At 47.4% G+C, this 72,089-nt stretch overlaps 2 protein-coding genes, 1 long non-coding RNA gene and 1 pseudogene across 3 annotated transcripts; 1 reads left to right on the top strand and 3 right to left on the bottom strand.

The window, feature by feature from the left end:
• Window positions 1-15,419: 15,419 nt before the first annotated feature.
• LOC136458788 (uncharacterized) lies at window positions 15,420-15,963 on the bottom strand. The gene is made up of 2 exons (XR_010760055.1): window positions 15,918-15,963; window positions 15,420-15,723 (listed from the first exon to the last, which is right to left on the bottom strand). It is a non-coding gene; the product is annotated as an uncharacterized lncRNA (long non-coding RNA).
• Window positions 15,964-21,731: 5,768 nt separating this feature from the next.
• LOC136458789 (transcription factor LATE FLOWERING-like) lies at window positions 21,732-24,450 on the top strand (annotated as a pseudogene).
• Window positions 24,451-43,663: 19,213 nt separating this feature from the next.
• LOC136458791 (vesicle transport v-SNARE 13-like) lies at window positions 43,664-48,398 on the bottom strand. The gene is made up of 5 exons (XM_066458717.1): window positions 48,033-48,398; window positions 47,871-47,929; window positions 47,433-47,621; window positions 45,877-46,047; window positions 43,664-44,030 (listed from the first exon to the last, which is right to left on the bottom strand). The coding sequence occupies exons 1-5, from the start codon at window positions 48,124-48,126 to the stop codon at window positions 43,878-43,880; spliced, it is 666 nt and encodes a 221-aa protein (XP_066314814.1). The 5' UTR covers window positions 48,127-48,398; the 3' UTR covers window positions 43,664-43,877.
• Window positions 48,399-62,389: 13,991 nt separating this feature from the next.
• On the bottom strand, window positions 62,390-62,887 carry LOC136460910 (uncharacterized). Its single transcript, XM_066460436.1, has one exon. The coding sequence runs from the start codon at window positions 62,885-62,887 to the stop codon at window positions 62,390-62,392; it is 498 nt and encodes a 165-aa protein (XP_066316533.1).
• Window positions 62,888-72,089: the final 9,202 nt, after the last annotated feature.

Genomic DNA, 72,089 nt, shown 5'->3' on the forward strand with positions numbered 1-72,089 from the left:
CTCGTCTTCTATTAGACACTAAGCACCCAAGGGAGAACACTAAATTACACGGTTCTGTCGGGCACACCCCAGGGGAGAACCCAAAAATCTATATTTTTGTCATCAGGATCACAAATGAGAGAATAAAGCTTACATCGTTCTTAACCATTTCTTACATCACTTTTAATACAACATCAGAGTATAATATTTATTATTATAACAACGGAATTTAATCATATTATCAGAGTTATAAACTATTTAATTGAACAACGGAATATAAACATGTGATCAGCATTACAGCAGAAATAAATATCTAATCATGACATGATGAAGTATTGATATATAAACTAGGACAACAGATTATGAAACCTTCATTTATAAAAGCATTTGGTGAGAGTTATAAATAGCAACTATGATCGTAGTGTAAATAAATCCTCGCTGAGCCCACCAGAAGGTATCCACACACGAAGGGCTAGCTCTAGCATCCACCTATCACCTGAAACAGAGGGAATAAAACCCTAAGTACTCAATTGTACTCAGCAAGACTTACCCGACAGGATGAAAGAAAAGGCTCCAAGGATATGCAAGGCTATCTGACTTGTGGATTTATTACATTTGTAGGAAGCATTACTAAACGTGTGTCTTTATATTTGATTTTTATTAATAGCAGCATTGGTTCATTAACTAACCATTCTATGTAAGCACCTATGCTACTTTTAAGCAGGTGGTAAGCAATTAAATTTCCTTTTTCCATCTTTCATCTTTCAGTTCTTACTATGGTGCTAGGCATAAGACAAGCCGTATCGACTTGGTGGCGATTCACGAACCAATGTCCCCAGCTGGGTACCCCAAAAATACATGCTCCGCTTATACCCAAGGTACAAGTAGGACCAACCCATCACCCTCCTGTCCTAAGGTCCTAGGTCTCCATCCAAACTAGGACTCCAAGCCCCCGCCTCTGAGTCCCGGACTCAGTGCGGTGCAAGGACCTTCTCCACCAAAACAAAACCCTGATAGTCGGTCCGAAAAGAGCCAGAACCCATGACAAGAGAGCAATAAGTCTTCCAAGAGTCCATACATAAGTATGTACTCGGGATAATAAATATGTGACTTGGCTTGATGGCTTATGCAATGACCGGTCCTTAACCGACACACACAGAGAAAGTAGTGTAACCAAGCCATGCCCCACGTCCACGGCGACACAACCTCTTACACCCACCAATACCCAAACCATTTCCCTGCCCGGTCACTATTTTTTCTTTCCACCATTTATATTTTTCAAATGATAATGATATAGTAACATATTTCCTATATCTCGTGAGTGACAGGTAATCACTCGACTTCTACCGGTTCCTGTAGCATAGCAATCTACTCGATCCTGTCATACTAGTAAGACTCATAGGATAAAGATATATATATGCAAGTGGGTTTTAATCAACTCCTTAAAACTTAATGCACAAATATAATTTAAACTGCAGAAAAATAGGAGTTATGCACCGGGGCTTGCCTGGGTAAGATATATACTAAAAAGTTAGTATTTACATCTTTAGATCATCCATCATCAACTGAATAGGAAGCCCATTGCATCATCTCCTGGAGAGAATACCATTACACCATCTTTAGATTCCCTATCATCCTTCAATTGATCCGTTGATCCATCATCGTGCCTATATGATATGCAATGTGATGCAGTGCGAAGACATAATTAATCGATTGCAACCGTGACTCAAAAAATACGATTTACGCCTCTCATGTTAACGAGCTAGTCCTAACGACGACCGTACTTAGGCTATATATCCATGTTGTCAAATAAGACGTTATTTTCTAACAATTATTTTAGTTATATAAACCCAAGTTGTTTCTTTATTCTATTATATCAATTTAATCTTTATTCGCAATAGGACATCATTATCTATTTAGCAAACTAATAATATTAGTAGTTTACTGTCAAAATTTTAGAGTCAATAATATCACCGATTTATCCCAGAAATTCCTACAAGTTCTCATTTTAACAATATTAAGCATATTAAAACAATTAGAGAAATCCTAAAAACACACTGAATCTATGCGAACAAAATATACTATTAGATAGATCATGATTTTAGAAACTAAACAAAACTGGGTTGACATTTTTATGATTTCTCTGTGATTTTCTACAAATTTTACAAAGTTACTTCAGCTTTAAATTAGAAAACACCTTAAACATGAAAAAGGGGCCAGCGGCCACTAACTGGCCTAGCAACCCGCTTGGCTAGGATCAGCGGCAAGCAGGCCCAGGCGGGGACACATGGGCAGCGGCCCAGGCAGGGCACAGGGTGCGCGCGGCCAGAGGCCCAGCGAGGCGCGCGGCTAGTAGCCCACAGGCGCTCATGGCAACAGGCTAGCCCAAGCGGCACAGGCGTCGGACCAACGCAGGTAGAGGCACGGACGGCCCAGCGAGCAGGCAGCGGCCCGGCGCGGCGACGAGCAGGCCAGCCCACATGTGGACAAGCACGGCTAGAGACCCAGGCAGTGGCCAACTTGCAAGAAAACCTCTGAACTCCCTCTAAATCAACTAAGCCTTTACTCGTAAACAGATGAGTCTAGCGCTTTTGTGAAATGAACCCAGTAAATAACCCTATTTGCATTTCCTCACCTTATCAAAACAGAGCATGGAGCATAGCAGAGCATCGGCCGATGGTGGAAACAGCGTGACGGGGCCGGGGAAGGCACGGAGGCGGCGGACCACCCACCGGCGAGCCACATGGGGATCCGCGTAGCCTTGGGCTAACCATGGCAAGAGCCGAGCCAGGCCCCAGAAGCCTACCCACGTGAGCCATGGAGGCGGCACGCTGACCGCTGCAGGGGAGGCGGCAACGGTGGCGCTGGAGGCGGTGAGGAAGAAGAGGGGGACACCGGTGGAACACGTGGGGGCTCACGATGGAGAGCCTAGCGGCGAACTGTGAAGTGGCCACTACGGTGGAGCGGCGCGCCTAGGAGGGCAGCGCTGCGGCGGTGGAAGGAGTAGCCATGGCGGGCGCATGCGCAAGACAGCAGCACGAGCTAGGGGTTCGGTTGCGCCCACGAGCGCGGCGGTCGAGCAGCGGGGAAGGAATGGATGGTGGCGTGTGCACTAGCGTGGGGGAAGGACCGGCTCCGGTGCGGATGGGATGCGGGGAGCAGGCCAAGGTGACTCGACCGCTGCGGGTGCGGCCAAAACGGGTTGCTCAGCCGAGCGGCTCAGGAGCGCCGACGAGCAGCATGAGAGAGGCAGCGCAGCGTTCAAGGGCAAGGTGGCTGCGGCATGCCGGCAAGGGCACGGACAACGACAACCACGAGTGGTAGCAGCCGAGCAGAGGGGATGGCGCTGCAATTCATCATGTGGAGATGGAGGCGAAGGAGCGGCGCTGGAGGGGAAACACCGTGGAGCATAGGCCAGCGTGGGCCAGGGGTACGGGTGCACCTACGCGCGCGATGGCCAGGCAGCAGCGTCGGTGGGCGCGTAGGGCAAGGGCATGGGCAGACAGCGCAACTGCGGGGAGAGCGGGGAGCAGCACGAGGCAGCAGGAAGCTTTTCAGGGCTTTGCGTGAGTCACGGTGATGACGACTGCAGTAGAGATGGAGCGGCGCGTGACGTAGGGAAGAAGAGGAGGAGGGACGTCGGTGCTACGTAGAGGAACATGGAAGAGCGACGCTGCGTGACCGTGGAATGCTCTCACGCGGGATGGGGAAGGAACTAATAGAGAGAGAGTGACTGAGAGAGTGAGCGGGGAGGGCGAGTTGAGCTAGACTCCTCGGCTGTAGAAAAAGAAATGAAGAGTACCGACAGCAGCAACTGCTCGACCTCGGCACAGAGGCATACAACAGCGGTAGGGAGACGTCCAGTCGATCAGTTCGCTTGCTAGTCCATAACTCAACCATGACAGCCAGCAGGCAAGACAAGACACAGAGGCATGGAAGGCAGGCAAAGGCAGCAGAGGCAGACAAGCTCAAGGGGAACAAGCAAGGAGACGCATGCAGGCTCGGTTACTTCTTAAACACGACGGCAGGACGGCCTGGCCCAACTTGGCTGGCAAGGCGTGCCAGTTGGCACGGACAAGACCGTGACATTCATTGCAGCAGCAATGACGTGAATGAAATGGGCAGTCAAACGGTGGCACTCACACATAAAAAAAATATCGGACGCGACGCAAGCGAGAGAGGGAGCAGCGGCACGACAATGGGACTCGACGACGTGGTGCGACGCGAATGTGAACAGCGATACGTCGTCGGCACTTCAAAAGATTTAAATCCTATCGACCACCATCCCTAAACATTTCACGCGACAGCTCCTACTCCATACCCAGCCATAGAACAAAATATTAGGTGTTATGTAATTATTTTGCGCAAAACAATTCGCCATAAACAACGCTTTAAAATATAATTTCCGATTTTTACCGTTGACGTAAAAAGCTGGTTTTAAATTTTTAAAATCCGAGAAAATCGTTTCGAAATTTTTACTTAGGCCTAAATCGCGGTGCTAAATGAGCTCGTAACACCAGGGGTGTTATACAAAAGACTTTGCAGTCCTCTATCTCTTACTTTTTCTCGTGACTATAGTGTTATCCTCCTTTGGATTTTGCATATAGGGTTCCTCAGTTTATTCTATCGGAGTAAAATTTTCATGCTAATGGGGAAATTATAAATTCATGACCAGTCGTGCTAGGTGCATTTTTTATGAAAAACTCATTCTCAAAAAATGTAGCATCTCTAGATTTCATTATTGTATCAACCGCCATCTCAGGAATACTAGAATTTATAATTAAAAATCTATAACCTACGCTGTGAATAGCATAACTAAGAAAGACACAATCAACAGTCTTTGGTTCATGCTTTCGTTTTTTGTTTATTGGCACATTCACCTTTGCTAAACAATCTCAAGTTCGCAGGTAAGAGAGATTTAATCTCTTCTTCTCCTATTCCTTGAATGGTGTAATTTCTTTGTTCTTTGTGGGCACTCTATTCAGGACATGACATGCTATCAATATAGCCTCACCCCATCATTCCTTAGATAGCCCCGTAGTCTCTAGCATGGCATTAACCAAATCAGTTAGAGTACGGTTCTTTCTCTTTGTAATTCCATTGGATTGTGGTGAGTATGGTGGTGTCCTCTCATGAATAATACCATGCACCGCATAAAACTCAGAAAATTCATTTGAGAAATATTCCCCCCCACCCCGCAATCAGACCGCAAACGCTTGATTTTCTTCTCAAGTTAATTTTCTACCTCAGCTTTATAGACTTTAAAATAATGCAACGCTTTATCTTTAGTTTTCAATAAATACACATAGCAAAATCTAGTATAATCATCTATAAATGTCATAAAGTATCGTCTACCGCCTTTAGTTAATTTGCTATTCATTTCACATAAATCAGAATGAACGAGTTCTAATGGTGACAAGTTCCTCGCCTCAGCAGCCTTATGAGGCTTGCGCGGTTGCTTCGATTCCACACACACCTGGCACTTAGAATCTTTGACTAAGTTAAATTTCGGGATTAAATTCAGATTTGCAAGCCGCGTGAGATAGCCAAAATTAATGTGACAAAGTCATGAATGCCATATATTCGACTCATTCGAAACATTAACATTGTTCACCACTTTATTACACACATCATCAACTAAAGATAAGCGAAACAAGCCTCCGCAATCATAATCTTCTCCAATAAATGTTTCATGTCTCGACACAACACATTTATTGGACTCAAGTATAATTTTAAAGCTATCACGACATATTTGAGAAGCGCTAACAAGATTTTTTTTGATAGAGAGGACATGTTGCACGTTCTTTAATACCACCATCTTTCCCAAAGTAAACTTTAGACCAACCGTAACAGCACTAAGAACACGCGCATGCGAACCGTTTCCCATCAGCAAGGCTCCAGTCCTGCCGGCCTGATAAGAAGTAAACAAAAAAACATCAGCACATATGAATATTAGCATCGCTGTCCATCCACCACTCAGGTGAAAGACAAACTGAGAGAACAAAGGGTAAAGAATTATGATACCCAGATGTTCCTCCTCGAGTCTCGCTAATCACCCCGTTTGTTGATTTCTTTTCTTGCTTATATTTATGGTTTGGGCACGCACTTGCCCAATGCTCATCACTCCCGTAAACAAAACAACCTCTATCTTTCTTGTTGTTTTTCTTCTTAAACTGTGCAGTTTGCTTAGGCTTTGCATTGTTGTTCTCTGGCATGTTCTTCTTCTTTTTATTACGGGATGCAAATAAGTTTTTTTTCTACACCATATTGGCAGCAAAAGACTCAACTCCTTTTCTATGGTTGTCTTTTGCTCTCGCCATCTCCTCAACATCAAGAGATCCAATAAGCTCAGCCACGTTAAACTCTTGTCTCTTGTGTTTTAGCGAAGTAGCAAAATCCCTCCAAGAAGGTAGTAGCTTAGCGATTATACCGTCGGCCACAAGCTTGTCGGGCAACAAATATGAGAAATGTTCTAGTTCCTTTGCTAGCGCCTGTATCTTATGATCTCGTTTGACCACAGAACGGTTTTCAACCATTTTGTAGTCATACAGCTGCTCCATAAGGAACAGCTCACTGCCAGCATCAGAAACTCCAAACTTTGCCTCAAGAGCATCCCATAACTCTTTGCCTGATGTGTAAGATATGTAGTTTTTCTCATACTTAGGATGAAGTATACTAATCACGACGCCTCGAAATAGGTTATCGTCAGCCAAGAACTTTTGCTCCTCCTCAGGAGTAAACTGTTCAGGCTTCCGCTGCGCGGCGTGATAGCAGTTCATCGCAGTCAACCATAATACCATCTTGGCACGCCATATCATGAAATTCTTGCCATCAAAATTATTTGGCTTCAAAGCAACAGCAAAACCACTAACAGAAAATTGCGTAACATTAGGTTTTTGGATTGTTAGATAATTAGGCATTTTCATTATCAATTTAATCCAGAAATATAACATCAGTAGGTTCGTGACGGCATATATGTGCATGTGTATATCTCTAACGAATGCTACAGCATACAGAGATGACATACACATGAATATAGTAAAAGCACAAAGTACAGTAATCACAGAGATTAGAGTGTACCCAGCGGAGGGTCCCATGCCGAGGGCATCGGAGGCTCCATTCGCACTAGTCAACATAGTGCGTTGCTCGAAGTCACGGACCACAGTCGGTGTAGGACGATGTTCGCAGTGCAGTCCCACGAACAGATCACCAGGAAGAAGACGCCTTACTGTTCCGCAGGCAATCACCGGAAAGAAGATGGGTTCTGAGAGCGGTCGTCACCAGGAAGAAGGCGTACGTGGACGAGCACTCATAGATTGCTCCCCAAAAACCTAATCGCCGCACACCCCGTGCAAGGTTCTCAGACGAGCGAGGGTTCCGAAGGCACCTGCTCTCCCGCTACTCCGTGCGCGTGCGCGCAAAGGTACGAGACGGGGAAGCCAGATGGCTACTGAGATGTGGTTTCTCTCGGGAGCGGTTGCGGAATCCGAAGATCTGGACTGACGGAGGACTACGGATATATAGCTGCGACGGGAAGGGAGAAATGTAACGGAGAATCCTAGGAGACGAAGAAGCGGAAACGGAAAGGACGATAACTGACGTAATCAGTTCGCCTCTACCATCAAAGGGAGTAACTTCCGTGATTTATGTGGATTAAGTGGCAAAAGACTAGCCACGCCCGCCGCCTCACCATGGCACGGCGGCGGCGCACGCGCACGTGTGGTACGCCTATGTCATTTTCTCAGCTTCTCAATTAAGATGAATAATTTCTAACCATATAAGCTGAGTCAACGTTCAGTCAAAATTTCGTATGATATTAAACCATACAACGCTAAATGTTACTTAGCATATAGTTTTAGCGACTAATACGCGCGGTTCTTGGACAGGTCGCCGTCGTCGTCGTCTGAGCTGCCGTGCCACTTGCCACTTGCCACAGCCTCCGGTTTCGCCAAAACCGCCAGTCGCCGGTCGATCGAGGAACGACACGATCAAACACCGCCGCGTGCTAGCTTGCCGTCCCTGTCGACCCGCCGCCGTCGGTTGCTTGCACCGGCGGGTCGGTCGAGCTCATCGGCAGGATCGATCATCGACCCGTCCATCCATATCCGCGCGCGTGCCGTGCAGATTTCACACTGTTGGGCAGTGAAACTTTGTGATCGGCCGTGCAGTGCCTCGATTAATTACAACCAGCGATCGATCATGTGGGTTATTTATGTGCTCCCGCGCGTGATGAGCAGCACATTAGGCCGCCCTTTCTTTGTCTGCATCTGCGATATCCACCGGCGGCGGTGGTGATCAATTAAAAACGAGGATATGCCGGATCTCCAACCGTGCTGCCCGCTGCGGCCGCTGCGCCTGTGAGGCTGCGTGACTGTGGAGGATCTGACCTCCGGATGCCAACATATTTTGCTTGTCGTATACGGAGTTCTAATCAACTGTCACCATGCAAAATTAAAGCGTGGCTTCAGCTAGCCCTAGATTTTGTTTAGTGCTATATATACTTTTCTAGAGTATAAATAAACGGGCAAAAGTAGCCCTAAATAAAAAAATAATTAATAAACGAGCAAATATTTTTTTATCCATGCATGATAAACAATTGTAACCGCACAAGTTAAGTTGGAAGAAACCTGCTAAAAGAGGACCACTAATCAAATGTGGATCATCAGAGCAGTAACATTTATGCAACAGTGTAACATCAATGTAACAGGGAAACAGAATCATATATATAGCGCAATGACCAAGATAACGCATAATTGAATTGCCACCCATCGATCGCAATCAGTGTCTTAATTTCCAGACGCAACCTTTATCTGCCAGTTTACATAAAATAGGCGGGTCAACATCTTGCACAACATTGTATATAGCACATCCTATCAAATAAATTCACAGAACAAGCATACAATAAAAGATATACACATATATAGTCTCAAATAATCATCGAAAGGAAAAGGAATCTATACGAGAGTCTCAGTAGCACCTAAGGTTCTACGCTCGACTCCCCGTTGGAGTGGATATTTCAGGATTTAACGGCTTTATGCTTTCAACGGTAGGTGACATTCCCGTCGATTACGAGACGCCTGATGCCTGTGGCGACTTCGTCATCTCATCTCGAGGATTTACCAGCACAGTTTTCGAAGATGCTCATAAGAATAGGGTTTGCATGCATCCATTGAATGTGAGTAAATACAAGAGCCATCAGCCATATAAATTCCAATACAATCACTTACAAGATGAAATACTCTCTATAAACATAAACAAGAACTAACCTTATTATCATAATGCTCTTGGAAAATCGGCACCAGTGAGTTTGTAAATAAAATTCATAATCTGGGTTTAGCAAATATTTTTTGGGTTAACTAGACAAGATTTCAGGTGCTAGGACTCCACATGAATCTAATTCAACCAAATCTCTAGTCCGGATATGGCTCGAGATCCAACTGTATATATATAATAGTTTCAGTTTGTACTCAAACGGAGTATATAGACCTCAGACTAGTTTCGCTACACTCGTATTCACGTCAATATCTAAATGCATTGGAGTGGATTGGGGTAAAAAATAACTATTTTCTCCTCCTAGTAATTTGCTTCAACATATATGAATTGAGGTGAATACGAGTACATTTAAACAAGGCCTCCGTCTTTCGTACTCCGATACATGTCTTGATCCAAGTCCAAGTCCAACCACACCATACACTACTACAGGATTGAATTTGCGCAGCGTTGCACTTTTGGCCTCCGTGGCGGGCACTGAGTTTGCCCGCCACGGTACATACAGCGATTTACCGAGGCGGGCATTTTTTATTTACCGTGACAAAGTTTTTTTGCCCGCCGCAGTAAATCAATTTGCCGCGGCGGGCGCGTAACGACGTCCGCCACGGAAAATACCCTATTTACCGTGGCGGGCGTCTTAAGGCGCCCGCCACGGTAAATCGATTTACCGCGGCGGGCGCCTAAAGACGTCCGCCACGGAAAATACCCTATTTACCGTGGCGGGCGTCTTAAGGCGTCCGCCATGGTAAATCGATTTACCGCGGCGGGCATCATTTAAGGCCCGCCACGGAAAATCGGAGGCCCAATAGCAAAGCGAGGCCCACTATTTCCGTCGTCATATATATACACAGACTCGTACTCCCAGCAGCCGCGCCTCCCTCTCTCATCTCACTCTCTGCGCCGCGACTCCCTCCCCTCCCCGACTCCCTCTCTCTCTCTCTCTCCGCGTGGGGCAACGACGGCGCGCTGGGCGATGGTGCGCGCGGGGCAACGGCGGCGCGCTGGGCGATGGCACGTGCGGAGCAACGGCGGCACGCAGGGAGACAACGCGCGCGGGACGACGACATGCGGGTCGACGGCGCGGGGCTAGGGTTTCAGATCCGGCAGGCCAGCGGCGCGGAGGACATCGATCCGAGGTAGGTGAGTTCATCTCCCTCTTCCTCTCCATCTCCCTCTTCCTCTCTCCATCTCCCTCACTCCTCCCTCTTCCTCTCTCCAGATCCAGCGGCGGCGACTTCCTCCTCCACGGATCGTGGGACGGCAACGACGAGCCCGTCCTGAGGCGGATTTGGCCGGTGGCGGCGCGCGGTGACCGGATCCGGCCGGTGATGGCGTCCCGAGGCGGATCCGGTCGGTGGCAGCGCGCGGTGGCCGGATCCGACAGGCGAGGACGGTTCGGCGCGGCGGCCTCCCTCCACCACGGCCTCCTCTTCTCCCTCCCCGAGCGGCACGGATCTGCAGCCGTGGGAAGCCCGGATCCATTGTCGGTGGGCTCGCCAGTGGGCTCGAGAACGGGCTCGCCGGCGGGCTCCTGATTTTTTTTGTTTTTTTTAAATGATTAACCGCAGCGGGCATCCTAACGTGCCCGCCGTGGTAAAAGTATATTTACCGCGGCGGGCGTGTTACACCGCCCGCCGCGGTAAATCGGTTAACCGCGGCGGGCAAGGCCGCCCGCCGCGGTTAAGCCACGATTTACCGTGGCCTCTAGGCCGCGGCGGACGGCTTTGCCCGCCGCGGAAAATCAAAAACGCCCGCCTCCAATAAAGTTTGTGTAGTAGTGATATACACACCACCAGAATCAGTAGCTTTGATGTGTGTCCAGGGCACACAGCGAAACCTAAAAAAACACTCGGCAAAGACTCTGCTGAGTGTTACACTCGGCAAACGGCACTCGGCGAACAAAGACTCAGCAAAGCTGTCTTTGCCGAGTGTTTTTTGTCGAGCACTCAGCAAACACTTTGCCGAGTGCTAAACCGACACCCGACAAATAATTTTTGAAAAATATAAAAAACCGTAGGGGCGGGGCAGCTCACCGTAGGGGCCCGCGCGCTGCCGCCCTCGATGAGGAAGCTCCTCGTGGCCCCTCCCCGCCAACGACGACACCGAGGACGGGACCCACCACCGACGCCATGGCCTCCCCGTCCCCGCCTCTAGCGACGCCGGGCCCCAACGCCGCGGCCTCCTTCTCCAGCAGCGGCGGCATCGAGCTCGCCCCTGGATCCGACGAGGAGAACTCCCCCCCAAGTTGCCGCCCCTGGCTCGTCTCTCTCCCCCTTTGCTGCTCCATGGGCACCGGCCTCTCCCGCAGCAGCGGGCTCGTCCACCTCCGCGAAGGACAAGGGGAAGGCGGTCATCGTCCTAGGCCACGCCAGGCGTCGTCGTCGTCCGCGACATGATGAGGGAAGATTCATGGCGGATGCCCGCCGCCAGTCACCACTGCGTGCCAGTCACGTCCACTCCCCGCAGAGGACCACGGCGCAGGCGCCTCGCACCTGGCAAGGCGCGCCCAGGTCCTCCACGCACTGACTGGGAGGAAGGGGCCGGGAGAGGAAGGGAGGGGAGGGGCGGCGGCGGGGTGCGTTTGTGCGTGGGGGCGGCGGCGGGGTGTGTGAGTTATATAATATAGGAGCTTTGCCGAATGTCCTAGATCTGACACTCGGCAAACTTACTTCTTTGCCGAGTGTTTTTTTTAGCATTCGACAAAGAGTTTGTTTACCGAGTGCAATTATTTTGCCGAGTATTTTTTCGCAGCACTCGGCAAAAAGCTTGTTTGCCAAGTGTCCGAGAAAATACACTCGGCAAACATAAAAACACTCGGCAAAGAGCCGGTTTCCAGTAGTGACATGCATACAAAACAGGAAAATACAGAAAAATCAAGGCATAACTAACGAAGATCCTTGCTCATCAGCTCCGATCATTGTATCATTGTAAGATGCCTTGAAACATCATCACGAGACACAGAAATCTAGTACTGCCAAGTACGAACCGCAAGGCCATGGCCATGTGAGGGATCATGATGCATCTAACTTGTGTCTGACAAAGCGGGTCCAACCCAAGATACAAGTCTAGCTAGTACGGATATAGATTTAACAGGTTAGCCGTTAACCTATATATGCATCGATCCAGCAATTGATCTGAATATTCTTTGATTAAGATGGTGGTTCTGTTCGAGGGCCTGATGACCTAATTAAATTAGAGATTTACAGTATTCATTTCGTCCTACATAGCGAGATAGCTAGGTAGAAGCTGAGCCAATGGTAGAATAACTCATCTTGAAAAATGTTGTTGTTTTTTTTTCTTTTTTTAAGGAAAAGGTTCTAGTAGAAAGCAGTGTATTTACAACAACTTTTTTAGAAAAAAAAAGTAAAACTACTATCAAAATCTATCATAAAAAATCCCTTACGTTGCGCAGCTGTCAAAGTCCCAGAAAACATAACTGATGAAGTGATTATCATTGGGATCCTTACCTTGGACTTTTCTTGTTCATCAGGTCGTAGTCAAATTCTGTTAGGAACTTTAGAAATATATAAGTATATATATGCGGATTTGACCTTGAGTTCCGGGATCGACGACATACGGTACATGTAATGTCAACACACGCCATAACTCCAGGCCCTGTTGCCGACATGGACGGTTGTTTTCGGGAACTTATTGTCCTGTCGTTTGTACGATTGGGAAATTAATCAAAGGAGAATATAAATATGAAGTACCTTTCAGCTATGCACATATTAATCTACATGCTAATAATAAATATGCCTACATATATAACAACTCTAATTTACTAAAATCTACATGCATATATGATGTATCATAGTAACATCCAAGTTGTTTATGCTTTCCAAGCTAGATGCAATGCCGCCTGCTGTATATGTCTTGGTACTTTGAAATTTCTACATATATGATATATATACTCCCTCAGTTCAGTTTTGCATAAATTAGTATTATATATAGATATGTTAGTATTTACCAGATAAATGTTTTATCAAAATATATTTAATTCGCAAGATGGACCGCACAAATAGTGTATGTAGTTAGCTGTTTTCATTATAACATTTTGGTTTTCCTTATATGAAAATATTTTTTTACAAAGAGTTCTTTTTATTGTGTTGGTCATCTTTTCCACATGCCTCCATTGCATCCATCAACACGAACTCCATATATCTCCCGTGAATCAATTTTAATTAGCTTACAACTATTGTTGTCTCTTTAACCTTTCCGTTTTTCACTCCTATCTTGTGGTCGTGCCATTTCTATGGTTCTACCGATGTTCTGATGAACTCCATTATTTCTCAATAAAACCATTTCCATGTCACTCACAAATTGTTCAGTGCCTTGGCTCTCTTCTAAATTTAAATTTTGGACCATATTGTATATTTTGTTACAAATTGGTAGTTCCCTTCTTGGCCTAAAATATCATTGGATGCATCATAATGCTTCCCATGCCTGATTGAGCCACTACATGCGTCGGTAGGTGTGTCGATGAATAGTGACCCCTCGATTCATTATGGAGGACATATTTGGCTCCCTAACATGGAATGGCCCGAGTTGACTATTTGGACTCCCATATCTACATGGAGTATCTAACAAACGTGCAATATTAGGCATACCTCAATCTTTTGGGATCCTTGTTGTAACGGACTAGGAAACTAATTTGTAAACTGATCAGTCTCGGACTATCTACAACTTTACCCTCGGACAATATGAGGGTTAGGGAGCTAGCCCCCTAACCAATAACCCCTTAGACCCATGATGCAATCCCAAAGTCTCTAGCATACAACGCTTAAAGCAATGATGCAAACATCAACATAAACTGGATGTAGGGCACGTACCTCCGCCTGAACTAGTATAATTTGTGTCATGTTTACTACCCTTTAGATCTACTATGCATAACATACCCTCATAATCAATGCCTATGGTAAAAACATCGATAGTTGGTGCGCCAACTAGGAGCTCTTGTGCGTAGGTCCATATGAATAGATTCATAAGAGCTTCTTCAAAAACGATGGCATCGAATGGATGAACAGCCAAAACGTCTTATATTTTGAAATGTAGGAAATATAATTTATATGAACTAGTTATTTAGGTATTTTTTCTTTTCAAATTGTTTGGAGATCAAACTATTATATATGTTTTCATAGTTTTATTCAAAATCTATCTTTGCTTATTGTATTTTATATTAACCCTTTATTTTGTTTTTTCTTTCCAAAGCGCAATTCGTTATTTCAAGTTTACTGTTTATTAGTCCTTGTATACTCTTTGTGTAATCTAAATCGTTAGATCAAAGTTTCTTTTTTAGTAGATTATTAATATCGTAATTTTTTAGGCCCTGTCAATAAATGTGTTGGCTTCTTTTAAAGCTGTTGTACGTAGTGATAAGATATATATATAAAAGATGACAGATTTACTAAAATTAATTTGATGTTGCACATAGCTGATGCAGTTTTTTTTTATATAAATTTAGTCAAAACCGTAAAAGTTTCACTTATATATACCAAACACTACTGGACGCAGGGTCTTTGCCGAGGGCCTGACGCCCTCGGCAAAGGCTCTTCAGCCGTCGGCAAAGGATTTGCCGAGGGCAGCCCTCGGTGAAGAACCCTCGGGAAAAAAAACGTCGGCGAAGGAGTCTTTGCCGAGGGCCTTTTATCGGGCACTCGGCAAAGTATTTGCCGAGGGCTAACGGCGGCCCTCGGCAAAGTAAAGTAGCCGTTAGGTACGCGGTTATTTTCCACGGCGTCTTTGCCGAGGGCTGACATACAGGCCCTCGGCAAAGAGCTTTTTTTTTGGAATTTATTTGCCGAGAGCTATACCGCAGGGCCCTCGGCAAAGACCTATTTTCTTTTTTTTCTCGGAATTTCTTTGCCGAGAGCTATATCGAAGGCCCTCGGCAAAGACCTACGTTTTTATTTTTGTCTCGGAATTTCTTTACCGAGGGCTGTGTTCAAAACCCTCGGCAAAGACCTACTTTTTAATTTTTCCTAGGAATTTCTTTGTCGAGGGCTATGGTTAAGGCCCTCGGCAAAGACCTGTTTTTAATTTTTCCTGGGAATTTCTTTGCCGAGGGCTATGGTCAAGGCCCTCGGCAAAGACCAGTGAAAATTTTCAACATTCCACCTGTTTCTTGCTTTCCATGCAGACAAAAAATATATATATATATTCAACAGCAGAAATATCCCACAAATATCACAATCATCACATATATCTCACAAATATCACATATATCTCACAGATATCACATAGATCATCACATGTATCATCACAAGTCCAAATTCAACAATTCCATAAGTCCACAATCTAACTCAAGTGTCAAGTCCACAAGTTCAAATCCGACTGAGGCTGGCCAACCTCTCCAACCGTCTGGCCTCTGCGTCACCAACCTTCCCAACCGTCTGGCCTCTGCGTCGAGGGTGGTGTAACGAAGCCTCCAGAATCAGGTGACGCACGAGGGGGGTTATTGGAACCCGCCGACTGAGGCTGCACAAACAATTATATGCTTATGTGAGATTGCAGTAATTATTCTAGGACTACAGTTTTAGTATTTAGACAAAAACCTATCAAATTTTTTATAGCTAGTTTTGTCTGGGTTTCTATGTCATACAAGCAAATCAGTAGCTAGTGTTCTCTGGGTTTCTATGTCACACAAGCGAGAAGTGAACTTTAACGCTTACAGGAGTAGCTGCAAACGCGTGCGGCACCTGAGGCGGAGGAGCTGACATTTGCACAGGCACACCCGTCTTCTGCCCGAGAGCTTGCATGATTTGCATCATTTCTGCAATCCTGACCTCCTGGGCCTCCCGAGCGGCCTGCTCAGCCTCCAGCCGAGCAGTGAGGGCCGTGATCTGCGCCGTCTTCTCGTTGTTCTGGGCCTGCAATATTGCACTCCAATATTTCAGTAATGCAAATCTAACTCAAGTGTGAGAATATTAATTTACGACGAGTAAAACAAGAATTACCTCAAGCGCATCGACCCGCTGCAGTGTCGGAGTAGGCCATGAGCGTATGGGCTGGCTGGAACTCGTGCTCTGTGCTCGGAGCTGGCTCAGAGTGGGAACAGTGGTGGGGTCGATGGCGGCGTTCGCAATCCACCCCACCACTCTTAAGGTGGCGGTGGAGACAGGGTAGCGGGGCAGTGGCGAGTCGGGGCAGTGGAGAGTCGCAGCGCCGACGAGGACGATCGACTACTCTGAAGCTCCTTTGACGTCCTCTGCTCTGCAAAAAAAAAGGGTATAAGTTAAAAATTTCGGCAGAACCTCCCCTGTACGGGGAGGTTTCCAAAACCTGCAAAAAAAATCGGCTCGATGGCCAACACCCACATTCACGGCACAAAGGCCGACACATCAACAATGGGAGGCACGAAGGCCATCCACATCAAAAAACGGCGCGATGGCCGACAACCCATGGTTTTACCTTCTACTCGACCGAGGGACGGGGAAGTGAAGGTGACGGCAAGGTCGTCCAGACGAGGCCGTTATCCAGAACCACCTGCATTGCATGCCCAAGTAATTGCTTCAAAACATGACCCGCTTAGACAGTGAATAAAACAAGTGCAACTGCAGAAAAGTACTGAACCAGTAAATCCTAAATTTTCCGGGCTGTAAGTAAGCACATTACACTTTTCTCTTCCTATAGGAGTTAATTCCATTCATACTTAATAGCGAGCATAAATGTTGTTATTCAGATTTTGCTAAGCTTTGTAGTAGAATCATTTCAAACGTCCCTTTACGGATCAGTTATGCAGAAATAATCATCAGTTCACTAGCAACAAAGACTAATCCATGCAAAAGCAATACAATGATGCGCAATAACAACATTTCAAGGTTTCAGGTCAAGATTGCGAAATCAAGGTGACTTTGTAAAGAAGAGACTGGGGAGGGAGCAGAGGCACCGAACCTTCCGGGCGACGACGGCGGAGGACGCGGCCGGGGCGGCGGCGCGCCGTGGGCAGGCGACGGGGCGAGACGACAGGAGAGGAGGAAACAGGGGGCGACGGGGGAGGGGCGGCGGCGGCCTGCGCAGCGGCGGCGGGCGAGCACGCGGCGGCCTGCGCGGCGGCGGCGTCCGCGCGGCGGCCGAGCGCGCCGTGGCGTGCGCGGCGGCGGCGGGCGAGCGCGCGGCGGCCTGCGCGGCGGCGGCGTCCGCGCGGCAGCCGAGCGCGCGGTGGCGTGCGCGGCGGCGGCGGCGGGCGAGTGGCGGCTCGGGCGGGCGCGGCTTGGGATAAGGCCGCCCGCCCGGCCGTTCCCTTTTTATATGGGGTCCCCTCTTTGCCGAGGGCCTAGATCCAGAGCCCTCGGCAAAGATTTTTTTATTTTTTTTATTTAATTTCTTTGCCGAGGGCCAACATCCAAGGCCCTCGGCAAAGATGTTTTCTTTTTATTTCCGCCGGCGCCATCCCGTTCAAAATATTTGCCGAGGGCCTGTACAACGGGCCCTCGGCAAAGAGTTTTATTTTTTTATTTCCAAATTCTTTGCCGAGGGCCTAACGCCGAGCCCTCGGCAAAGGCTGACGGCCGGTGCCGCCGTCACCCTCGGCCGAGGTCGCCGAAAGGCGGTACTGTGCCGAGGGCCCGGCCCTCGGCAAAGGTGGGCCTTTGCCGTGGGCCGTTGATTGCCGAGGGCCCGGCCCTCGGCGAACGAGCCATTGCCGAGGGCTAAGCTTCGCCGAGGGCGGCCCTCGGCAAAGAAAGGATTTGCCGAGTGCCCGAAATCAGGCCCTCGGCAAAGTCTTTTGCCCTCGGCAATGTTGCTGTTTCCAGTAGTGAAAAAACTAATAAAAATCGTACATTTTAGAAGCGGACTGTGGGCCCCTCTAGTCATCTGCAACTAAACAAAAACGTCATCAGAGCATGTATATATGCGTAGCTACCTTTACCAGCTGCTCGATCGGCCATGGCCGTCGTCATCCCGGCCGGTTTGCCGTGCGGTTCAACGTCCTCACGTACGCTCTCCTCGAAACTGTGGACGATTTATGCAACCAATGCCGATGACGAAATCTCAAAACCGGGTAGCTCCCTTGGCCGTTTCCCGGGCGCGGTTACTTTCACTTTCTGCGCCGAACCGAGCGAGCCGGAGGAAACTGTTGCGTCGTTGTTTTCTAGCAGAAGAAGCAGAAGCAGAAGCAGATGATGAATTGATGATGAGAGGGCTTCGATAGATCGATCGGGCACCTCCGGCCTTCAATTCAATTCCGCTCCAGAGGCCAGCACGCAGAGCCGTGGTAGAGTATGCAATGACGCAGCCCCTTGACGCTGACGGAGTGGCAACTTGCAGGAATGAAACAAAAATGGCGCAGCCGAGAGAGAGCACAGCACAGGTGGTTGGACCTACATCTTTGTTAGTTACTACAAATGCGATTTGCTCACGTCGACTTTATTCAGCTGGGGAGAGAATATTTAACCAAACTCTCTCACTGCTCGGCACTGAATTTCTTTGCCTCTGGAAAATGACTCTTTCCCTTTTCTTTGCAACTCTTTTATAGAAATCTACAGTACGTCTGGTAGACGACAATGCCTGCATTTGCTCGTCGTCAGAATTGTCGTTAGAGCTGGCGTGTGCTCAGAGTTTCGAGCAGCAGTCCATGTGAGGAGGGCACTGCTCACTGGGGGCTGTATATATATTGATGTGTACACACTGGCTGGTGTATTATTAATTATCAGAACCTGATTGCACATTGATGATTAAATAAATGTACAGAAAATAAAGTTTTGTAGTATATGGAGTTACGGAAATAAAAACAAGATAAGCATCACGGATACTATGAAAGGTCTAATCACAGAATTGAAATACTTCTATCTATGCGTGTCATTTGATGATTACAAGCACATATTTAAAGTGGTTCTATCTGCACTTTGTCTTCAACGTCTAATCAGAATTATAAGTTCCCACGAAAAGAATGGATGGTATGCTTAACCAGATGAAGACAAAGCTACTAGTCATGTGCCTCCCAACCAAATAATTAATACAGTACGTACATTAGAACTCCATTACAAATTACAAATGTATATATGCTTGGAGCAAGTTGAGTTACTTGCCCTTAAACAATGTTACTTTCTTAGGACATTCCCATGGACTGTACATATATCCACATGATTCTCCCCACCTTATCATATTGCAGACAACTCCCTAAAAAACAAGATGCAGATCGATCATGTCAGCATACTCAGCACTACTTGAATTTTTTTACTTTCCCAAGTGTACTTTTCCTTTCATAGATAAATTAGAGTAGCTTTGCCCTAGCTGATCGATATGAGAGCCTAAGCACCATGCATGTGCATAAAATCTATAACCAGGCTAGCACTAGTTTGTCCCTCTATGCTTTACTGTGGGCTGAGGGCTATATACCACCAGCATCTTAGGTTTCTCAAAAAGAATCTCATTAATTAGCGGCATGATCCAGACTAATAGCAAACCTCTCCATTAGGTGGGAAAAAAATCAACAAAATACACTTAAACAGGGGCCGAAACAGGGCCGCGGGTGCCGACTGCTGTGAGGAGCTGCAGCAGCACCGGCGGCCTAGACGACAAAACCTTCTACATTATGCTGCATCATCAATATATATACTTGGAATTGATCAAGACACGCATCGTTCAATATTTTCTTCCTAAAAACATGAAGTTTTACAACTCCAAAAAAAATTATTGGAAGGAATAAAGAAGACCATCTCCAAGAGTTTCTAATAATCCACTCATAAAATATATAAGACAATTTTATATCATGAATCCTATACTATTTCTAAATTATTCTAACCACTTTTATATATTCTTTCTCTCTTGTACATTTGCATTAGGAATTCTTTCCTACTTTTTATTCTTTCTACATCCTTCCACCTTTAGATTGGCCGACAAACGCGCGTGAGAGAGAAGATACGCACGACTCGGAAGCGCGTAACTTTACGCGGAACAGGGTGACTTTTTCCCAAGTTCTAAAAGATTAGGAGGATGGATTATGAGTTGTTAGAGAGAGGTTTTTTCTCATCTTGCTAAAATCCAAGGATTAGGAAGGGATTTAGAAAACTCTCAGAGATGCTCAGAGCAGTAAGCACCCCTTGTGTAAACAATTTCTCTAATTAATGAAGTCTGGCTAGCCTTGTAAAATTGGTTTCCTATCATCGTCAATGTGGTCCTGATCTCCCATCATCCCATCAGCACACGCAGATTTGGCGTGGTCTCCTATCTAATTTGAATTATTGAAGGGGGGAAACAGACTAATATATATGTGCAGCAATAATAAACTATGAAAAAATGCATTTTTAAGGAAATACAACTAGGATATATATATCCACTTCATCGTTGATCATCGTCAGCAACCTGCTGTAGCTTCCTTTGTCCTCTTGCTCTGCACTCTGAGAGGAGTACTCTGAAGAAAGGTTTCACCGACTGACGGCTGTTGATCAGTCCACTATTTTTTCAGTAAAACTTTGTTGCTTTGTTGCTACCTTCTACCGGGCGCAGTGAATATATCATCATTACAGCCCTATGCATGCATGGTCATCAGAGTCATACGTCGGGCAGCAAGGGAATCATGCGTGCACGTCCAGGAACACAAAGCTACAAACTTCCCCCCCTGTGAATTGTGATGCCTCAGCAGGAGGCTGCAGGGGCACGACCTAGCACTGCACCATGCAATACAACCAAATGCAAACATGCATGCATGTGAAATTGTGAAGTGAGCAGATGATACCTGCTATGCTGCTCACTTGGCCTTGTTGTTCCTCTCAAAAATGGGCAAAAAAAGCGACGGAGAGCGTCCACAGAAAGTTACTGCACCCTGAAGCGGGCTGCAGGGAGGGCGTGGCAGCCGTCAATCTTTTTTCCCCTCTTCTGCCTGCTGCGGTGCCAAAGGCGAACAAAGCTTGCAGAGCCCCCGGATCGGAGCCAGACCAGCAGAGAAAGCTGTAGAAACCTTTTCCGTGAAAAATCTGCTACTACTTTGTATTCTGCTCGCGAACTTCGGAGTGCATACATACATACGCGGATACGCTACTGCTGTCAACATTTTCTGTAAAATTTTGTACTATTATTGGCAATCTAGTTCTTCACGTGAGATGGCTATATGTATGCACGGCGAGCCGGTTCTGATTTAGAGAACAGATGAAAAGTGAACATTCTTTGTGTTAGCAGAATCTAGCTAACACTGGACACGTGTAACACGTAACAGTGGCGTATATCGATGGATAGATAGATAGATACAAAAGAGGACTACAGATTTTGGGCAAGTATTTATGAGAGCGCGTCAGCTGTAGATGGATGCATGTCCATGTGCCGCCCACTCAGCGTCATCTACTCATCTTCCCCAACCGAACACAGTGCCGCACCATCTTTTTCTCAAGGAAGATTTTTTTCCCAAAAGAAAATAGAGATACAGTTAATAAAGTAGGCAAGGAGAGAGAGAGAGAGAGAGGAGGAAATACCGAGACAGGCATAGCTAGGCATCTATAAAAGAAGCAGCCCATATGCAGCCATCAACAGGAGGACCATATATCCCACACACATATGCATGATCGGTGCTGTGTCTCCACCCCGGCCTATCTCCTCTTTCTCCTCCCCCTTCCCGCTGTCCGCTCTCTCGCATAAGCTAACTCGAACAGCGAGAGCTAGCGCTTCCGCGAAGCCAGGCCGCCGGCCGCTCGATCCCGTTGCTGATTGATTGGTCAATCAGTTAGCAGGAGCTCATCAGCTGAGCAAAGACACTGCTGCTGCAGGTACTATACCTACTGCACACGCCTCCTCGTTAGGACTGTGTGTGTGTGTGTATTTGCACTCTCTGTGTATGTGGTGGTACTAGACTAGTATTCCAGCATACTAGCTAACTCATAACCAATGTCGTTGGACACAGATATATACATACTCTCTTCTTTACTCGCCTCGCCGGTTGTTCGTCCGGGCGAGCTCATCTCGCTCATCTACACCGGCCGTCGGCGGCTCAGCGCCACCGCACCGTCCAAGGGCGCGCGGCTGTTGGAAGCCGCGTGACGGTGCGCTCCGATCCGTCGGCGAAGAAAGAAGCGAATTAAGCGGGGTTGTGCTGTTGTCCCATCGTTTTAGCCATCAATCATCAATCGGTCACGATTGATAGGGAAGGTATGAACACACACAGGTCCTGTTTACTTGTAGTCCATAATTAGCACACGTGATTTCATGCTTCCAAATTCAAACATCCGGGCTTAATCATCAGTCACCTCGCTCTCGGTCCCGGCTGAAGAATTTAACTATATATAGCAGTGAAAATCTTTCGGTTAATTATAAATAAAAGAAGAAGACCTCGTTCTCACATATGCATCATGAGCTAGATCTTGTTCTTGCATGTGTAGTTCTTGATGAGCTACATATATATTTACTGCAGTCTCATGGTTTGGTGTGGAAAAGAATACATATACAGATTGTAATTATGAGGTTCATTCGAGACATCTCCCTCCCCCCTGTCCTTGTCCCTTCATCAATGCCATGGCCGTGCAACAGTTTGTTGACGTTCACAACTCGATTTGGATTCCCTCTTCGATGTAGATGGATCGTAGCAGTCTTCCTTTCGTACATACGTACGTATGGCCAAGAACTTGTCTAACGCTCGAAGCTTCCTCTTTTGTGCAGTGTACAGTCGTCGTGTAGCGTCCTCCCAGAATCCCTGCGCCAGTCGTTTCAGCTTCCTCGGCGGAGGGCCGGCGGCGATGGACGCTACCTTTGGCTGGGCCGGCGCCGGCCACCATGTTGACGAATACTTCTCGCGCCAGGCGGCTGGATGCGGCCGGTTCGACATGGACGAAGGCCTTCCTTGGGGTGTGCTTTGGGCAGCTCCAGTGCGACGGGGCCCTTATTGGCGGCGGCGGCGGCGGCGGCGGCGACGCCGGAGCGTGCCAGGTGAGCTCGAATGCGGGTGCCATCGAAGGAGGCGCGGGTATGGACCACGGTGACCCGCTCGCGTTCTTCAGCGAGGGGACGGGGGATGTCTTCGACGCTGGCCTACTCGACGCGGCGCTCGCCTTCACCAGGGAGCTCGGCGATGGCGGGGCCGTGTCCAACGGCGGCGTCATGCTCTCCAGCTACAGCGGCACCACCGGCGGAAACATATCCTCTGGGGAGTCAAACAACTACAGCGGCGGAGGCGGGCACGACGCCGAGGTGGTGTCGCCGACGTCCATCATGTCACCAACCACCACGGCGCCAGCGCCGCCGTTAACGTTTTCCCACGCGTCATCCCACTCCCAGACCCATCAGGAGGCGCACCACCACGTCAAGAGGATGGTCATCGTGAGCGATGAGTACCCGGCGACGACCGCCATCGCAACAACAATAACCGCACCGCCACCGGCGCCGTTCCCGCGGCCCGCCGGCGGCGGCGCGAAGCGGCGTGCTGCAGCGACGACGAGCATCAGCTTCGGCGGCGCCGGCCATGTCGCGCGCGATCCCAGCGCCGCCGGGTACGAGCTGGACATGGAGGCGATGGCGCAGGTGAAGGAGATGATCTACCGCGCGGCGGCGATGCGGCCTGTCAACCTGGGCCCCGAGGTCGTCGCCGCGGCGGCCGCGGAGAGGCCCCGGCGGAAGAACGTGCGCATCTCGAGCGACCCGCAGACGGTGGCGGCGCGGCTGCGGCGGGAGCGCGTGAGCGAGCGCCTGCGCGTGCTGCAGAAGCTGGTCCCCGGGGGCAGCAAGATGGACACGGCGTCCATGCTGGACGAGGCGGCCAGCTACCTCAAGTTCCTCAAGTCTCAGGTCCAGGCGCTGGAAACCCTAGGCAGCACGACCAACACCAACAACAGCACGAGCACCACCAGCAGCAGCACAGCAAGCAGGTCGCAGCAATACAACTATTACGGCGGCGGCGGCGGCGGCAGCAATAATCCTGCAGGGTTTCTCGGATTTGCAGCAGGAAGGAGCAGTAACATTATTTCTCCAGCTGGGTATGTAAATCCGAGTGGATCGTCGAATACTAGCAGCAAACTACTGTTGTAGTAACTGGTTCTTGTATGACTGTTGTCGTCCAGATCGATTCCAGAGTGGACGATACTCATGCATGCATGTTGCTGTTTCATTTCATACTGTTTCTTGGTCAGGTCTCTTTGTTAGTAGATTACGGCCGGCGTACTTACTGATGATGATATGTTCGTCTATCATGAGTACTTAGTACTACGTATAGTAGATACTAATACTACAGCACGGTATTTAAGGTTGTAGTTACACATATATGTGCAAATTAAGTTTGGATTCGCCGCATTGTTAATTAAGTTATCGATGGATGCAGCTGTACTGCTGTAGCAGTGAGAGAGACTGCATGCAGAACGAGGGAACGATGGTGATGATGACCAAACTGAAAAATGTAGACAGTGTTTCTTGCACCAATCGCTGATCCAAATGTAATCTGAACTTCTTGCACCTCTTCGTTTTTACAGGATGTCCTAGAACCAACGCATTTTTTTTCTCGAACATATAAAAGGTTTGTGCGTCTTTGTATTTAGGTAGAACCAACGCTGTTAGAATTTGTTAAGCTGATCCATATGTTTTATCTCAAAGCCACATACTTGTTCTATGGAAGCTGCATAATTGGATTTTTTTTTCAAAGTCGCATCTTCCTCAAATATTGTGAAATACAAAAAAAAAAACCAGCAAAAAAAACATAAATGGTACGGTGCTATTTTCTTGCCTTATTGTTTTTTTAAGGAAACAAATGCATATACACACACGCATATCATTATGAGCACATATGAGAGACGACTAGGCTAATATATATTGAGATTGATAAAAGTCAATGTAACCGGCTCATTGTTAATGTTCACGCCACCTACTACCTACCACTAAAACAATAATTAGATATACATGTCAAGTCGAAGATTTACTTCCTCCTTCCCAAAAAAAAATATGATTGTAGGTTTAGGACAAGTCAAACTTTATTAAATTTGACCAAGTTTATAAAAAGTAATATCAATACTTATATTAGTAAATAAGTATACTATTAAAATATATTGTATAATCAATCAAATGAAATACATATTACGACAATGTCCGCAAAAAAAGTCAAATGATACTTATTTATCATCATAAATATAGTACTTTTTTTCTATAAATTTGATCAAACTTGAATTTGTTTAACTCATCAGAAAATGAGAATTGCATTTTCTTTGAACGGAGGAAGTAAAACTTAGATGGACAGGTTCCTCTACGAGGAACGTAACCAAAACCAAGTTGGTCTTGCCTCACTGTTGCACATAGGAGTACAACATAAATGCAACTCGTCAGTCGTCACAAACTCGGTGTGGTGTCTAAGGTGCGACCGAAAACAACAGCTGATAAGATCATTGCTGGATACAACATGAGGCTCTGGCAATCTTGCTAGCGAATTGATATATATATATATATATATATATATATATATATATATATATATTATATATATATATATATATATATAAACGATCTAACAATGTCTAGAGAGGGTGAATAGGCATATCTAAAAATTTACTGCAAATGCTAAGTTCAAATCTGTCAGTAAGTGTCGGAAGTCCCGGCGTTTGGGTCGGAACTCCCAACGTTGTCAGAAGTTTCGGCGCAAACGTCAGCAGTTCCGACGCAAACGTCAGCTACAAAAGCAGTGTCAAATTTAACTTTGCGGATAAATAATCTTACAACCTCACTTCCTAATGGTTTGATGAAGATGTTGAGTCACTCCCTTGACGCCGTAATGCCTCCAAACCGTAGATCGAGTCCAAACCCTAAAATGGAAGTTTAGGAGAGAAAGAGACAAACAAATACAAGTAATCTCTAGCAATCACAACAACAACAACAACAACAACAACAAGCACGTGGGACACAAAGATTTATTCCGAGGTTCGACAACCCCACAAAGGAGCTCCAATGTCCTCGTTGTTGAGGTGACCACCAAGGTCGGAGTCTCTTCCACCTCCTTGCCTCTCTCAAAGCGACCACAAAGGTCACTTGAGCTTTTCCACTAAGAAATCGAAGGGTGATACAAACTTCCTAAGGCTCTTCCACAAGATGGAAGCTCTTGGGCAACGCCTAGCCGGCTAGGGGCAAAGCTCCAAGAGTAATAGACGCAAAATCAACCGGCTTGAGCGAAGAAATCAAGTGCTCAAGCTTGCCAAAGTGATGCTCTCACTTAATCCACTCTTCTTTCACTCAAAACCCTAAGGGAATCGAAGATTAGAGCAAAGAGGGAAGGAGAGCGGTGCTTTAGTTGCTTGGGAGCTGTTGAGCACTGAAGTGGGTCAGCTGTGAATGAGTTCCGTAACGGTTAGAAGTGAAGAGAGGGGTATTTATACTCCAAGTGAAAATCTAACCGTTCAGATCTACGTCGGAAGTTCCGACTGCAGATCTCGGGACTTCCGACGTTAACAGAAAACACTGTTCACATAGGGTCAGAAGTCCGCACGTGCAAGTCAATGTCGGAACTCCCGGTAAACGTCGGGACTTCCGATGGTCGGAACTTTAGACGTACGTTAGGACTTTCGATGTGCGCAGTTAAACAACTAGCCAGCACCGCTGATGCCGGGACTTTCGGCTTGGGTCGGGACTTCCGACAGTCGAAACTTCCGACGTACGCTGGGAGTTTCGATGAGCGCAGATAGCCAGCCAGCAGAACCACCGATGTCGGGACTCCCAGCTTGGGTCGGGACTTCTGACTGTCGGAAGTTTTGACTCACGTCGGGACTTCCGACGTCCACAGTCACCGCGCAGGCTAAGTGACTAGGAGTCAGAACTTCTGGCAAGAGTCATGACTTCCGACTGTCGGGAGTTCCGGCTTACGTCAGGACTTCCGACATCGACAGTCACAGAAAATAATCTACGTGCTCGTGGAGTGCTAGAGTGTCTCTCTTTTGATTTTATTTTAATGCTTGAGCACTCTATCTTTCTCAGACCAACTAAATTTGCATCTCTCTTTATAGTACGGCGGATCCTAAACTCAAAAATAAAATTAAAACCTTTGGAGAGCGTTTTGAGTTCGTCCGCCTTTTCAACTTTAAGAATTGAGGGATACCATTTCATCTTTATCAACTCTTTGATTCTTTCATGGGACTAATAGCTGCGGACATGTCTCATTAAGATCACATTAGTCCCTAATTTAGATGTCATCAATACACCAAAACCCACATAGGGGGCAAATGCACTTTCAATCTCCCCTTTTTGGTAATTGATGACAACCAACTTAGGCTTTTATAAGAATGAAAGAATTTAAAGCTTTTGAACCCCAAAATTTATGAAGAGCTCCCCCTTGATGTATGCATGAATTTGAATATCAATTAGAATCATCTATACATGATTTGCATACCTCAAGACAAAAGCTTCCCCCTAAATTTTGCAATCCGTGGGGTGCAACAAGTGTGTGTGAACAAATAGATATCCGTGAAAAGAAATTGCAATATGACATGTTATTTCACACAACAAATAAAAAGAATACGATGGCCAATATTTCAAAGTAGAAATTTGAAGCAACACATGGCCATCAAAATACATGCACCATCACAAGTAGAGACAAGCACAAGTTAATAAGCTAGATAGATAATCATGACTTGTCCTACAATCATTCATCACAAACATATATAGATATTTGTCCATCACTAAAGTGGCCACCACACGACAAAGTGCTTACATGCTAAGGGTTTTAAAAGTCTCGAAACAAAATAACCAACTAACTTATTACAAGATATCAAAGCCTAACACTCCCCCTTTGTCAACAAGTGCCAAAAGGGGTAGGCCGCATGAAAAACCAACTACTCATCCTCGTAGTCATCAGCCTCATCGTGGTCACCGTCACCACGTTCGTCTTCATCATCATCGTCCTCGATGTAATACTCATCTTCTTCCGTCGCCTTGCCCTTGCCATGAGGGCGAGAAGTCGCATCATCTTCGTAGGCCGCACAAGCCTCATCATATAGAGCCAACGAATCACGGGGAGGCACAAACAGCGGCGGAGGAGAAGAGACAATCCCTACGTGCTGTTCCAACCGATATAGCCTCTCTTGCATATCGTGCTCACGTTGAGCACTAGCACAACACTGTCCAAACATGTATGTCATTAGGAACATGAACTTGTTGGGCTTCTTTCTAGAGGAGGACGAAGAGAGGGGCTCGACACTAGAAGAGCGAGCAGCAGCAGCAGGTGTTGAAGCACCACGGCGAGAGCAAGAACCCGAAGCACCTTTCCCTTTAGCTTTGGCTGCATCAGCTTTCTCCCTCAATTCTCTAGCAGCAAGGATAGAGGTCTTGTTGGATATCTTGAGGAGCTTTTGCTGAGTGTCATAGGGAAATCAGATGCCGGATACTTGCTCAATGACATGCATAATGTACGGTGCATAGGGAAGATGCTTTACCGAATCCTCAGTAGCATCATGTATCTTGTTCCAAATGTATCTACTGATGGAAAATTTCTGAAACTCATCACCAAATTGCTGAAGCACCTTCTGTGAATCATCATGAAGGTAGGTGGAGTCACCTACCTTCGGATACAAGATCTATCGCAAGATGTTGTTCAGAACATAATAGTAGGGCTTTAGAAACACTGTCTGCCCATCAGCTGTGTCCATCAAGATACATATGTTGGTACTCCTCCAAAGCGAGATCCTCATACTCAGTCAACTTAGGAGCAGTGCGGTCGCTGTGACTCAAACCAAGAAGGCGAGAGAAAGTGACGAAGTCCACCTTATAATGCTTGCCTTCAGTGGTCCAATGAATAATGTCAACAGCACCGGTAGGGTCTCGCTCATGATGATAAGAAGCATAAAACTGACAGATTAGCTTGTTATTCCAATGCTTCCTAAACTCTAGCAGGTAGGACAGCCCCATTGATTGTATATCCCAAACCATCTGCTCCAGCTCAGGTTTCTTGTACTTGCCAAGAGAGTAGGCATCAATGCACTTCATCTAAAGGACCGGTGGTTCCCTCTTCTTCAAAAACTTCCGATATAGAATGGAATCATAAAAGTCATAATGGAAGGGGTGCCAGAAATGATACTCAAGTCGTAGATCCTTCCCGTCCTTAGCATAAAGGTTCCTACCCCTCTGGGACATGATGTCCTTAACCCAGTGATGATAATCCACTAGAAGAGGAGGAGTCCATCCACCAGCAGGATTCGAAGCCAGGGTGGGCTCCTGCATGATCGGTGACACACCCGTGAATGGAACAAGCTGAGAGACAAACTCTGGACCATGAGTCGGGGTGCGAGTCGGTGGAGCAGCAATGGTGCATCTGGCACGATCAAGCGCTTCCTCTTCTTCATCAACCATCGGCACATCCCCAATAGGGGCAGGAGGAGGAGGAGGAGCGGTAGCCGACGACCCTTGATCATCATGGCGACGGGTAGCACGGGAACCACCAGTACCACCACGCTGATATGATGCCTTGGTGTGACCAGATGGTCTGGGGACAGCGGCACGGTCTTGGTTCTTCTTGGACCTCTTCTCCTTGTGACGCGAGGGACTACCACCTGTCCATGACTGTGAAGAACACGAAGTGGGACTAAGAAACAATGCAACGAGATGCGAACGAACATCAAGAATTGAAGACACATGAATGGAGCGGTCACCCTAGGGTTGGATGTCCTGGGCTAAGTCGGTACTTCCGACAGCTGGGAGTTCCGGCCTATCGTCGGGAGTTCCGACGGGCAGAACCTCCGACTGTCGCTAGGACCTCCGACGCACACAGTGACCATCCCATTCACGGGGCTTCAAAGCATGACACACATTCATACAAGGAAGATAGAGGAGTAGATAGGGAGAAAGAATAGATTCAAAATGCAAGGTACATTGGAGTTAGGGTTAGGACGCCACGGTAGTACCTTGAATCGAGAAAGGAAGGAGACGAAGAGGAACTAAATCCATAGGCCACGAAGAAATAGACGAACGCGAACACCTCCACTAATGGAATCTCCACCACACAAACTGAATGTCCACCATGATCCAAGGAAAAACAGGGAACAAGCGGTGGAACGAGGGCGGGGAGGTCGGTATAGTCGGCAAGGCCTTCGGCGGCGCAAGGAGAAGGAATGTGGGCCAGAGCTCCCAGTAGGGCAGAGGTACGGGTAGGGCATGACGCGGCGGCGCGAGGAGAGGCGATGATGGCACGTGGAGAGAGATTGAGGGCGACGGGAGGTAGGGGAGGGAGAGAATAACCGTAGGAGAAGGGACCGGGCTAAGTAAATGAGACGGTGAAACGGTGCGGCATGGTCAAAATAGATGACGCGGCGGTCAAAAATCTAGATCTACGTCGGAACTCTCGGCTTACGTCGGGACTTCCAGCGGTCAGGAGTTTTGGCGCGAGCCAGGACTTCCGGCGTACGTCGGGACTTCCGACGCAGGGAAACAGAAAAAACACCTCAACCTACACTCACTCTAGCATGTGGGGCAAAAATATGATGGACACTAACATTTTCACAAGTGACTAGATTTCATTCAACCAACACAAAGCAATAGTCACTCATGAAAATTATAAAATAGATTTTGAAAGTGTCACATAATGTTTTCTTAATTCATTTCTCCTAACTAGATCAAACAAAATGTGTGTGCAAGGGATCAAGCCACGTTACGAGAATCAATGATATTTAGTTCACTCCTCAAAGCACAAAATCTTGACTCATCTAGGGCTTTGTGAAGATATCGGCTAATTGCTTTTCGGTGCTCACATGATGAATGGCAATATCTCCTTTGGCTTCGTGGTCTCTCAAAAAATGATGCCGGATGTCTATGTGCTTTGTTCGAGAGTGGTTTACAGGGTTGTTTGCCAACTTAATGGCACTCTCATTGTCACACAAAAGTGGAATCTTGGTTAACTCACATCCAAAGTCCTTTAGTGTTTGCTTCATCCAAAGTAGTTGGGCACAACAAGCGCCGACCGCCACATACTCGACCTCGGCGGTGGACAAAGCAACGAATTTTGCTTCTTAGAGCTCCAAGACACCAAGGATCGACCAATAAATTGGCAAGTCCTGGTAGTACTCTTTTGGGTTACTTTGCAACCGGCATAATCCGAATCAGAATAGCCAAGTAACTCAAAAGTGGAGCCCTTAGGATACCACAAGCCAAGATTAGGAGTGTGCACTAAATACCGAAAAAAATCTCTTAACGGCCATCAAATGACATTCTTTCAGATTAGCTTGAAATCTTGCACACATGCACACGCTAAGCATAATATCGGGCCTAGATGCACAAAGGTAAAGAAGTGATCCAATCATGGAGCGATATACCTTTTGATCGACGTCCTTTCCTCCTTGATCAAGATCAAGATGTCCATTAGTTGGCATAGGTGTCTTGATGGGCTTGGCCTTGTACAAGTTAAACTTGTTCAACATGTCATTGGTGTACTTGGTTTGACTTATGAATGTGCCATCCTTGAGTTGCTTGATTTGAAATCTAAGGAAAAACTTCAACTCTCCCATCATGGACATCTCGAACCTATTTATCATAATCCTACTAAATTCCTCACAAAAAGCCACATTAGTACTACCAAATATTATGTCATCGACATATATTTGGCAAACAAAGATATCATTATTGACTTTGTGAGTAAACAAAGTAGCATCGGCCTTTCCTATCTCAAAACCTTGTTTGAGTAGGAAATCCTTCAAACAATCATACCAAGCTCTAGGGGCTTGTTTGAGCCCATAGAGCACCTTGTCGAGCTTGTAGACGTGGTTTGGATACTTGGGGTCCTTCAAAGCCCTGGTGGTTGCTCTACATACACCAACTCAGATAGGGGGCCGTTGAGAAATGCACTCTTCACATCCATTTGATATAACTTGAAATCATGATGAGCGGCATAGGCAAGTAGAATATGAATTGATTCTAGCCTAGCCACCGGTGCATAGGTCTCCCCAAAATCTAAGCCTTCAATTTGAGTGAATCCTTGAGCCACCAACATTGCCTTGTTCCTTGTTACCACCCCATGCTCATCTTGCTTGTTGCGGAAGACCCACTTGGTTCTAATCACATTTTGCTTGGGCCTTTCCACCAAGGACCAGACTTCATTCCGAGTGAAGTTATTCAACTCCTCTTGCATGGCTATCATCCAATCCGGATCATCAAGTGCCTCTTCCACCCTATGAGGTTCCAAAGGAGAAACAAAAGAGTAATATTCACAAAAACTTGCTAAACAGGAACGTGTAGTTACCCCTCATCGAATGCTCCCCAATATGTTATCAACGGGATGATCCCGTTGAATGGATTGATGCACTCTAGGATGTGGCACTTGAGTTGATCTTTGGATAGGGCCATCATCATCATCACGGTCATGATCGATTGGAAGATCACAATCATGAGCTTGTGGAGGGTTGACTTCACTTCTTTCTTCATTGTTGAGTTGAGGGTGAACTTGCTCATTGTTGACACCATCTTCATGAGAATGACCTTGTGCTTCATTTGATCTCCCATCTTGATTATTTCTTGTTGCGGAAGCTTCACCATGTTCATTTGATGGAACATGATGAATAGTTGGATCAAGATCATCATGCACAACATGGTCTTCATCTTCGTCTTCAACGGGCTTTACTTCACCAATAGCAAGCTTCTTGATTGCTTCGTGTGGAGCTTCTTCATTACCTACATTCTCAACATTGACTTGCTCTTTTTGAGAGCCATCGGTTTCATCAAAAGTCACGTCTACCGTGATTTCAATCAAACCGGTGGTTTTATTGAAAACACGATATCCATGTTCGTTAGTACCATAACCAAGCATGAAACCTTCATCAACCTTTGGTGCAAACTTAGAGCTTTTGGATTTCTTGTTAAGTATGAAACACTTGGATCCAAAAACTCTAAAGTAGTGCACCTTAGGCTTTTTACCGGTTAGAAGTTCGTAGGCGGTCTTTTCTCTTTTCTTGTGAAGATATAAGCGGTTGATAGCATGGCATGCCGTGTTGACCGCTTCTGCCCAATAGTTGGTTGGAGTCTTGTATTCATCCAACATTGCTCTTGTGGCTTCTATGAGGGTTCGGTTCTTCCTCTCCACAACACCATTTTGTTGTGGAGTGTATGGAACCAAAAACTCATGCTTGATTCCTTCTTCATCAAGAAACTCTTTAATGTTGGTGTTCTTGAACTCTGTCCCTGTTGTCACTTCTAACTCTCTTGATTTTGACATCAAACTCATTTTGGGCTCTTCTTGCAAACTTCTTGAAGATACCTTAGACTTCACTCTTTTCACGCAAAAAGAATACCCAAGTGAAACGAGAATAATCATCAACAATTACAAAACCATATTTGTTACCACCAATGCTTATGTAAGCGACGGGTCCAAATATGTCCATGTGAAGCAACTCCAATGGCCTTTCGGTTGTCACAACATTCTTGACAGGGATGTTTAGCTCCAACTTGTTTTCCCGCTTGGCATGCGCTACAAATCCTATCTTTCTCAAAAGAAACATTTGTTAGTCCAAGGATGTGTTCGCCTTTTGAAGTTTGGCCAAGTTCCTCATCCCAACATGGGCAAGTCGGCGATGCCATAACCAACCCATGCTAGATTTTGCCATTAAACAAGTCTCGGGATTTACTCTATTTGATGTGAAATCAACTAGATAGAGTTTCCCTTTTAAATGACCCATAAATGCAATAGAGGAATCCTCCCTTCTATAGACTTCCACACCCTTATCCGTAAAGAGACAATTGTAACCCATCTCATAAAGTTGTGAGACGGACAACAAATTGTATCTCAACGAATTCACAAGTAAAACATTTGAAATGGAATTATCATTTGATATAGCAATTTTACCCAAATCGAGGACTTCTCATTTTCCATTGTCACCAAACACAATATTTCCACTATGATCATGATTTGGTTGGAATGATGTGAACATGTCCTTCTCTCCGGTCATATGATTGGTGCATCCACTATCCAACACCCAACTTGTTCCACCGGAGGAATATTCCTACAAGGACAAATTAAGCTTTTGTTTTAGGTACCCAAAAAGATTTGGGTCCTAGGGGGTTAGTCACATAAAACTTGGGCACCCAAACACTCCTCATAATTTCCTTTCTCTTTTGGGCACCAACATACTTAACCACAATCTTGCCATCCTTGCCCCAACAACACATATAGTCACTAGCATAGCACCGTGGAAGTGGTGCTTGTGGCTTGGGGCCATCGGATTGCTTTGTCTTGATTGTCTTGTTACTTGTAGGTTGGATCTTTGGAATGTAGACCTTGTTGTTGGCCTTGCATATTAGCTCATCAAGAGCAACGCCCTTGTTGAACTTCACACAAGGCACACCATTGATCATGTTCCTTCCATTGGCCTTTCCATCATACCTATTGTAGCCAATGCCTTCCTTGATTGATGGGTGCCTTGATGACTTGTATATAGTCTTGTTGGATTGCTCTTGACACTTGCACCCATTCTTTAATATCATCTTCAACCTATGAATCTCCTTGTCTTTCTTCTCTAACTCAACAAGGTTAGTTGTATATGCATTCACATCAATTTTATAGCATCTTTTACAACCATCACTAGTGGAGACATTAGAGTCTTCGGTTGCCTTAGGAGAAGTTGAAGTGCTAGCCCAAAGAGTACTATAGTTTAGCTCAAGATTTTGATATTTTTCTTCCAAGCTTGTGAGGCTTTCTTGAGCTATACTCTTCTCATTCTTGAGGCTAGCTACTTGATCATTAACCGAGGAATGTTCCTTAGTCAATTTCCCAATTGAGTTATTGGCTAAAGACAATTCTACGGTTAACTTCTCAACCTTCATCTTTTCCTCGGCGATAGATGCTTCAAGTGCAAGATTTTTCTCTCTCTCTTGAGTGATTATATCTCCTTGCATCTCTAAGCATCTATCCCTCTTCTCTAATTTCTTCATTAGCGTTTTTATTTTAGAGAAGGCCTTTTTACCAAAATTTTTTATCATAGTTGCTTCAATTTCTTCTATGTTCTCATCACAACTATCATTCTCATCACTAGAGGAAACGGGTGTAGTATGTACCTTCTCCCCTTTTGCCATGAGACAAGTTGGGGTATAGTAGTCGTTGTCGATGAGGTTGGAGAAGAGCCTCGGTGGTGAAGATAGGTTGGAGAAGAGTTTTGGTGGTGAAGTTGAGTCGGGGAAGATCATGGTCGGTGAAGAAGAGTGGTGGATGGCGATGTTTGTGACTCCCTTCTTCTTCTTCTCATCATCACTTGAGTCACTATCACTTGACTCCCATTCTTCCCAAGATGAGCTTCACCTCTCTTCTTGCCTTTGTTCTTCTTGTCTTCATCCTTGTCGTGCTTGTGCTTCTTTTTCTCATTAGGACAATCGGCTATGAAGTGACCGGTTTGACCACATCCATAGCAAAATCTCTTTTTGAACCTTCTCTTTCCATCACCATAGGTCTTGCGGTTGCTTTTCTTCTTCATAAACTTTCTAAGATTTCTAATCACAAATGCAACCTCCACATCAGAATCTTCTTCTCCACTTGAGGAATCATCCTTCACTTTCTTCTTCTTTTCTTGACTTAAACCTTGACCTTCATGTTGTTGAGTTGCTTTAAGGGCTGCACTCTTGTTGAATCCCATTGCATTAGGATTTTGATTGTGAGCATTGATTGCATCTTCATCTAGACACTCATGATGCTTGAGTTTTGAAAGAACTTCTTGAGGGGTCATCTCATCATAACCGGGCCTTTCCATGATCATGGACGCTAGCATGTTGTTCTTGGCTCTATAGGTTCTCAACATCTTTCTAGCAACCTTGTTGTCATCCCATTCGGTGCTTCCAAGAGCTCTTATGCGGTTGACCAATGCCATGAGCCTATCAAACATGGATTGTGTTGTTTCATTTTGCAAGAATACAAATCTTTCCAATTCACCATGAAGCAACTCAATGTTGCCTTTTCTCACACTTTTATCTCCTTCAAATGACACTTTCAAAGTATCCCAAATTTGTTTTGCACTTTCCATTCCATTCACTTTTCTAAACTCATCCGGAGCTAGGCTTGACACAAGCAATGCTACGGCTTGTGCATTTTGATGGAGGTTGTGCACTTCTTCTGGAGTTATCTCTCTATCTTCATCGGTAGGAATCATCACACCAACATCCACAACTTCCCAAAGTCTTGCGGCAATGAGATGCATCTTCATCTTGTAAGACCAATCGGTGTATCTTGTTCCATCAAAGTGAGGTGGCTTGCCAATGTTGACGGACGGAGTATGTAGTGTTGAACCTTTCATGAGTTGTCCATAGTCAAAGCTCATGTTTGAATATATTCCCTTTCCATGAGCATGCTCACCGGCTCCAATATCACTAGCGGCATCTTTGTTTGTTTCATTCTTGTCACTCGTATCATTCTTGCCACTTATTGCATCATCAACCTTCTTGCTCAATTCTTCCTTCATCTTGCTCATCTCATCTTGCATCTTTTTCATTTCATCTTGAAAGAGCTTGGCTTGAGCACTCATCAACTCTTCAGCTATTTTCTTGGCCATTTCGACGGCAACGGCTTGCATCTTGTCGGACTCCGACATTGTTTCTTCTCACGCGGTGAAGCGCAAAGAGAAGACCTTGCTCTAATACCAATTGAAAGGATCTAACAATGCCTAGAGGGGGTGAATAGGCGTATCTAAAAATTTACTACAAATGCTAAGTTCAAATCTATCAGTCAATGTCAGAAGTCCCGGCGTTTGGGTCGAAACTCCCGACGTTGTCAGAAGTTCCAGCGCAAACAGTCAGCAGTTTCGACGCCTACGTGAACTACAAAAGCAGTGCCAAATTTAACTTTGCGGATAAATAATCTTACAACCTCACTTCCTAGTGGTTTGGTGAAGATGTTGAGTCACTCCCTTGACGCCGTAATGCCTCCAAACCGTAGATCGAGTCCAAACCCTAAAATAGAAGTTTGGGAGAGAAAGAGACAAACAAATACAAGTAATCTCTAGCAATCACAACAACAACAACAAGCACGTGGGACACAAGATTTATCCCGAGGTTCGACAACCCCACAAAGGAGCTCCTACGTCCTCGTTGTTGAGGTGACCACCAAGGTCGGAGTCTCTTCCACCTCCTTGCCTCTCTCAAAGCGATCACAAAGGTCACTTGAGCTTTCCACTAAGAAATCGAAGGGTGATACAAACTTCCCAAGGCTCTTCCACAAGATGGAAGCTCTTGGGCAACGCCTAGCCGGCTAGGGGCAAAGCCCCAAGAGTAATAGACGCAAAATCAACCGGCTTGACGAAGAAATCAAGTGCTCAAGCTTACCAAAGTGATGCTCTCACTTAATCCACTCTCCTTTCACTCAAAACCCTAAGGGAATAGAAGATTAGAGCAAAGGGGGAAGGAGAGGGGTGCTTTAGTTGCTTGGGAGCTGTTGAGCACGAAGTGGGTCAGCTGTGAATGAGTCCGTAACGGTTAGAAGTGAAGAGAGGGGTATTTATACTCTAAGTGAAAATCTAACCGTTCAGATCTACGTCGGAAGTTCCGACGCAGATCTCAGGACTTCCGACGTTAACAGAAAACACTGTTCACATAGGGTCAGAAGTCCGCGCGTGCAAGTCAATGTCGGAACTCCCGGCAAACGTCGGGACTTCCGACGGTCGAAACTTTAGACGTGCGCAGTTAAACAACTAGCCAGCACCGCTGATGCCAGGACTTCTGGCTTAGGTCGGGAGTTCCGACAGTCGGAACTTTCGACGTACGTCGGGAGTTCCGACGAGCGCAGACAGCCGGCCAGCAGAACCACCGATGTCGGGACTCCCGGCTTGGGTCAGGACTTCCGACGTCCACAGTCACCGCGCAGGCTAAGTGACTGGGAGTCAAAACTTCCGGCAAGAGTCATGACTTCCGACTGTCGGGAGTTCCGGCTTACGTCGGGACTTCCGACACCGATAGTCACAGAAAAATAATCTACGTGCTCGTAGAGTGCTAGAGTGTCTCTCTTTTAATTTTATTTTAATGCTTGAGCACTCTATGTTTCTCAGACCAACTAAATTTGCATCCCTCTTTATAGTGCGGTGGATCCTAAACTTAAAAACAAAATGAAAACCTTTGAAGAGCGTTTTGAGTTCGTCCGCCTTTTCAACTTCAAGAATTGAGGGATACCATTTCATCTTTATCAACTCTTTGATTCTTTCATAGGACTAATAGCTGCGACATGTCTCATTAAGATCACATTAATCCCTAATTTGGATGTCATCAATACACAAAAAACCACATAGGGGGCAAATGCACTTTCACATAGGGGGCAAATGCACTTTCATATATATAGTAACTCTATATATATAACCACTACTCTATAGCTGGCTATAAAATAACTTATTCAGTAGTCATTTTGGGTTATGATAATTACTATGTTAATTTACGAGATTATAGTAACTCTATACTAAGTGGTTTACTATAACGTTATGGTAAATATCTCCTTGTGTTATAATAACCCAACTATCGTAAATATGTATTAACATTATCGTAAATTAGTATATAAAATTATCGTAAATGGAGGTGGCTACGGAATAACTTATTTTGTAGCTGACTACTGAATATATTCTCCATATATATATATATATATATATATATATATATATATATATATATATATATATATATATATATATATATATATATATTCGGCCCTTTTTGCATCCAACCCAACGAAATATCTTTTCCTAGTAGCTGAACGCAAAAAGGGAGAGAGGGAGCGAGATACGCAGAGCTAACTAGGCGCCAAGGTAGGCTAGCCGGCCGGAGAGCTTTCTGATCAACAAAGACGAGAGAGATGCTGTATCTATCTAGCTAGCTAGCTAGCTAAATTCATCTCTCTCTCTCGTCTTTTTATCTGATCTGCAAAGCACGGGAATACGGGATTATGTTAGTAACTTAACACGGAAAGGGCCTTTTGCTGACGATACCTTTTTATCCCAGCGAGCCGCATGCCCTCATGCATATGCATCTACTATATATGGATCGACAGTCAGCGTTGCTACTGTCAAGTCATCGTCGATCGATGTATCATATATATATGCATTGCAAAAGCTATCTAGTAGCAGGGGGGGGGGGGGGGGGGGGGCGCGGGGCGGGGACCCTAGACGAGACTCATGCACGCTCGATGCGCGCCATGCGTCACACCGGCCGGATCCGTTCATCTCCTCCATACTAGGCCTCGTTTAGATTGCAATTTTTGTAATCTGGACACACTGTAGCGCGTTTCGTTTATATTTGACAAACTTTGTCCGATCATAGACTAACTAGGCTCAAAAGATTCGTCTCGTGATTTACAACCAAACTGTGCAATTAGTTATTTTTTTACCTACATTTAATGTTCCATGCATGCGTCCAAAAATTGATGTGATGGAGAGAGTGAAAAAATTTAGAATTTTGATGGGATCTAAACAAGGCCCTAGGCGCGCGCCAGTGCGTGGGCTGTACCTGTCGCGATCGCTAGTGACGTGGCGTTGAGCGGTGGTGGAATGAATCATGGCACATATGATTAAGTGCCCAATGCAAGGCAGCGCCCGTACATATGGGAGTTTGGGCACGTCCTTTTCCTACTCGATCGGTGGTCTTCTCTCAGCTCTCTCTCTCACCGAGTTCTCTTCTCCTGCTGCTGTCCCTCTCTCCTCTGCCTTTCCTCGCTCGTTGTTCATTCGTGTCAAAGAATCGAACGAGGTCTTCGTTATGTGTGTGCGCCGCTGCCATGAGAGCACACAGTACGTGCAACTAGCTAGCTAGCTAGTTAGCTAGAGAGAGAGAGGGAGTAGCACAGCACTGCACAGTGCAGCTTGCATCGCGCATGCACTTTTACAGGGCGCTTTTGGGCTAACTAGTAGCCCTACTACTACCCCTATAGCCGGTGGGTGGAGGAACGGCATCGACCGCCGACCGACGACCGGGGCCGGACGGGCACCACATTGTAGGGCCTGGTTGTTGGGCTGCCCGATGCCAAAAGACATTCCCTTTGGGGCTGACCCCCATGCATGCAAGTGTGGGAAGCAGCGCGCGCTGGCTCTGCCAACGACGGCACGGCAGAGGCCAGAGGCTGCGCCTCCTGCCGCGTCCGCTCCCCGCCTGCGCCTGCGCCTGCGCCCCCCCCCCCCCCCCCCCCCCCCCCCCCCCCTGAATTCGTGTCGAGACCAATGCAAGGCGTGCGCCTTGAGAAGAACACCGGCCGCCTCCAAAAGGCGCGTGCGGCCCTCCTGCAGCGCGTTTGCTCCCCACATGCACGCACGAATCCTAGGCTGTGTTTAGTTTGCGAATTTTAGAAATTTAGCTACGGTAGCACTTTCGTTTTTATTTGACAATTATTGTTCAATTATGGACTAACTAGGTTCAAAACGTTCGTCTCGTAATTTCCAACCAAACTGTACAATTAGTTTTTTTTGTCTATATTTAATGCTCCATGTACGTATCGCAAGATTTGATATGATAACCACCATAGCACTTTTTAAAAAAGTTTTTGGTAACTAAACAAGCACCTACTGCTACTGCTCTACTAGGGCCGACTGGCAGCTGGTCACCCTGCTGCATGCACGCACGGCGCTCTAGCTCGCCCCGGCCCGGTAAATAAACCCACAGGCCGCTGGCCGTGCGCCCCTGCGGCCATCCGATCGCTTCCGCTTGGAAAGAACGCGATCGGATGGCCATGGAGAGGTAGCGCGTCACATATACGCATACGGGACTTGTTACCTTTTTCTATTTTTACTGGAGCTATGCAGTACTAGGCGGAGAAAAAAAGTGCACCCTGCCAACAGCCCGACATGCACCCTTCTTTTTTGAGGTCTTGCTTTGGTTTGACTGGTCATTATTTTCGTTGGGCCTCAGCTTAATTTTCTGAACAATCTGTACGAGAACACTTTATCAGTTGTTATAATTCAAAAAAAAAAACTGAACCAAGGCCTCGTTTAGATTAAAAAAAATTTCAACCCGATGAATAGTAGCATTTTCGTCTTATTTGACAAATATTGTCCAATCGTGGACCAACTAGGCTCAAAAGATTCATCTCGTAATTTCGAACTAAACTGTATAATTAGTTATTTTTTTACCTACATTTAATACTCCATGCAAACGGCTAAAAATTGATGTGATGGAGAGAGAGTGAAAAAACTTGGAATTTGGATGGCATCTAAACAAGCCCCAAGAACTCGATCTACATCTCTAGGACAGGAAGTCATATCATCATCAGCCACCTATATGTAGCACAAAGTTACGAAGCGAAGCGAAGCACGCGACGGAACGGACGGATCGATTTTCCGCCGCGCGTCGGCCAGAATTCAGACACGCGCGCTCCAAATTTCTTTTGGCTCCACCCAATTTTCCCCTCCGGCCTCCCCTTCATGATTTCAGGAGGTCTCAGTTTCTCTCGCCGTCGGCTCGTCGCGGTGGCCCCGCGGGAGGGAGGAGCAACCGAACAGATAGACGATCGGCACATTCGGCGGCGGTTCCCTGCGTCGTTGAAAAGACGATGGAGAGCCGGCAAGTGACGATATGGGGAGAGAGGTGTGTGTTGACAGCTGACCACGATCGATCATATCGCTCCAGTGGGAAAGGGAATAAGATGTTGCAGGCTAGCTAGCTCTTTTCTTGCTTATGATTGCAGCAACGGACTTCGCTAGCTAGTCCGTGTGACCAGATGCATGTAAGAAACGAACGCCAGGGAATTTATTTTATTATATCATATAATGACGCACGTACGCGAAGAAAAAATACAATCGTTACCGGTACGTACTACTTTTCAGAGTTTCATTTTGTTTCAAGGAAAATATATGGTATATAGTACACTCATACATTACAATATATGACGGAGCGTAAATGGCGAGCCTGTATATATATGTGAACATAATGCGTAGTGCAGGGTATATATACAACCACCTCGACCGTTTTAGTGGTCACATTTTATCCTTGGATCTGGCATGCGCTGTGTGCAGGGTTGACAAGAAAAGGTTGAAGGGTCGGGACTACATCATTGTGCCGATGGTGGTGAAACATTTCCTCGTAAGTCGCGAGTGAGAACTAGCTTGTTTTACCGGGTGTATGTGCAAGATACAGTACCAAAGGCACAGTAGTGCTGAACACTGATCGCAGTAGCTCCTTCACCAAGTCTCTCCCCAACTGTACACAACTCAGTACCAACCACAGTCCGTTCCCATCCATGGCATCCTACCCTAGCCAGGCATCCCGCGGATCATTATTGCCTATCAACAATTCACCATGCATCACATCAAACCCTGATGCTCAGTGCCCATTTCCCCCTATCCAAAATGGATGTAGATCTGGCCTTGTTTAGTTGACAAAATTTTTTAGAAAATGGTACTGTATCATTTTTGTTTTTATTTGATAATTAATGTCCAATCATAGTCTAATTAGGCTTAAAAGATTCGTCTCATAAATTTCGTCTAAACTGTGTAATTAGTTTTAATTTTTATTTATATTTAATGCTTCATACATGCGTCCAAAGATTCGATGTGACGAAAAATCTTGAAAAATTTTGTAAAATTTTGGGAACTAAACACCACCCAAGCACAAGATGCGCTTGCCTCATCGCTTATCCCACTTGCCAACCTAGCTCTGCAACTGAAGCTACTGCAGCACCGATGGACCTGCACCTTCTGCGCATGCACACTAGATAGCTGCCAAGGCCCACCTATTAGTCTAGGAGTACCACTCTTCAATCATTCAGGAAGCATCTGCACAAACCCTAACGCGACAACAATAACAGACTAGCCACAGAGCTGACTAATAATCACAATAATTCCAAGACAGACAGCGACAGCAGTTCAAATAGGCCGATGCACACAGAACGGTTACTGCCTCGTCCCAAAATAAATCAACTCCTAGAATCACTAGAGTTGAACTATCTTAGGTTTGACCAAACCAAATTTATTGAAAAGAGTAATATCGTTTATAACACCAAAGAGTAACATTATGAGAATAGGGTGCATTTTTCCTACTCCAAGGAGTACTTACTCCCACCTTCAATAAACCACATTGTGTATGTGTGCATACTCGTTTATCAATTTAAGTGTGTTTATATACTCATTTTATGATACTCCAAATCATACCTACGTAAAAAAATTCAAAAGAACTCATATTTTTAACATATTATTTTAATACTATTATAGTAGTATATATAAAATAAGTATAACCATATATTCAAAGTATACTTGCATGCTTAACATACATACTACCCTAGATGGTCTAATATGAACATATACTTTGCCAACATACACTTCGTCGGGCCATATACACCATAAATGTAAAGATATACACATGGGAGTAACTACTCTCTGGGAGTAGAAAATAATTTCCCTATGAGAATATATATTTAATAATGTATCTAACCATGCTAATTTGGTATTACAAATATTGATGTTTTTTTTCTACAAGTTTGGTCAAACTTAAAATAGTGAGTTGGACATAGGACAACTCTAGAAGTTGATTTATTTTGGGTCGGAGGAAGTACATACTGCTCTAGTAACCTCTCTAGTTTAACATGACAGAACAACGTGCGTTAGGCACATGAGACTCAACACCAAGTAAATTTTTTTCACTCTTTAGACAGTTACATAGTTGGAAGTATATTGACTGTACACAACATGAGCCACGGAAGTTTACAGGTTTGGGGGGGGACAAATGATGCTCGGAGAGCCGCGTGTTGCTCAATACACAGCATTCAGACAACTCTTATCACACAATTACTGAACACAAATATGTGGGGGGGAACCTACCTGCAGGCAGGCTTAATGAGCGAGCTTGAAGTAGAGTATGAGAAGGATGGCCAGAACGAGAGCCGTGATAATTCCTCCAATGATCCACTTGTTCCTATCCATCCTCTTTGACATTGCAGCCAGGATCTTCTTGCTCTTGCCAATGTTATCATCAACTCCGTGCAACTATGAGCAAGAGGGTATCAAATCTCAATAATACACACAAATACGAAAGTTCTAACACACGAATGTGCGCGCACAACACAAAGCAGATTAACATACCAAGAATGTACACTATGGTGCAGTATTTTAGCAACACAATTTTGTGATATAGCTTAAAATACATCGGCAGTCCTCAAATTTGTTCAGTTGTGTCAGCTACGTCCCTGAACTATTAATTTGCATATTTGGGTCCCTAAACTTACTAGGTGGTTCACTTGGGGTCAATGTTTATGTGTTTACTTAGCATCTACGCAGCATCCATGTCAGCACGTTTTTACAGTTCATCATTCAAACATGATAGCTGATGACAAAAATAAAAGATCCAGTGAGACCCACATGTCATCCCGTAACATCATTTTTCTTTCAGATGTCCATGCTGGCCAGCCACTTCGGCAATCAGAGTGGCACAATTAAGACCCAGATATGCAGATCAATAGTTCAGGGATCTAGGTGACACTGTCAAACAAGTTTGGGGGCCACTGATCTACTTTACTCTTTAGATTACCTACTGAACTCATTGCAGCAGCAGAGGTATAATTCTGATATTCAATTTCAACAAGGAACGGGTTACATGTGTTGCATGCACCTTTTTTAACTAAGGATCTTTCCCTTTTTAATGCAATCACCAATCCTTTGCACTAAAATTCCATAGTCATCCATATAGTAAAGACATCACATAATGAAGAACAAAATGCACGCACACCCTCACGAAATGTACTATAAGTCCTACAAGTGTTCAAGAAAATACAACACCAGTCTAAACTTCCTGAAGTACAATATAATCTTTAACTTTTTTGCGATCAAATATAATCTTTAACGTGTGCACAGAAGCACAAGACAGTCTAAATTCCTGAAGTACCACCCTCTGTCCCAAATTATAGGCCGTTTTGGCTTTTCTAAGTACATAGCTTTTGCTATGCACCTAGATATATAATATGTCTAGATATATAAGTTGTGTATCTAGAAAAGCCAAAACGACATATAAATTGGAACAGAGGGAGTACAATCTAATCTTTACTCCAGTTAATGTAGCAAAACAATATTAAGTATCCATATGGGCTAAGTCTTTGGGTATATTCCATCCTTTAAAGGAGACTTGAAAGGATGGAATATCCCCAAAGACTTAGCCTTAGATAGGAGTGCTTGGAAGACAGCTATTCACGTGCCTGAACCTTGATTGCTTCTACTGGGTTTCAACTCTAGCCTAACCCAACTTGTTTGGGACTTAAAGGCTTTGTTGTTGTTGTTGTTGTTGTATATGGAGTGATGAGATTGAGTCACTTAGGTCACGAATAAAAAAAATCTAGTCTGGATCGTCAAAAAAATAAAAAGGAGAATGGTGATGAGTTATTTGGGAGAGAGATTTCGAGATTGTAGCCCAGCACACCTAACAGAATATTTGTACAACTTTCTAAAACACACAGGAAAGATGCACATCATTATATTAAGGAGAAAAGGGTCCACCGACAACACATAAAACCAGCAAAAAAAAAAGGAACAAAAAACATAAAGGAAAAAAAAGCACACGCTCAACACCAATACTACACAAATCACTAAGATTTCAACAGTGAACCACAGAAAAAAGATAACTAACATTTAATTTTCATAAAAAAGTTCTGCACAAAACAAAATCCAAGCTGAGCTTGCTATGAATAAAGCCAAGATAGAGCGCAGTCAATGAACTAAATTAGTAGTGCTGTTATATAGGTTATGTTAGCAACAACCATTGCAGCATTTCTACCAGTAAAATCAGAAAACGACCAGAAAGTAAATCTATATAATAGGAAGTGCTGCTGAGACAGGTACATACAGTAGTATGAGCATGTAGTAGTGACTGTCGCTGTTGGTGAAGGTCCTGAAGAATTGAGACACCAAGTTCTTCTGTCTCCAACATAGTTCTTCGGCTCTCTTTAATTCTGTCAGTGGACTGATTCAGTCTTTCAGTTGTCATCATCAATCTTCCCCTCTGATCAGTAGACACCTGAGCCATGGGAGAGTCCCCCAAGTATGACATGAGTAAAAAAACTGTAAGAAGCCTGAGACAAAAGGCCTCAATAAATCAAACCAGCATAACCAAAATAAATGCAACAGGGAATGTAGAGGCAGCAGTCCTATTGTACACTGACATCGAGGAATAAGAAACATAGGTGATCAAATCACTTTACTAGATATTAAACAACATTCCAAAACAACTAATGAGCTTACAGTGCCTTAAGTTCAGCTGGTGCCAGAACTATTTGTATTACTTCAGGAACATTTCTTATGTAAATAGACATTGACAGGTAACTTGCAATAAGGGCAATACTATCATGTGATTTACTTTTGTCAGACTAAGAACAGAAAAGTCATCCATCACATGTAAATTTCTTTTTATAAATGTAATGGTTCTATCTTATTTAGTGACAAACAGAATATTACAGAGATATAGGATGAGACAAAGGATTTCTTGCTTCTATCATGTCTTCCACTGTTTTCATTCATACATTACCAATATGAAATGTTCGCGGTAAGGGTAACCCTATGCTACCAACATCATAAAACTTAAGTGAAGCACAGCTAGTTAAGGGCCACATGAGCCACACAGATGCCAATCTGTGGTGTAGTATAAGGTACAGTATTAAGAATCCAAATCAAAATTTTAAAATATATTATATCAGGATGAAAAGGTGAAACTATCTGATATATCCATCTATGTTCGAATATGCAGCACATATTCCTATAGAACAAAAGTTGTAATCGTAGCCATCTAAGCATGTAAATAAGGAAAGCCATAGATTAAACTTGATGGTCAGAAATGCATTTGTGAGAAGTGAGAACATATATAAACATGCTGGCAGGATCCTGCCACAGGGCCACAGTGCTAAAACTTGGATATCCAAAATTGAAAAAAAAAAAAGTGAAAGGCCAAAATGTACTGTAGTAAGCCAGCTTGATTTACCAACATGCACATGTAAATCATTCATTGAACTAATTCCTAGTTCACATGTCCCATTGTTACAGTGATGCACAATGTTGCAAGCAAAATGCAACTAAATAACAGATATAGCACTATCAATCATTTAGACTGTATAACTAATATTCCACCCACCTATATAGGTATAATAATACTGAGGACAAAAAAGAAAAACTATTGATCATTTCAGTACAAACCAAATCACCTGATATGAAATATCACATCCACATTTAAAAGTACAAACACAGATATTTATCAGTTATTTCTAGCTCATAGACATTGGACCTATGACGCTTTTGCTCTGATGCAATCTATGATAAATGCCCTGATGTGATATGTTATGCATTGAAGCATTAAGCATAGCTGAACAATTTGTAGACACAGTCCTGAAAAGGTCCTAGTATTAAGCTCACCGCGAGAGTATCAGCCATTCCAGACTCCAGGAGCTCCTCCCGGGTAGCCTGCCTGGCATTGGGCGCTGATATCCTCTTAAGCTCACTCTTGACGTTGTTAAGGTCAGATTTATACTCCCTCAGCTTTGCAAGCAAACCAGCCTTAACGCTAGGCTGTAGGCTCCTTGCCTCCAGGTCCATCTTCCGAATCTGCAAACACATAAAACGAAAACATAAAATTACTCTCCCCCAAACCCCCAAAATGAAGACCAAGGCACATAAACATCTCACAGCTCCCTCAGAACACCAAAACTGTACCGATGGAAACGAAAAAAATCCCTAATCTCTACTTTTCTACCCGCTCCCCAAATCAATTGAGCAGAACTGAAGGCGTCGATGTCTTATATCCAGTGAGCCAAGGGGATCCCCAGAATAGAATGCGTTGCGGCATCTATTTACCAGCGATTCAGCTTCCTCGATGCCGGATTGGATCTCGGACAGCTTCTGCTTCTTCTTCTCTGCGGATAGGGCCACCGAATCAGATCAAAACAATCAACAAAGCAGGTGTTCCCCAACGAAATCACAAAGGGGGATCATATTAAACATTGGAATCTTGCTTACCTCCATCGAGGGCGGAGGCAGCGGTGCACTTGCGGGAGAGCGAGGCGGACGCCTCGCAGTACTGCCGCTCGTAGCCCTCGAACACCTCGCTCATGGCTGCTGCCCGCGACTCGCTTAGATCTCTTCAAATCCCGTAGCTTAATCGCCCCAGCGAAGACGATCCGACAGCGGCGAGTTCGCGGCCACCGGATCGAGCAGGCGGCAGAGGCGAATTCGACGGGGACTCGATCCGCGTGGCTCCGCGAGGGGAAATTTGGGGGTACCTACGTCTTTGATCGGGTCAGGATTGCCGAGCCCAATGCAAAAGAGATTATCACATTGGCGCTGTTTGTTTCTAGAGACTGCGTGGTAGGCCCGGGAGGTGAGTTGTTGTCGTGGGCTTAAGCAAGCGGCCGACGGTACCTTCGGCAGCGGGGACCCGGAACAAACCCAGCTGAACCCGGCCGTATATTAGGCACTGTTTGTAGCCTTTTAGCCTATTTATACGCATCGTTTAAACGTGGCTGTTTCTATTTTATCGACTGTTTATCCTATTTAAATGGTCATTTGTCACTGTGTCGGTGATTCGAGTAAACACTCACGAGTAAATTTATATTATTATGTATTAGATCTGGATGGTGTGTTAAAAGACACAAGATTTATACTGGTTCGGGCAGAACGTCTATACGTCCAGTTTGCAGCTGCTTGCTCGTGTTATTAGCACTGAAAGGTTCGTAGTAGGGGTTACAAACAGGCAGAGAGAGGACAGGTCCAGTTACTGCTTAGCTGTGTGTTATGTGATGTGTGGCATGTTCTATTTTTTTCGGTCCCCTTAGTGGAGTGCCCTGCCTTTCCTTTTATAGATCAAGGAGAAGCACGGATTACAAATATGGAGAAAGAAGAAAAACAAGAGACAGAGAAGGTCCTTCGAAGGTGCCGGGTCTTTCTTTTCCTCTGAGTGAGCTCTGCTGACATGGCAGACGGTGCCAAGGATAGCTCCATGCTGGGCGCTGTCCGTTGATGATGACATGCTCTGACTTGATCAGCAAGTGGTCACATCCCATCCCGCTCCGGCGGGCGGCGCGACGGACCAGGGTGTTGATCCATGACCCTACGGGGAACGGACGGCACAGTGACCGCATGTCTGTCACTGTAGAGGATGTGACTCCTCTTGGACTGTAGTGGTTATCGTATTCTTCCATCAGAATCCACGTCTGACGGTAAATGGCGGCGCCCACAACACTGTAAGACAAATGTCAGCGTCTACAACACTGTTTTGGCTCTGACATGCCTAGAAGGGCTTTAAAGCGCTCGTCTTGTCATATCCTGATGGTACTTTCCTACAAACGTGCAGGGTATGGTCCTCGGTATTGTGGTTGACTGAGTGTCCTACCTTATCTGTGCGCGTAGTTATGAATGAGCAGTACGCAGACGTCGGCACGAGGCGGAGCCAGCCCCCGGACGTCGGGCGAGGCGGAGTCTACCCTCAGACATCAGGCGAGGCAGAGCCAGCCCCCGGACGTTGGACGAGGCGGAGCCTGCCCTCGGACGTTGTGCAAGACGGAGCCAGCCCCCGGACGTCGGGCGTGGCGAAGCCTACCCTCGGACGTTAGGCGAGGCAGAGCCAGTCCCTGAACGTCGGGCGAGGCAGAGTCTGCCCTCAGACGTCGGGTGAGGTGGAGCCTACCCCCAAGGGTCGGGCGAGCCGGAGCCATCCCCCGGACGATGGGTGAGGTGATATCTGCCCTTGGACGTTGGGCGAGGCGGAGCCAGCCCCTAGGGATCGGGTGAGACAGAGTCTGCCCTCAGACGTCGGGCGAGGCGGTGTCTGTCCTCGGACATCGGGCAAGGCAAAGCCAGCCCCCGGGGATCGGGCGAGGTGGAGTCTGCCCTCAGACGTCGGGCGAGGCAGAGCCAGCCCTCGAACATCGGGCGAGGCAGAGTCAGCTTGGGGCGGGGCCCATGGTCCCGGTGGACGAATGAGGAGTGACCCGGTAAGCGGTGTAGTCGCGCTCTTGATTGTGCGGATGAATCAACGTTCGACGATCGTTAGCTCCTCCTCTTTGGGTACCCTAATATTTCTTCTTCACCGAGGTCAGACCCTTCGCGGGTATGGTCGTGAGATCTGGTGGTTCTTTAGCGGATAGCTTAATTGGGATCCTGGCATCCCGTTCGTGGGGATCTGGTCAGTGTCAGCCCGGTTGAGACTCGATCGTGGGCCGAGACTCCCATGGAGCTTGTGCGCCTGAGTTTTGGCCAGTCGTGGGCCCATCCTTTGTTGTAATGGTGCCTTGGGACGACCGTCAAAACCGTTGATGGCCCAGCCCTTAAACTCTTAGGCCTAGCCAGGCTAGAAGAATGCTTTTTAACCTATATCCTTTTGCTAGTAAAGAGTCCTGGTCTGCTCGGGGAGGTGAAACGTCTGACACAACTTCGGAGGGAAAGGATAGGGATTGGGGGTGCATATCTCACGTCGTGACATGGTGGCGGATCGTGGTAGGCGTGGAGATCCAGGCGGACGGTTGCCTTCCTCGCATCCATCGCCCCTATAAAACCAAAGGGTTCGCCCCTATGGTTTTATGCATTGCCTCCTTGTCTTTGCATCTACAACCTCCGCCGCCAATCGCCTAAGCCTCCCGCATCTGCATCTCAGCCATCGTCGAATTCGCATCCACTCACCCCAATCCTCCAATAGAGCTGTGGTGCTGCTCCAATATCACCCTCCAGCGCCTAGAGGGCCTCGTTCGCCGTGGTTTTCTTTACGAGCGGACTGTCACCGAGGAGTGGCGGCTGCTTGGTGATGAGGACGCGTCGTCGCTGCCAGACAGCTATGTCGTGTCCTTTGCTCACTTCCACGAGTGGGGATTCGCCACCCCCGCCCACAAGTTTCTTCAGGGATTACTGCACTACTACAAGGTAGAGCTGCAGAACCTTAATCCCAACAGAATCCAACACATAGCGGCGTTCATCGCCCTGTGTGAGGGGTTCCTAGGGATTAGTCCCCACTTTGACCTATGGCGGTACTTCTTCGCCATCACCCTCCTGAAGAAGTGGGAGAAGAAGCAGGAGCTGAACATGTTGATGGGATGCATCGGCATTCAACTCTACAACAACCGGGTCAGCGAGTACCCGCCGATGCGTCTATCGACCTCCAACAATGGGTGGCATTCATATTGGTTTGACATCAAGAACGACGTAGCCTCCCCCTTACCAGAGTTCACCGGGCACCTCATCGAAGAGATCTTGGAATCATGGAGGATGTGGGGTCCCGGAGAAAGACAAGAAGAGAATCTAGGACCATCTCACCGCCATCCAAATCCTGAAGGAGAGGGGCGTGAAGGGGTCAGGGATCATTGGTGCCTACCACACACGGAGGGTGGCACCGCTGATGATGCGCGCACTTCCCCTACACATGATGGCGCATGGTGTGTCCCTCGATGAGACAGCGCTCGCTGAGGGAGCGCTCTCCCCCTCTGAAGTGGCACAGCGTATCAAGGAGGCAATGGAGCCTCCATGGGACGATGCTAGTGCTGTCCTTGATTTTGTGTATCCGGTGTCGGGGCACCCTCCAATGCGGCTAGAACCACGGTATATTGTCCTGGTAAGTTTTCTCTTCCTCATGCCTTTTTCTTTAATTGGGCTTTCGACCCCTTGATACTGATATTGAGAGTGGGGGACCAGCCGAGGAACCTCATCCTCATGAATCTCTCGGCTCCATTGCCGAGGGATCTGTCCATGAGGGCGGCAAACCACGCTAAGGCCGAGCGGCAGAGGAAGACGAAGGAGGACCAGAGGAACAAGAAACAGCAAAAATTGTGTGCGTGGGAGCGCAGGGAGGAAACCGACTATGACGATGATGACGACGAGGAAGATGATGAGGTAGTTGCCAACATTGAGTGGGATAACCTAGAGAGCGATGATACACTAAGAGGTATCCACTTGTCCATGCAGGGACCCTTCCCATTTCATGCAGGAGGAAGTGAGTCCGTGAGGTCGGCGGAGGCGGGCCAAACCATCGGCCTGTCCTCAGAACAAGTAGGGGCAGGCGGATCAGCCGCCGCGCTAGAGGTGTTAGTAGAGGGGAGCGGCCCCGCCGTTGTGCCTCAAGAGTTAGCGGGGGTGGGCGGATCTGCCACCACGCCCGAGGTGCTAGCGGGGGTGGGCGGATCTATCACCATGCTCGAGGTGCTAGCGGGGGCGAGAGGATCTGCCGTCGTGCCTGAGGTGCTAGCAAGGGCGAGCGGATCTACCACCATGCCCGAGGTGCTGAGGGAGGGGGTGGCTCTGCTGCCATGCTCTCAAGTGCAAGGGAGGTAGGCCCCTCAGCCTAGGAGCAGGAGGTGGGCACCAAATGGCCCCGTCCTAAGGAGGCGGAGTAAGGACCTAGGGGTTTGTCCCCCAAACGTATCCTATGCCCAATGGCGCCAATGTAAGTCATTGACTACTCTGTTTTTGTTTGTTTTTCTCGGTTTTCAGCGTGACTCACGCCTTTTGTTTCTTGCAGCGTCCTGAGACGGGGTCACTCTTTAGTGCTGGCGCCCAAGAAGGGTGTCGCCATTCTAGTGAGATGTCGGCCGTTGCCTGATGTCGCTCTTATTTTGGGTGGGAGCGGAGCCAGTGTCATAGCCTCATCAGTCGGTCAAACGGACGCCGGTGCTGAGGAAATGCCCTCAGAGGTCGTCGAGCAACTGATGATGGAAGCAATTCCACTGCCGACATCAAAGCGGGCAGAGCTACCACTCGCACTCGTGGCGTCGACTGCTGTGGGCGTGACATTGTTGGTCGAGGCCCCTCTAATGTAGATGGAGGCAGCAGCGACTGTGACAAGCCAGGCGCAGCCGAATGTAGCTTTGGCGGTGCCCGTGGAAGCAGCACGATCCGCGCCACTAGTGGCCCAAGTGATGGCACCCGACGTGGGCCGGTCAGAGGGAGGTGAGGCCGAGAGGTCTCTGAATGCCATGGCGATGGTGGAGGGGACTAGCAGGGAGTCGCCCTTGGCCTTGATGTCGGGGGGCAGCCACTCGCCTACGCGGGGTGAGCCACTGCTCCAGTGCATGGATCCGCAAGACCCAACGTCGATATTCTTCTCGCTCGATGATGCTACCGAGAGCATAGAGCAGGAGAGTCTCAACGAGGGGATCTCGGCTATGCTGGAAGCTCTAAACTAGGCCAGGAGCGTCCTACGCGACATCATCATTCCTATTGGCCGGGTATCTTTGTGTTTTGACATTGATCTTCTTTTAGTCCCTTATCGCTCGTAGCCGGGAGAAGTCCTAGTTCCTTCACGAGCAGAACAGGAAATGGGACCGCCTTGCTGAAGAGGCCCAGCTACATGGGGATGTGAGCGCCTAGCTTGCTATCGCCCAACAGAGGGTGGCCAAGCTGACTCCCTTGGTCGAGGAGGTGGCCAGTCTCCAACTGCAGGAGGCCGAGGTCTGTCGGGACGCAGCGGATGCCAAGAAGGCGTTCTAGGATCTGTCGGCGAGGGCGCGATAGGATGAGGAGGAAGCCGCCAAAGTCCAAAAGGAGCAGGATGAGCTACTCTAGAGGGACACTGAGGCTCGCCAGTGGGTCCTTGACCTCCTGACCAAGGTGGAGAAGGAGCGGGAGCTCAAGCTAGGAGCCGAGGAGAGGTCCACGGCCCTGCAGCAGAAGACGAACCTGTATGCCGAGGTGATGGCCCGGCTGCGCAAGGAGTGCGACGAGCTATGCCAGACCATGGAGTGGCTTCGCTTGGAGCATGGTGTGGCCCGCAGGGAGAGTGACTAGGCTGTCTGAGAGCGCAACGAGGCATGGCAGGGGGTCAGCTCCCTCTAGAGCGAGCTTGGAACCGTGACAACCTAGAGGTTGGAGGCCAAGAGCGTCTCCGCCGGGCTAGCCATGAAGCTCGCCAAGGCATGGAGGCTCCTTCAGGAGGAGAGCGACGAGCACAATCTCCTGTGCGCTGCCCTTAGGGTGGTCTTCAATGACCTAGAGGTGGCACGGTCGGAGGGAACCAGCTTGCTTGCGGCCCGTGCCATAGATATCACGGTGCGGGTGCGCCAGCTTGAGAGTGAAGCTCTTCACTCTAGGATTACCCAATCCTTCGCCATCGCCCACTCCCACTATGCTTACAGTATAGACTTGGAGACAATGAGCCTTGGCTTTGCGCCTAGCTATGAAGCCTCTGAGCTAGATGAAATAGAGAAGGCGGTGGCTCCTGTCGCGCGGAGCCTGGCACACAAAGTTGAAGAGATAGTTCTCACCCGAAGGGGATAGTTAGTCAATTAGGTTGGGTGATCTTGGATAAGCGTCATTGTACTCTAGATAATTGCCAATCCTTACGTATCATAAGAACAAATTCGTAACTTTGTTATTTTGTTTTGTTTGATTGAATTTATTTCCTTCCCTTTTTGCGATAAGAGAAGGCTCATGTATTTCGACCCTTCTGTTCGTTAAAACCATAGGGCTCGAGGTGTAAGGGGAAAACTTCAATCACGTTGGTGAGCAAAGACACCGTAGCCACCGAGGCGTAGGTGTTTTGTAGTTCAACTAGGCCTGATTAATCATTCGTTTCCACAAACCTTGCCACCAGGCTTAGTGTGAAGAAGAGGTCTGGCGCGGTGAATGTTTTAGAAAAGGTATACTTATACCTTTATTAGCCCCCGAGTGAGATCCTCCCCTTTACCGCTGCTGGGGTCGGATGTCACTGAAAATCGAGGGGAGGATAGCGAAACTTAGGAGAATGCATCTCTTGTATTTGCACGTACCTTCTCCCTAGGATCTTAGCTATCATTCTATGACCGTGCGTTAGGTCTCCTTGTAAGTCTAACCTTCCTTGAGCCCCCATGCATGGTGGGGATTTGGTTAAGGGTTGGCTCATTTTTCATGACTATCGCCCTGTCCGTAGTTTCCGCAAAAGGAGGGGTTGAGTTAATGTCATTTGCCTTGATGGCTTGGGTGACGCGCTCGCTGATGGGTGTGTTCAAACGGAATTCGGTTCTGTCGCTTGTAACAGGGTCGGCAAAGCCCTCTAGGGGCATTCTATTGCTCCTTAACCCACCTTCCAACAGATTCCCCTTTAATGGGGAGTCTATGGGCTTGACTAAAGGTTTGGGTTGAACGAGAAGGTTAAGATGACCTTGTCCGCTTCTAGGCGCGATGGGCAAAGGCCGCTGAGGCTCATCTATGTTTTCTCTCCTAGCTCTGTTTGATGTGAGGTAGCCTCAGGCCCTTCGTGGGCGGCCTTCGAACCTCGGTCTCTCGATCTAGGATAGAGCGGCTCGAGCCGCTGAGCCCTTTAGGGTTCGATAGGGATCGGCCATGTTTCATGCGTCACCCCATCCTTGGTTTCCACAACCGGAGGGGCTGAGCTAATGACACTTGCCTCGACAGCTCGAGTGTTGCTTTCAATGAGCTCGCTAATGGGCATATTCGAGTGGAATCTAGGTTCGTCATCCGCTAACGGGGTCGGCAGAGCACTCATGTGTCATTCCACTACTTCTTAACCCACCTCCCAGCAGATGCCCAAGCCATTTGATAGGCTTGGGTGGCCCGTTGGCCTCTCCTCAATGGAGATTCTGTGGGCTTGGCCCGAGGTTAGAATCGAACAAGAAAGGTCAAGGTGTCCCTGTCCACTTCTGAGCGGGGTCAGGCAAGGCCACTGGGGCTCATCTTGGTTTTTCTCCCCTGGCTCTATTTGACATGAGGCGGCCTCGAGCCCTTCGCGGGCTAGCCTTCGAACCTCGGTCAGTTGCCGCTCATATCGAATGAGACGACTATCGTTTCGTGACATGACGCAAAGCGTTGTGATGCAGCAATTGCATATGCGATGCTTGGATGTATGAGATAAGTGTATGAATGATTATATAAAGAAATAGCAGGGGTCGGTAATGTTACCTTGATGGCATGATTGATGGGTTCTAGGAGTTCTTACCGGATATGTCTGTGTGGTGGTCTGGGTCCGATGTTTGTGACGGAACTGGTGTAACCTGCATGAGCCTCCCACTCTCCCGTATCTATCATTCGGTAGCGGCCCAAGCTATTCGATTAATTTGGGTGACCTGACAGCCTCTCCTTGATGGAGATTCTGTAGGTAGGCCCCTTGAAAGCTCTAGTTTGGTTTTGGTTAATTGATGAAACCCTAAGTGCTAACCTAGTTTATCAAAGTAATTATGAGATAGGTAGCACTACTCCAAGTGATGAAGCAATGACGAAGATCATGACAATGGTGATAGCATGGTGATGATCAAATGCTTGAACTTGGAAAAGAAGAAAGAGAAAAACAAAAGGCTCAAGGCAAAGGTATAAAATGTAGGAGCCATTTTGTTTTAGTGATCAAGACACTTAGTGAGTGTGATCACATTTAGGATAGATAGCCGTACTATTAAGAGGAGTGAAACTCATATCAGAATGCGGTTATCAAAGTGCCACTAGATGCTCTAACTCATTGCATATGCATTTAGGATCTAGTGGAGTGCTAACACCCTTGATAATATTTGTGAAAATATGCTAACACATGTGCACAAGGTGTTTGTAGGGTTGAGATGGGTTTGGGTCCCTCTCTCCCTCCCACCGAGCTTACGAGGCAAGATTCGGCGCTTTTGGAAAAATGAAATGTCTATTTTCTATTGCGCCGGATGCAAAATTCTTGGTGGTTGGCACATTTGAGTAAGGGTGAAGAAGTTAGAGTTGAAATGGAGTTGGTCAAAATGATGCTGGCGTCGGTCTACTGACCGGACGCTGGGTCACTCAGCAACCGGACGCTGAAAGGCTGCGTCCGATCGAGCTGGCAGAGAAGTCGCCAGTTTCGGTGTTGCACCGGACGCTGGACCTGTGATGCACCAGACGCTGGTTTCTGCATCCAGTCAAACTGACTGGTCTATACAGTGGCTAAGGGTTGAGCATCGGACGCTGGCTGTGTCCGGTCAAGGTGGACCGGACGCGTCCGGTCGAAAAAACATGCCTCGGGGAGCTTACTGGAAACGACCGGACGCTGGGGCTTCAGCGTCCGGTCAGTTTTGACCGGAGCGTCCGGTCAGCTTCGTAGCCGTTGAAATCTGATGAATAGTGTTTGAAGCCGGTGACGTGTGGCGTCCAACGGGCGACCGGACGCTGAGGGCCAGCGTCCGGTCAGTATGACCGGAGCGTCCGGTCAGAGCGCATTTTGCCCAGTAAAGGGGTATAACGGCTCTATTTGATGGGGGCTCTATTTATAGCCCCATGGCTGGCTCAAAGGAGATCTCTTGCACATTTTCATTGACATAACAACCTTGTGAGCTTAGCCAAAGCCCTCCCACTCATCTCCATCATTGATCCATCATCATTGTGAGATTGGGAGAGAATCCAAGTGCATTGCTTGAGTGATTGCATCTAGAGGCACTTGGTATTCATGTTGCGCTGCGGATTTTGCTTGTTTTCTCTTGGTGGTTGCCACCACCTAGACGGTTGGAGCAGCGGTGGAGGATCGGCACGAGTTGGTGATTGTTCGTGGCCATCTCCAGTGATTGTAAGGGGAGTTGTACCTTCCCCGGCGAAGTGCCGAAAGGTAACTCTAGTAAATTGCTCGTGTCATTGAGTTACCTCACTTGTGAGTCAGTTCTTGTGGTGTCCTATTGTGTGGACGAGGTTTGTGAAACACCTCTTAGCCGCCGAACCACCAAGTGTTGGTCGACACAACGGGGACTAGCGTGTTGGCAAGCACGTGAACCTCGGGAGAAAAATCGGTTGTCTCTTGTCATTTGCATTCTCTCGGTGATTGGCTTGATCTTCATCTTGTGATTGGTTCATCCTCTATATGGCGGTATAATCACCCTACTTACTTGTCTACATTCTTGCAAACTAGTTGATACAAGCTCTTTAGTGTAATTAGAATTGAGAGCTTGCTTTATTATTTACATTCATCTAGTTGAGCTCTTTGGAGTAGCAAGTTTGTGTGCCTAAGTAATCATTGCAACTAGAATTGTTGGATAGGTGGCTTGCAACCCTTGTAGAGCTAGAGCAAGTTTGCATTACGCTATTTGTCATACTAATCAAATTGCTCTAGTTAATTTGTAGATTTTTAAATAGTCTATTCACCCCCCCTCTAGCCATATTAGGACCTTTCACCCCTCCAAGTCCTTCCTAAGAAGGTGGAGGTTAAGGTTTGGAGTGTGGAGATAAGGACTCTGATCACGCTGGTGGACCAAAATGCTGTAGCCATTGGGGCGTAGGGTCCTAGTGGTCTGACTAGGCCTACTCGAAGTTTGCGCCCGCACACCATGCCTCTAGTTTTTTAAACATAAGGAGGGGCCAGGCAAAGAGAATGACTAGCGAATAGACACCCTCACCAGCCCCCGAGCAATTCCCGACCCCCTGCCATCGTTGGGGTCAGAGGCTCGGTAATGGAATTAATACGTAAAGTAAGTAAGTGAGGATGCTTATCTTTCGGTAGCGGTGTTGAGCCGTCCGATCGACCTGGGCACTAATTTTACCTCGATCGTAAGAGTGATGGGTTCAGAAAGCCTCCCCTGATATGAGCATGACCCTGCTTGCTCCTTATCCATTTCTTGTTAGTGGTCAAGCCGTACGATCGACTCATGTTACCTATTGAGACAAGATTTCCCTATGGAAATAGAGGATGAGAACATCCTATGCAAGAATTTTGTTAGGCAGATAAGCCAAGCATCGAATTTGTGTAGAAATGGACAAGCTCTTCATTATAGCGAACATCTTTTTAGCTCTTCTCCCTCTCCTTGTAAAGGAGGTTTAGTGTATTCCGACCCTTCCCATAGTTATAGTCATAATAGCTTGGTGTGTGGGTGAGCTAGCTCTGATCACGCTGGTGATTAAAGGCACCGTAGCCGCTGGGGCATAGGTTTCTCGCAGTCCACCTAGTTTTACTCAAAGCTTGTTCTTGAAAACCCAGCTCCTAAGACTTAACATAAAGGGGGCAGACATGAAGAATTTTTTGTAGGATAAATGTACTCATACTAGTCCCTGAGTGAGGCCCGACCCCCTGCTATTTGCTGGGATCAGATGTCACGAAGGATCGGGGAGTTTTGATAATGAAACTAACAAGTAAAAAGTGTGCATTTATTAGGGGTAAAAGCGACGTAGCTGCTCGATATTCCAGGCATTGGTGAAGACCTCGCCATCGATGGTTTTAAGTTTTTAGGCGCATGGCCAAAGTACCTCCATGACCACATATGGTCCCTTCCATGGGGGGGGAGCTTGTGGCAGTCCTTGTTACTCTACACGAGGCAGAGGACCAGGTCCCCGACGTTGAAGGCTTGGCCTCACACTCATCGACTGTGGTACGTCGCAATGCCTGTTGGTACTTGGCTAAGCAGAGGAGGGCAACGTCATGCGCTTCATCCAGCTAGTCCAAGGTGTCCTTGTGGGATGCCTCGACACCCTGTTCATCGTATGCTCTGATCCTTGGCGCTCCATAGTCGAGGTCGGTTGGAAGGATGGCGTCGGAACCATAGACCATGAAGAAGGGCGTGTAGCCGGTGGCTCGACTGGGGTTGTCCTCAGGCTCTAGAGTACCGAAGGAAGCTCAATGACCCAGCGTGCATCGAATTTGTTCAACCAGTTGAAGATCCTTGGCTTGAGGCCCTGAAGGACCATGCTATTTGTGCGCTCAACCTGCCCATTCGTCTAGGGATGCGCGACGACGGCCTAATCGACCTAGATGTCATATTCATCACAGAATCAAAGAAACTTATTTTCGGTGAATTGCGTGCCATTGTCTGTGATGATGGAGTTTGGGACTCCAAAGCGATGGATAATGTTAAGGAAGAATAGCATGGCCTGCTCAGATTTGATCGCGAAGATCGGCCGAGCTTCTATCCACTTGATAAACTTGTCTATGGTGATAAGCAAGTGGGTGTAGCCCCCGAGTGCCTTTTTGAGTGGTCCAACCAGATCGAGTCCCCAAACTATGAATGGCCAAGTGATGGAGATCATCTGGAGCGCTTGGGCCGGTAGGTGAGTCTGTCAAGCATAGTACTAGCACCCTTCATAGGTGCATACGATTTACTCGGCATTGGCTACCATGGTAGGCCAGTAGAATCCCTGTCGGAACACATTTTTGACTAGGGTTCTGGGTATGGCATGGTGACAGCAGATCCCACCATGGATATCGTTCAGCAAATGCTTCCCCTATTCAAAGGGGATGCAGTGTTGCAGGATCCTAGTGTGGCTTCGCTTGTAGAGTTTTCCCTCCACAAGAACAAAGGACTTGACACGACGTGCGAGCCATCGAGCCTCTGTCCTGTTCGTTGGTAGTGTGTCACAGAGGAGCTAGTCGAGGTAGAGCATCCTCAAGTCGACTAGAGGGTCGGGCTCCATTGCTGGGTCCTCTTCGAGCTGCATGACTTTGGGGCTAGATGTAGCCGATGGTTGGTCTGCCCCTGGACCAGGATTGGATGGACCATCATTGCCTTATTTTAACCTCTCGTAGCAAACCGAGGGCTTGTGTTGGTCACTTGCGAAGATGCCCATTGGCACCGGCTCTCGACTTGATGCTGCTTTTGCAAGTGCGTCGGCCACCTCATTGAGGCACCTCGGGATGTGATTGAGTTCGAGACCATCGAACCTGTCCTCCAACTGGCGGACTTCTTGGCAGTATGCGGTCATCTTGACATCATGGCAGTTTAACTCCTTCATGACCTAGCCAACGACCAGCTAGGAATCTCCCTAAACATCGAGGCATCGGACGCCCAGCTCGATGTTAATGCGTAGGCTGTTGACGAGCGCCTCATATTTGGCCACATTGTTGGAGGAGGGGAAATAGAGATGGACCATGTACCTCATGCATACCCCAAGGGGTGATACGAAGACTAGCCCTACATCGGTACCCTTCTTCATCAATGATCCGTCGAAGTACATTGTCCAGTACTCTTGATCGACGACCGCCAATGGCATTTGGACCTTGGTCCATTCCGCGATGAAATCAGCCAACACCTGGGACTCGATGGCTGTCCGAGAGGCATACGCAATGCCCTGACCCACCAGCTCGAGCGCCTATTTCATGGTTCTTCCTGTGGCATCCTAGTTTTGGATGATCTCACTGAGGGGGAAGGATGTCATGACCATCACTAGATGTGACTCGAAGTAGTGGCATAGCTTCCTCCTGGTGTTGAGGATAGTGTATAGAAGCTCCTAGATTTAGGGGTCTTTGAGTCGGATATGACCTCACTAATGAAGTACACAGGGCACTGTACTTTGAGGGCATGCCCCTCTTCTTCCCGCTCTACTACCAGGGCGGCGCTAACCACTTGTGTGGTGGCTGTGATGTATAGTAGAAGGGGTTCTCCCTCGATGGGAGGAACCAAGATTGGGGCCTTTGTTAGGAGCTGCTTAACCATGTCAAGTGCTTCCTAGGCCTTGGAAGTCCATTCAAAGTGATCGGCCTTTCTTCAGAAGTCGATAAAGAGGGAGACCTTATTCATCAAGGCATGAGATGAAGCGACTGAGCGTGACGAGGCACCCCATAACCCACTGTACCCCCTTTATGTTCTAAATCAGGCCCATCCTCATGATGGCTGAGATCTTCTCTGGGTTGGCTTCGATGCCACGCTCGAAGATGATGAAACCAAGCAGCATGCCCCTCGGGACCCCAAAAACACACTTCTTAGGATTGAGTTTGATGCCGTTCTCTCAGAGTTTTGCAAAGGTCCGCTCAAGATTGGCTATGAGGTGGTCAGCCCATTTGGATTTGACCATGATGTCGTCAACATAGGCCTCAATGGTCTGGCTGATGAGGTTCTCAAAGCACTTGAGCATACAGCGCTGGTATGTAGCCCCAACGTTCTTTAGACAAAACGACATTGTGATGTAGCAGAATGATCTAAATGGGGTGATGAAAGATGTCGCGAGCTGGTCGGATTCTTTAATCACAATTTGATGGTACCCAGAGTACACATCAAGGAAGTAGAGGATTTTGCACCCCGAGGTAGAGTCAACTATCTGGTCTATGCACGGCAAAGGAAATGGATCCTTTGGGCATGCTTTGTTGAGACCCGTATTATCAACACACATCCTCCATTTCCCACTCTTCTTCCATATAAGAATAGGATTGGCTAACCACTCTGGGTGGTACACTTCCTTGATGAATCTGGCCACCAAAAGCCTTGCGATCTCCTCACTGATGGTCCTATGTTTCCCCTCGTCGAAGCAATGCAGGCATTGTTTCACCGGTTTAGAGCGTAGGCAGAGCTTCAAGGTGTACTCGGTGACTTCCCTCGGAATGCCTAGCATGTCCGAGGGTTTCCACGCGAAGATGTCTTTGTTCACATGGAGAAAGCCGACGAGTGCGCTTTTCTATTCAGAAGAAAGCGTGGTTCTAATGCGCACCATTTTGCCCTCGGTGCTCCTAAGGTCCACGAGGACCTCCTTGGAGCCCTCCGCTATCGCTAAGGGTCGAGTGTTTCTTCGGTGACCTCCTTCCTAAGGGCCATGAGCTCTGTGGAGGAGATGATTGCTGTGACGTGATCACAGCACTCAACCTCATGCTCGTAGGTGCGCTGAAAGGAGGTGCCAACGATGATGATCCCACCTGGGCCTGACATCTTTAGTTTGAGGAAGGTGTAGTTGGGAACGGCCATGAACTTCGCATAGCATGGTTGCCCTAGGATGGCGTGGTAGGTTCTGTGGAACCCAACCACTTCAAAGGTGAGGGTCTTCGTCCTATAGTTGGATAGGCCCTCAAAGGTGACGGGTAGATCGAGCTGCCCAAGTGGTAAGGCCTGCTTTCTAGGCACGACACTGTGGAAAGGTGCTCTAGTCGGCTGGACGCGCACTCGGTCGATGCCCATGGCATCGAGCGTCTCGGTGTACATGATGTTGAGGCCGCTACCCCCATCTATTAGTACCTTGGTGAGGCGCTTCATACCGACGATTAGGTCGACCATGAGTGGATATCTCTCTGGTTGTGGGACACTCTCCGGATGGTTAGTCCGGTTGAAGGTTATGGCAGATTCTGACCACCGGAGGAAGGCAGGTGTGGTTGGTTTGGTCGCATAGACCTTACGGCGTGCGATCTTCTAGCAGCGCTTGGAGTCATAGGCCTCCGATCCTCTAAAGATCATGAGGCAGCCATCCAGTATTAGAAAGCTACCATCCTTCTCCTTGGCATCATCTGTGATGGAGTCAGGGTCCTTTCCGTGCTCCCCTTTGTTGGAGCCTCTGGATAAGAACTGTCGCATGAGGCTATAGTCCTTGTACAGATGCTTGACTAGGAAAGCATGGTTTGGGCATGGCCCCTCGAGTAGTTTTTCAAAATGGTTCAGAGTGCCCTCCGTAGGCTTCCGGCCACCTCTCCAATCAGCGGCGGCCACGAGCGAGCCCACGCGTCATTACTTCTTGTTCTTATTTTTGGCAGGACGATTGGAGGTGCCTTTGCCAGCATCCTCGTCTCGCCTCACCTTGCCATCGAGGTGATCAAAGATGGCTCTGACCACTTTCTCACCTGAGGCATGGATGGTGACGATGTCCAAGAGCTCCTTGGTGGTTCACGGGCCCTTACGTCCTAGCTTGTGAACCAGAGACTCGTAGGTGGTCCCGAACAGGAAAGCTCCTATAACGTCGACATCGGTGACGTTAGAGAGCTCGTTGCATTACCGGGAGAAGAGCTAGATGTACTAATAGAGGGTTTCTTCGGCCTTCTACCGATAGTTCTTGAGGTCCCATGGGTTACCAGGGCACTTGTATGTGCCCTGGAAGTTTCCCACGAAGATCTCCTTCGGGTCCGCCCAACTTTGGATTCTGTTGGGCGGAAGGTGTTCCAACCTAGTTCTTGCCAAATCAGCCAAGAACAATGGAAGGTTGCGGATAATGAAGTTGTCATTATCCGCACCATCGGCTTGGTAGGCAAGTTGATAGTCTTCAAGCCATAGTCTGGGGTTTGTTTCCCTAGAGTACTTTAGGATATTGGTTGGTGTTCGGTACCTTGTCGGGAAGGCAGCATTGAGAATGTGTCAATCGAAGGCCTAAGGCCCTGGTAGGCCGGGGCTTGGGCTTCGGTCCTCATTGCTGCTATAGCGTCCGCCACGATGAGGGTGATAGCCACATCTGGCTCCTTCTCTCGGGTCATCATAGGCATGTCTGTGGGCGTTGAGGGTGTTGCGCGCATCCCGGTTGTAGCCGAGACGCTGACGCACCAGGACCGTGGTGTGCTGCCTACTTTCTTGAGGTTCCTGGTGGACCAACACGTCCCTAATGGGATGCTCCCAAGGCATGTGCTGACTAGCATCGAGCTCACATCACTGAGACAATGAGCATTCGGCCTGTTGTGCCACTGCACTCTCGAGCAGTGTGTGGATCTCGTGGTGGGCCCGATGATCCTCGGGCGTCGTGACTTCTAGAAGACCATGGAGCAAGGCCACCGCGGCAGTGATATTCTGGCTTACTCGGGCGAAGTGAGGGAGGGCTTCATCATCGGCGATGATCCTCTGGTTCATGTCATGGGCCATGGTGTGGGCGCGCCCACTGTCTCCATGGCGCTCGATCTCCTGATCAAGCTCCACGCATTCTAGCTCGAGCTAGAGTCATGCTTCCTTAATCTCTCGGTGTCAGGCTTTTAGCTGCTCCATCAGCATTCATGGCGGGGTCACTGTCTCCCTCTTGGTCTCTTTGTTGAGGCCATTTGTTAGGGTAGCCTCCCCTTCATGGACGCTTTCGACGTGCCCCTCGGGGGTACCCATCATGAAGCATTCATGAGAGGGGTGGTGGCTTCCCCTGCTAGAATCAGAGCTAGAGGGTGACTCTAGCTCTTCTACCAGGAGGTCATGAAAAGATTTCATGACATGTTTGATCATCCCCATGAACTCATCGTTCATGGGCAGTGAAACCATGTGTTGTGCCACAAGGTGGCTAACAGTCGCTGTGGCATTGCGGAGACTGAACGGAAGCACTGTCGGGGCGCTTCGTGTGGGGTGTTAGAGAGAGGGCTTCTCCTCTGGTGAGCCACGCCATGTCGGTGGTGTTAGAAAAGATGAGGTGGCGCGGGTCCTCCCTGGATGGCTAGGGTCCTAGGAAGATGTTGAGTCGGCACTCATGCCTCCTATAGTTGAGGCCAATGGAGAGGAGAGGTTGGATGGCGGCGTGAGCCAATGCCAACTCTCCTTCCACCGTGACGATGAAGTCTAGGTCACCAAAGCACACATGTGCGCCCGGGACCCAGCTGATTCCATGGCTAGCCATCTGTTGCTTGATGCTAATGTCGGAACGTGCAAAGGTCTCCTACCTAGTGCGCCAACTGTTGGTGTTTTGAGGAAACACCAACGAGTAAATTTGTGTTATTGTGCATTGGACCCGGATGGTGTGCTAAAAGATACAAGGTTTATACTGGTTCGGGCAGAACGTCCCTATGTCTTGTTTGCAACGGCTGCTCGTGTTATTAGCACTGAAAGGTTTATAGTAGGGGTTACAAACAAGCAAGAGAGGGATAGGTCCCCAGTCTCTGATGGAAAGGTTGAAAGGATGCTAAGAGCTCAGTTGCCGCTCAACTGTGTGTTATGTGATGCGTGGTATGTTCTATTTTTTCAATCCCCTATGGGGAATGGATGACACAGTATGTGTGTTATGGTGGCATGACAGACTAGGGTGTTGATCCGTGACCCTACGGGGAATGAACGGTGCAGTGACCGCATGTCCGTCACTGTAGAGGATGTGAGTCTCCTTCTAGACCATTGTGGTTGTCGTATTCTTCTATCAGGATTCGCGCTCGAGGGCAAATGGCGGCGCCCACAACACTAAGACAAATGTCAGTGCCTACAACACTGTTTGGGCTCTAACATGCCTAGAAGGGCTTTAAAGCGCCCGTCTTGTCATATCCTAATGGTAGTTTCCTATAGGCGTACAGGGTATGGTCCTTGGTATTGTGGTTGACTTGAGTGTCCTGCCTTATCTATGCCCGTAGTTATGAATGAGCAGTGCACAGACATCGGGTGAGGTGGAGCCAGCCCCTAGACGTCGAGCGAGGTAGACCCAACCCCCGGACGTCGGGCAAGGTAGAGTCTGCCCTTAGACATCGGGCGAGGTGGAGCTAGCCCTCGGGAGTCGAGCAAGGCGGAGCTAGCCCCTAGACGTCGGGCGAGGCGGAGCCTACCCTCGGACGTCGGGCGAGGCAAAGCCAGCCCCTAGACATCAGGTGAGGCAGAGTCTACCCTCAGACATTGGGTGAGGCGGAGCCAACCCTCAGGGGTTTGGCGAGGCGAAGCCTACCCTCAGACGTTGGGCGAGGCGGAGCCAGTCCCTAAACGTCGAGTGAGGCAGAGTTTGCCCTCAGACGTCGGGCAAGGCGAAGCCAGCCCTCAGGGGTTGGGTGAGGTAGAGCCATCCCTTGGATGTCGAGCGAGGCGGTGTCTGCCCTAGGACATTGGGCGAGGCAGAGCCAGCCCCTAGAGATCGGGCGAGGCTGAGTCTGCCCTCAAACATCGGGTGAGACAGAGCCAGCTCCTGGACATCTGGCGAGGTGGAGTCAGCTTGGGGCGGGGCCCATGGTCCCGGTGGATAGATGAGGAGTGACCCAGTAAGCGGTGTAGTCGCGCTCTTGATTGTGTGGATGAATCAACGTTCGACGGTCGTTAGCTCCTCCTCTTCGGGTACCCTAATATTGGTCCCCGACACAGTTTAAGTGGCTGTTTTGTAATGGCTAACTGGTAAGTGATCGACTGTTTATCTCACAAGATTACAAGTCTGACCTTAGTAACACTAAGCCTAAGCTTAGAGCAAAACATCAATATCTACGTCTAACTAGCCTAAGCACTTCACAAAAGCACTGCACTAATTACCTAATATTTCCTTAAGCACTTTTGGTGTCTAGAGCACTTGGAATGGTCGACACCCCTCTATCTTTAGCACACTCTAACTACATCAGATGGCCGGTCATAGGGGTATTTATAATCTTCCTAGAGAAACTAGTTGTATGTTGGGCAAAGGACATCAACCCCTGCTTACTCACTGAAAACTTCCTATGATACCGCTGGATAAATTCGATGCCTTTTTGGTGCCTTGCCAGGGGTACTAGGCGTTGGATCGATCGACCGTTGGACACTTTCTTCTAGTGCCCTTCTGCGATGCATTCCATCTCTGGATACCATCGTAGAAGCATTTTCTCTGATGCTCCTGCACTGGACTATTCCGATGCTTGCCTATTGCTCTTGAGTTCTTTTGGACACCATCAAAAATGTCATTTCTCTGGTGCCCACCAACTGGACTATTCTAGTGCCCCTTTGACCTCTTTAGTTGCTTCTATAGAAACTTCCTAGGCTGCACCGTATTCTTCGGTGCATTCCAACCTGTCGCCACCAAAGATTTGTGGTGGCTCAGAGCCTAGAATTCTTTGGCTCGATGCCCTTTTCACTGGTGCCCAATTCATGTCTACACCAAGCATTTTTTATGACCTCAAAACAACAACTTTGACATGACTTTCTTTGTGTTCTTTTTTCGTGTGTCTATATACAGGCTTTAGTCTTCATAGTGTCTTGGACTTCTTGCAGGTCTTCTAGGATATTCAACATAGCTTCTAATGTCTTGCTTGAGGTGTTGATCACTCTATTCTCAATGTTGCTTAAGTCCAAGCCAACCTTACATCCATTGAACTAAACCTTGTATACTAGCGGTTACCAAATGATCATGTTGTCACTCAAACACTAAAATCACACAATGGCCATGCAAGATACCATTTTCCTTACACCATCCATACCTGGCCTAGTCACCTATACAAGGTTCTAACCAAACACGGTACAAACAACATTCTTTTGCATATTTGACCTACAAATTTCCTCTAGGGTGCAAACCAAACATGCCCTACAAGCTTCATTTGAGCTACTTCTAGATAGATCCTTACTGGCTACTAGAATCACCTAAATATGTATTTCTTGTGTGCGAATGGACCAGCCTAGAGTTGGGTTTGAACAAGGCTAATTTTTAGGGCTATGTGTCGATCCATTTGAACTAAAAGGACTATGGTCATGGTGGTCCAATGGGTAGTGTATATGGGTCCAAATTTTTTCCTGCTACAGTGCTACCATTGACCATGAATATTATCGACACTTATAGAAAGATAAGATGCAAGGTTGGAAATATCATGATAGACTATGATTTAGATTTTTTCTATTATCACCTCTAAAATATAATATCATTAGTTTACTTCTATAAGCATGAACATACTTTAACAAATAATTATCAACCGTGCTTGTTTGGAAAAAGGAAAACCAACAAATAAGAAACAAAAAGGTTGTCACGTGACGATTAAGATCAATAGGACCTAACTGTGGCAGAACCATCTAAAATAACCCACTTTCAGAGGTGCTCATCTTCCACTAGACGCTAAGCACCTCGAAAGGGAGCTATATTGAACAGTTCCATTGACCACACCCCATGGGAGAACCCGAAAATCCACATTTTTCCATCAGAATCACAAATGAGAGAATAAAGCTTACAATATTTTAGCCATTTCTTACATCGCTTTTCATGCAATATCAAAGTATAATATTATTGTATATAACAGTGAAATATAATCATGTTATTAGAGTCTCAGCGGAAATAAAATCATTTAATGACAAGTTAATCATTAGCATGATGATCCATTATATACATTATAGCAGGTTATAAGTTTTTCCATTATAAAACATTTTGGGTGAAAGTTTCAAATAAACTCTATGCCTGCAACTTTAAGGAAATCCTCGCTGAGCCCATCAGGAGGTTTCCACACACAAGTGCCAGCTCCACATGTTCCTATCACCTGCAATAGGGTAGAACAAACCCTGAGTACTCAATTGTACTCCGCAAGGCTTACCCATCAGGAGGAAAGAAATGACTCTAAGGATATGTGTCGGGTTCATAAACCCGGGGTTCCTTGAGGACCATCTTCCACGCTCGGGCTCGGCCCAGGAAAACAACATATATTTCATGGGTCAGCAAAAAAAAACTAAAACACAGTGAGCCAGAAGGGAAGTCCGGTCATCGACTAGAAGGACTACCCTTAAGAACAGGCGCCCGCTCGTCAACTTCTTTGGCCCACCTCTCTGACCGGAGCACTCGCTTCAGGCACCAACCATCTCCAAGTAGTCTCTCCAATCAGAAGGCTTGGCCCAAAACACTGCTTCTGACTCTGACCCCACCACCGGGGCTCATGGGAAGCCTGCTCACCACTCTTCTCTGACCGACGCACTGAAAGTCGACTGGAGTCATCCGACCGGGGGCTCCCCATTTGGAGGGAACCAGAAGACATGCAGAGAAAGGCAAGGCATGGCTCACAAGTCAAAACCACTACACCAGGGACCATACCCTGCACGAAACAGTGCTCTACAGCCACCCTAACACAAAGTATTGTAGGGGCCGCTAGAAACTCCCATATGGTAAAGCCTCCCGCGTGTCTCTAGACATCGATGACAGTATGGGCTCCAGGATTTGCCATACCAGGTGAACATAGCGTGGCTTCTCACATGCCACTAGGCATCTAGAAGTATTTGCAGGTACCGGCGTCCATCCTTCCTGAAGAAGATAGCTTGACCCCCCATGCACATCTGACATCCTACAGCGACATCGACAGTATTGGGGGCTTCAACCATTATCTAGATTTCATCACCGTAGGCAGCAAGGCTTAGAAATATCTATACTCTCTCCCTCTCACCTATAAAAGCCATCCCCTTCACCTATAAAAGGGGATGCGCTCCCTCCAAAGAGGGATGGAGATCGACTACAAAAAAGCTCAGAGTCACTAGATCGACATCAACCCCTTACAACCGCAGGACCACAAACTTTCGACCGCAACCCTTTTGGTCGGAGCCGTCCGAACCTCTTGTATACCCCCTCCTTTCTCCTTCTTGTTTGTAACCCCACTATAGACTTCGAGCACCTGGGCTCAGGAATAAAGTCACCGACCGACCCCGACTGGACGTAGGGCACATTGTCTGAACTAGTATAAATCTTGTGTTATTGAGTGCTAGGCCACCTCCGATCATAACGTACAGCAAAACTACAAATATTTACTAGTTGGTCACTTTCTGCATCGACAGTTGGCGCCGTTCGTGGGGAAGACGCTGTACATTCAACATTTTTTTGGTAATCGGATGGCCCATTTCTCTGCCACCCCCACCGTGGTGGGCTCGGGCAATATGATTCGCTTTGGCTTGTTGGAGTTCCTTGCACTCTCACCCACCGGGATGCGGGTTCCACCCGTCTTCGAGCCATCCTAGGCCTTCCGCTTCGAGAGCCTAGACTTCGTCGCCAATTGGCTCGGCGTACTCCATCTTCGCGAGGAAGCTCGTGACCCGACACCCATCAGAGGGACGTCCTTCATCGACCCCGGGATGTGCGACTTCGATGGTGCAGCATCTGCGCTTCATTCTGAGCAAACTCTCTGCTCAAACCCCACTGTAAGTAATATACATGCTGTTATTTACTTACTACGCTCTATCTTCCGCCAAATATCTAGTGGGTTACCGTTGTCCCCGTCGCAGCCACCATACGGCTGGTTCCCCTATGGTCTCATGTCTTCCGCGAACGCATATGCCCAGGGACTCCAAAAGGTGCTGGCGCCGCACCCTCTTGCGTCTGAGTTCGTGGGGATGGCGAGCTATGCTCCCACCTATTTCCTTGACATCATGGATGACGACGTCGGGAGCGATGGCTCCAGCCTCGGCGACATGGCACCTAGCCACCGTCGATCCCAGGAATATGCTATGGCGGACGCTCTAGAATGGCCGCTAGGGGTAACGGAGTCCTTTCGGGCCGATGCCCCACTAGGCCCTCATGCTAAGACCCTTGAGCTCACATGTGAGCACGGGGAGGATCTATGACGACAGTGGCCGCGTCAGCCACCAACTGCACCAACGCGCTTGGTGCACCACACTGCGCCCTGTGCGCATAGACCTATGAGCGGCGCTCGGGGTCACGCCCTTCAGCCCTAGCGCAATGCTACGGTTCGAGGGACCAACCCCCCACAGTTCGCTTGAGCCAGTCAGAATGTTGCCGCCGTGGTAATGCTCCTGCATGACCTGCCTAAGCTGAACGAACCTCGCGGACAGGCAATCCACCAGAACCTCTGAGCACTGTTGGAGACCACCGCCGTTCAACAGGTGGAGTACTCCATATCATGACGCCGACTCATGACCTCGCTCCCTATCCGGGGAATAGGGACGTAGCAGATGGGGCACTACACCCTATCATCGTCTCAACCACCAGTTGTGTCACAAGAAGCCGCAACCACTCCTCATCTAGACTTGATGACTGCCCCATGCCGACCGCCTATCTATGCGCGGCTCGGGCTAAACCAAGACGTGTGCAGCATCGACCAGAGTCCCAGCCCTGATAGTCTGGAATGACGGACCTTTGTCCAACACCCCCAGCAAGCGCCTTTTCTGCCGTGCCTCAACGGGGGCCACGACAATGGAAAGGCCAAGTGCCAGGATCAAGATGAGGGCCCCTCCACACAGAGGGGAAAAAGAATAGAAAGGATCGCCGCCAACTGGCTAACTTCTCGTCGGTCGTCGTAGTCGATCACACGGGCACGCAGCCCTAGCAAGACCCTCCGGGCCACTTCCACGATCTCATAGAGAGCCTGTGCACCAACCACAACTATCCTATCAACCATCTCTACAAGGACTGCCAACTCCTCAGGCGCCTACTGAGGTAGGCCGGTAGGCCAAAGGAAGAAAAGGCGAGGAGGCAGCGACCAAAGAAGGAGGCGCAGTGGACAAGGATCCAGATGACTAGAGCATGAAGGGATCCAACCGGAAGCCTACCGACTAAAGGACAACAACGACGATGCTCTCTCCGATGACCTTGGAACAGCTATGTCTTTTCTTCTCTTCCTAAGTTTTAGTCTTACCTTTACTTAGCGAACGCTCGTATAAGAGCACACCGACCCGAACACTTTTCGGCTTGGCGCGCTCGGGGGCTCCACTAGGGGGCTCTACTACCCCTTTGTTTTAGTTTTTTACCTTAAGTACTCTTTTGGTTTTGTGTGAAGAAAGTCCTTCCTACCTGAACAAAAGGGTAGTTCATTCCTTTGTTTTACCTTACGTAACTTTGCTTTGGAACATTCTGACTGATTGCACCCCGCCTTTTCCTATGGCTCCGACTAGCCGAGCCTCACGGGCCATG

Source organism: Miscanthus floridulus, chromosome 6, assembly GCF_019320115.1.
Source record: "Miscanthus floridulus cultivar M001 chromosome 6, ASM1932011v1, whole genome shotgun sequence".
Lineage (NCBI taxonomy): Eukaryota > Viridiplantae > Streptophyta > Magnoliopsida > Poales > Poaceae > Miscanthus > Miscanthus floridulus.

Bases quoted from the DNA above. Each gene is read 5' to 3' on its own strand.
- LOC136460910 (XM_066460436.1), bottom strand. From the start codon at position 62,887: ATGGTCGACCTAATCGTCGGTATGAAGCGCCTCACCAAGGTACTAATA.
- LOC136458791 (XM_066458717.1), bottom strand. From the start codon at position 48,126: ATGAGCGAGGTGTTCGAGGGCTACGAGCGGCAGTACTGCGAGGCGTCC. The intron at 47,930-48,032 runs GTAAGCAAGATT...CCCTATCCGCAG, and splicing joins TGCCTCCGCCCTCGATGGAG to AGAAGAAGAAGCAGAAGCTG. The intron at 46,048-47,432 runs GTGAGCTTAATA...CCCATGGCTCAG, and splicing joins GAATGGCTGATACTCTCGCG to GTGTCTACTGATCAGAGGGG.